This window comes from Vespa mandarinia, chromosome 2, assembly GCF_050613455.1.
Source record: "Vespa mandarinia isolate Hongniang chromosome 2, ASM5061345v1, whole genome shotgun sequence".
Taxonomy (NCBI): domain Eukaryota; kingdom Metazoa; phylum Arthropoda; class Insecta; order Hymenoptera; family Vespidae; genus Vespa; species Vespa mandarinia.
Genome location: NC_140811.1, coordinates 9,551,670 through 9,622,498, shown reverse-complemented (window position 1 = coordinate 9,622,498; position 70,829 = coordinate 9,551,670). Strand labels below are relative to the sequence as shown.

Below are 70,829 nucleotides of genomic sequence, written 5' to 3'. Positions count from 1 at the left end.
TTATTACAACATATTTCAAAACATTTATAATAAACATATGAATTTACAGAAATATTTTGTCAATACTAAAACAACATAATCAAGAATATATGGAATTTATTTCAGTTTCAAGATTACATTTGTTGCTAGCAACCAATTGTCCACACAAGTCAGTTTCTTCCGAACTACCGATTAAAGAATACTTGCTCATTGTAGCTACAGAATTTATTGTTATCATTGATAAAAAAAAATGGAAGAACGAAATTTATGAATTCGATCAAGTCTAAACCAACAGAAATTACATACAATTTATAAATATATTGAAGCTTAATGGTTTATTAACAGATGGACACCTTCTCTCCATGTATCGTTTTCTGCATTTTTGCATTTATAATTTCTATCCGAAGAGAACTACAAACATTCATATCTTCTGTATTCTTCAATTAACTTAATAAATAAATCATTATTCCATGTCACTATTTCGGACATTTCACACATATATATCTGTAAATAGCATTATCGTTATCGACGTCAACGAGTTGTGAAACGGATTACAAAATATACAGTTTGGAGAAGCATTTATTTCTGTTTCCGCGTGTTTCTTATTTACCTTTGATCTTTACTACTCCGAATGAAAACAGGCAACAAATGGCGGTATTTGATGCCAGTAGCAAAAAAACAAAAAAATCTGAAGAAACATTTGGCAGCAACCAAAAACTATTTCAAGATACATAGAATATTAACAAGTTCCTTGTAATTTCTTCAATGAAGATAAATCTTAACAATGTATGCATACTCGACGACAAAATCGCACAACACTGAAACTCATAGCAATCTGACTATACGTTCAGTCTTTTTTTCAGATCGTTTGAAAGGTAAACAATACTGTAATATAAAACGATATGTATTATTTTATATATCACACAATCTAATTACTTTTAATGAATATATATTTGTATATAAACCTTAATAAAACCTGTAACTACCACAAAACTAACTCCTGTTTCTTATTTTAGACACATACAACCGTTTCACGAGTTAACGATATTATGACAAAGAGTTAAATTGATCGACTAATTTAAATATCCACAAAGATTGTGCTTATTATACGTTCATAATAAGTGTAATTAAAACAATGGCAATGGTAAAATTGACAAGAAAACGGTATTATAAACGAATAACTTACGTATTGGGATTATGTATTACGAAGTAATAATTTAAGCGTAATTATTGAGATGGAAATCGGAGAAGTGGAATTTTTGCGAAATTGCTTGTCTCAAATTGCTATGCTTCATTTCGTGTAATAACCAATGTCGTTATAAAATCTTTCTTACTATTGTCATCAACCTAAAACCTGCTGAGAATGAACTTAATAAATCACATTAACTTTTTTTAGAAATACGAAAACCTTTTCTACCTTTCCAGGGTCGAAGACACTTTTATTATATTCGTTTTATGCCAAGATAATGTAACGTTTTTGTATAAAGGAAGTTTCGATTACTTTTACGTAATTATTTATTTATATATCTCTAGTAGATATATATGTATATAGGTGTATATACATATATACGCAATATTGTTCTATTACAAATATCACTCTGCTGTTTTATTTCACTGACTAACAAAAACGCTTAAGTCATCGCTTGAAAATTCTCTTACAGTGATCGAATTATTGGTAAATATCTTTTTCAGAACAGTAAAATATTCACCACATTGCTACCGTTTCCACCATCAAATCCGAATTCGAAGCTACTACTAATTATATAGTTAGATGAAACATTTGTGTATTAATTTTTTTTATACAACAAATAATATGATCAAATAATAATTAAAGAGTTTATTAAAATAATCGTCGAAATAATCAGTTTTTCGCGACATGAGCCTTGTTTACCAGTCTTTCAGTGAAACGATGCCACGTGGTCAGAACGTGCGCGTTGTTATCCGCCGCGGTTTAGAAAGTCCTCGTCAGGGATCAGCCGATGAACGCTCGTCCATTTCACAACGAATCATTGGGTGAAAAGGTGCGCCCATATTTATTATTATATTATGTATACTTTTTACGTATATGTCTAGGTCAATTTAAAAAGTTGATAGTAAAAAAGCATTTTGTTATATACAACTGAATTAAATAAAATTGAATTAAATAAAGAGGATTGTCTTCTTTCATCCTTTCCTTTCTTAATTAAGCCGTTCTTTGAGGCAAAATATACAGTTAAATACTTTCAATGTATTCTTATATTTTCTTTTTGTTATCTAGATCGTATACACATGTCACCGTCTACGATTAACTGAAAAGAATATTAATAAGAATCTTAACGACCTTCCATAATCTCGAATTAAATAAGATCGAAATTTGTTTGCGCGTATTCGTGATATTTTCTTAAAAATAAATTTGTAATCTACCTCTTTCGTTTTTCTCTTTCTCGAGTCTACGTTTGTGCCTCTTAAGCCTTATCCATACTGAAGCAACAGCGAGGGAATTTTTATTAATATTCAATGTATTTTTAAAAAGTCGCCGTTTATTATTGAATATTTTTCCAAGTTTTTGTACCTAGTAACAAATGTCACCATTTATTGTCTATTTCCATCCAGCAGTGAATATCAAAGAAAAATGTCTATATAATATAGTCCTGAAACTGAAACAAAGCACGAATGTTCCTCAGATTATGTTGTTTGATGTGAACAAGATGTTTCTGTAAGTCGCTGTTTGTTGAAAATATTTTAAAACATGTAGCAACAAGAGATGACAAGTTTCTTATTGTTACTTCAGTGGAAACAAGGCTTTGTGAAATCGAAATGCGAATCGATGTTATCTTGTTAAATTCATATTCCTAGATATTGCCCTTTCACGTATTGAAATATGAAACTCTATCCCAAGTGACATGCACTTTCGTTTTTACGTGCACGAACTAGTCGAATTGTTTTTATGAATGAAGCACATGTGCCCATGCCCATAGATGGTAGGAATCTTGTATTGTTACCTCCTCTCTTACGTTTCTATTATGCGTATGGTAATATTTTCGTGTTTAAGATTTTTAAAAGTTCGCGTATCATGCAAATAGATAGGGAGATAGAGAGAGAGAGAGAGAGAGAGAGAGAGAGAGAGAGAGGAGAGAAGGGAAAAAAAGGGTAAAAGGAGAGAAGTATTTTCAAGAAAGTAGTATAGGTGATGTAGAGAGTACGTATAAGGAAAGGATCGAAGTTCAGAAAAAAAAAAAAAAAGAAAAAAGGGACAAAAGGATGAAGAGAAGGAAACATACTGGTAATGTTCCTGGTAAAGAAAGAGAGAGAGGAGAGAGGAAAAGAGTATATAATATATAATAGATAATAAGAATATGTACGTCCAATAGAATCTGAATTTCGTAATTTTAGTTTAATTTCGATAACGAAGAAATATCTCTTTCGATAGATATATCGAAGCGCGAAGAACATCAATTATATCGGAAAACGTAAGTTAGATTATTCGCCAATACTCTCTATGTTTATGCATCATTTCTATGATACATCAAATCAGGAGATTCGATTTTTTGAAAGAGGGAAGAGGAATTTTAAAAATACGGTTTCAAAAAAAAAATCATTTTTTCCTTACGAGTAGCGATTGATACCATTACACAATGCCGCCCATTTGAATTCCTTCGCAATGTGTCATGATAGAAAAACTATGTAAATACATACGATATATGCATGTAAATACTTACGTATATGTCGCTTAGAAAGGAGCCGCTGAACTTTCCTCTGCTTGCATGCGAGCATGCGCGTATCTCTTTGTAACGGCCGATATTATCGAGATTAACGACTAAAGATCAAAATTACTTTGATTTAAAATATTACGAAAAATTTTAATCGCGTTAATACTTGACAAAATTTGTTTCATTTGAGGAACACTAAACCATTAAACCATTAAACCATTAAACCATTAAACTGTATTCGTATTAGCATTTTGATACTTTTTATTGTAAAATTTAATAAAATCAAGAAAATCTCCGAATAATTGTTTTTCTAATTCACTAATGAATGCTTCACTAATGATAGCTTCAATTATTGATACGCTAAATTATCGAGAGAACCATAAAATAATCATTAAGAATATTTTGTCAAAAAAAAAGTTACAGTATAATGTAGTCGTCAAATGTGAGATTCCATTCGTGCTTCTTTTTCTTATTCTTCTTACATAACAATTAAACAATTGAAACTCTTGTAAATGTATATGTATAAGGTGAAATGTTAAGGCTGTTGGTTGCATGCTGTGAACAAAAACCTGAATTTCTTATTTCATGTATACGTATATATTTGGTAATATATATTTAGTATATATATTTGATAACTTGAGAAGCATAAGAAACAAAAAATTCGCATTATATGATTTTGTATCAAATAAATTTGTAAAAAATTTTTTTTGATATATATATATGTATTTATGATATTTATGATATGTATTTGTGATATATATATATATATATATATATATATATATATATATATATACACGCACACATAGCATATCTAGAGATGAATGAAAAACGAAAGAGATGAATCGCAGAGAAATGAACGTACACATATACCGATAGTTCAGGATATAAATATATAATAAAGTTATTATAAAAAATATAAAGTAAAGAAAAATAGTTTATTTATGACAGTTCTAAACATATCAATGGAAACGTTACGCATGAAACATAATTTTAACAAAAATATCATTTTTTCTTAGATATCTCACTTATATATTAAAGTTCACGTCATATTAATATAATTGTATTATAGTCTGAAAAATAAAAACTAAACACATTCAATTGAAAACAAAAAAACATGGAACATATGTTAAGAGTCTTGACTAAGGATTTTAAAAATTCTGTGATTTCAATTAAATTCCTATCTTTAACGATAAAAAGTAAAATATAATCGATTAATGTAAAAACATCGATTAAATTCAAAGTAATCTTCATTATAATTATCGTTTTCTTGTGTCATGATGAATAGACTAAAGACATGGTACTTATGTGAATGCGAAGGATTCTACGGTATTTTTAATTCAAATTGAGAATTACGTTCTTCATGCCCAGAATAAAATGTTATAAATGTGAACGTGTCATGTCGTGTTTTCTCTCCTTGAAGGGAGAGGAGACGATAGGAAATGTCATTTACGAACGCTCGGAATTTATGCAAAGAGACAAATATACCTTCGAGAAATCTATTATTTTTAACGGCACAGTTTCAAATAAACTATTGATGCTCAAAACAATACATTACATTCACATCATACAGTAAGTATCTCAAAGCATTTCAACGTAAATGATTTTTTCTTTGGTACGGCAAAAAAAAAACAGAAAAATGGCAAAAGTACAGAAGAACGGTTAATACGTCGAGAAAATATCAAAATTTCTCGGATTTCCTTTCACGTTTCCTTTCAAGAAAGCAACGCGTGTGTCGTATCGACAGTGAATCCGGAAAATCTCGAAGATGAAAAATCAACAAAACTTTACTCACGTTTTAAAAGGTGTAATTCCTTTTCTCTCTGCAAGAATTTGCCTATTTCGATTCTTCGTCTCTTTCTCGTTGATCTTCGTCGTAATAAAACCAAGTAAGCCGTTCTCGCAAAAAGATCTAACAGGAGAAAGAAAAGCTTTGTTCGAGGGCTCGACAAAAAAACCTTGTCAATGACGTTTCAAATCTGTTTTTTTCGGTCTCAAAATTGTTATAGTTTGTATCGCTTTTCTTTCAGAAGACAGAGAAAGTACGATTTTCTCTTGTTTCACGCACGCGAATACCTCAAACACCAATAACGCGCAATAAATTCAAAATTAATTTCGTGAATATCTAAATTTCGCGTGTCTTGTACCCTAAGAAATTTGCGAAAACGTAACGCGTGCACGCGCATACGCAAAATAACAAGAAAGAGCAAAAGAAAACGAGAAAAAGAGAGAATATGTATAAAATGTGCAACAGTTTAAAAAACGAAAAAATAGAAAAAACCACTCGGCCGAAAAAACCAAACTACGTCCGAACAGTTCGGGGATTCGAAGACAACTGAACCTGCCAGCGGACTTTGGAATCGGTGAGCGGATTCGGTTCGCCGACTCGAGTTTGTCGTTCTCCTTCTAACCTCTCTCCCTCTCTTTCTAACAATACATGCATATACCACATATGCCATACACGCACACACCTTCCTTTTCTTTCCTTCCATTTTTCTCGCTATTTCTCTTTTTATACATCGCACGAGCTCGCTGTTCGTCATCCGTGGACATTCAGTTTTGCTGCCAGGTAGTAGTACTACACTATCTTTCCCTCCAACCGCTTTCTATGTCACTGGCCGTGCACTCTATTGCGCGCGCGCATACACACATAAACATTTACTATGCTATAAATTATCGAATACTTCTTCCTGCACAGATCTATACATCTTATTTATTTTAAATTATTTTACATATTTAAGCATGCTTTTAGAGGGACTATTGAACTTAAAAGAACAACCAATCATATATATATGCGAATATTTTTTTCTTATATAAAAATAATGTTTTCTTGGGATATTGTAATTACAAAAAATTACTATCATTACAACTTAAATATTACGTTGCAATTAAAGTAATACGTAGCGCTATAACGAATTTGTGTATATTTCGTAAAACAGATTAAAAAACAATAATAATATAGAGCTTGAAAAAGACGGAGAACATTAAAACAATGCAGGAAAATATCAATACGTCTTAACAACAAAATCAATCGTACAATATGCAGTATATGTTCTATGTTTTTATTTGAGTTTCTTTCGAATATCGAAATTAAAATAGAAATTGAAACAGTAAAACTAATTTGAAATTTATTCTAAATAAGATATTTTTGCAAAAGTCTAATCGATGATTTCATTCTTATACTAACCTTAACAATCATCCGAAAGTCTTGTCACGATGACCCGCACCCACAATTAGAGAAATCATTGTAAATCATGGACGTATTGAAAACTTTCCGCTAATGATTCGTTAAGAGTTATAACGTCAAGAACGTAACGAATTTTGAATCACAATAAAAGATGAAAAATTAACGACAATAATTAACGACAATAACTAGAAGACTACTCTAATAGTGTAATAAGAGAAGAATTCATAGAATAAAATGTCGCATAGTGAAAATTGTAATTCTATATAGTAGTAAAAACTTGATTCTTGAAGTATGTAAATATGAATAAAAACAGATATTTTCGAGAATAATATTTTTGAGAGTAAACGAAACCTCATGAAAGATAGACATTTGATGGCCTTCATTCAAGGTTTCTTAAACGATGACAAGAATGAAACGCGTCGTCGAAGACTTCGTCATCATTATTATTATATAGAAAACACTTGTTAATTATCGACAGTCCTATAGGGATAGATAAATTAATTCAATATAAATTTGACTTCGAGTTTATAACGTCAACACTTTGCAATGAATTTAACAAAGAAGAATTATTATGATCATGAGTAACGTTACCTTTTCATCATATTAACTATTTTCGAACGATTATAATTCCATGTATTGTACTTTAATACAAAAAAGTTATGAAAAATTGCGAAGACGAGAAAGATTTCTCACCCGACAATAAGATATTGTCATTGTGCCATTCAATAGAATACATGAATTCATACTCAAATTCTAAGAGAAAAACATTATTAAGAACATTTTATGATAAAAATCATTACAACTTCTTGATTAAACAAAAAATGGGACTGACAAAAATCGTAGATTTAAGAAAAATTATAACATGAATTGACTGAAAATTTAAAGCCAATGTAGAATTTTATTAATTTTATCCACGTTACAATATTTATTATCTTTCGGAAGAAAAAATATAAAAAGTGTTTTATTTCACATTGATTATATTAAAGATTCGTCATTAGAACGAATATATAAAATATGAAATATATAAAAGAATTGTGTATACAGAAGTGTAACATACGTCAAAAACCAAACGAGTTATCTTCATTCGGTTTCGAATGTTTGAACATATTATCTTAATGTATTTTCTTCTTGGTTTTGTCTTCTATCTCATTTGTATTAATATGTTTTACGCAGTACCCGTGACAAGATAAGTACTTTATATAAAGCCATATTCCTAAAATTTCTTATTTAAATATGATTACAATTATTAACACATTTTTGATTTATAAAACATTTCTAATTCAGAGGATTTTTATGAACAGAGAATATTTACAGACTTGATCATGATTTCATTTTAAGGACAGTTTAATTAATTCATGCTAATTTATATTAATATAGATTAGTATAGACAGACAATACTAATATAATGATACTAATCACTAATATAGACAATTTATAGAAATTGCAAATTTATAAAATTCCTTTAACTAATAAATAATGACATATATGTCTACTTTTGACAACTTGAAATATTGCCAGAGAAATATTCACAAAAGAATCATATAAAATAGTACTATCCAACTATATTCCATGCTTTTTGACAAGATAACAAGATAAAGTAATGATACGATGAATATTTTAATAAAGTCTACGACTCTTCTTAATGGTGTGGCTGCTCGCGCCATTTTGATGGCGAACACGTCCCCCCGAAGTCAATGAAAAGTTACCGCAGCTGTGTGGAAAATATATTATCGCAGAAGGACAGTAGTTGATTATCCGATTATGCAAGAACACCGTGTATTGGTATTTATAGTAATTTATAAAGTAATCGTGAATGCCAGGAGCATCGGCAAAACCAAATCGTTTCGCAAAGATACCAGAAGACGTGACATTACGACTTGTCGCAAGAACTCTTATTTTCTTCAAATTTCTACTAGCATTTCAATGCTTACAAATAAATACTGTGATTCTTCTCATTTATCCTTACCAAAAGAAATATATAATATATCATATAGATATGTTAAAGATTTACCGATAAAGTGGTTTATTTTCTATTGTTTAAACAATCATATCTTCGATCAAAATATTTGGAAGAGAAAGAATTGTGAATGAAAAAAAAAAAAACATTCTCTTGAAATACGTTTTGTTGCAAAATATAATCTTTGTAATTTTATATTCTTCTTTTTTTCATCAGAAAACTAATCAGTATAACACATCTGTAGTCGCAAAGGAAAGAGAGAACTTGCTCTCGATAAGAATGAATCTGAAAACTCTTTGAATCTATAAATTTGTAAGCTAAATTGTACAATCTTAAGTCAGGCCAATTAACTACTTATAACTTAATTTTTTTCTTTTCTGTTAGGTATAATCATTAGCAAGATAATGGCTTAACAGCTAATCATACTTTCTTTTGCAAGGCATGATTTAAAAAAAAAAACTTGTCAGAAGGTGAAAGAGAATTCTTCTCCCAACGGAGGAAAATTTTTCCCAGCATTAAGATATGAGATATCGGACGAATAGATGTAGCGTCAAATATTTAACTGCGTAAGGTATTTGTCACTTTTACGATATTACGTAAGATCATTGGTGTCCTTATAATCCGAGGAACCATGGCCTACTTCGAGGTATTTACACCTTAACCGTGACAAAATCCACCGATCAATAATTCGCAATACGATTGGCCAAATTTCTTATATGCATCGTTAATTTATTATTACACATTTCTACAAGAAAAAATGGGTAATATAAAATAAAAGTTTTATTTTTTTTAGGCACAACCGTAAAGGGTTCTTTATTATTATTTTGAATTTATTTTAAATTTCATTTGATTATTATACATTCTCAAAAGATTAAAGTAAAGAAATAAGTTAACATTTTCTCTCAACATATAATTCGACAGCCTTTAGAAGCTTCGTATAGTTTATTCTTTTACAATTGTATACATTATAATATATTCCTAAACATATCATTATAAACATATCTAAAATTAGCTACTGTTATATATAGACAAGTACTTACATATTTTCCATTGCCATGACCACTTTTATTACTTGACTTAAATTCGACCATAAATTAACATTCTTCTATATATTTTTAGTTAAAATTTTTGGTTAAATACATACATATGTCTAAAATTTCAAATAATTTGTTAATGCTCTTGATTTTAACATTAAATATAAGCCTTAAAATGTCTATGTAAATTTACTGCAATATTAGCAACAATTTAAAATAAAAATAAAATAAAAAATAGCGAAAAATAATATATATTGAGAAGTGCTACGTTGACATTATCAATGTTTTTTTGTCATGTTATTCACTTCATTTGTAAAATTACTATTTACCATGACAGCAATATTGTCAAATATAGTACTATATTATTTAGCGGAAAAATCAGAAACTATAAAATCGATAATAAATTATGCTATACAGCGATAGATGGCACGATTTCTCATTGTGGCGACCTTGTCGCGACTGTTACGCCTCCTCAGGTAAAACACATAACTAACACGCCTTGGCGCCACTAAACTCACACGCGGGAAACCAAGCAAACAAAATAAAAGACAACAAAAGACCCCAAAAACAAAGGAGACGAAAAAGATGACGGGAACACAAAAAATATTATATATTCGTTCTTCGACTCTTCTGGAGACCACAGCCATAGATGCTGGAAGTCATACTCTGATTATATCTATTGTATATCGAACAAAGCTAAATAAACATATCACTATTATTATTTGATGTGCAAAGTTTCTTTCTACATAGTGGGTTATCAACGATAAACACACATCATGTAGCTAGAGTAATAAGTAACATCTGTTGCCATTTAGCATGCCATTTCATCCAATCAATTCTCGTGGTTATGGTCCTTAACTAGGCGAGAAATACTTTAGTTTTTTGTCTCTTGAGTTGTTATTCAAATTTAATTATACACTTCATTTTATTTAATCGTGTATTAATATGAAATATATACATTGTTTTGTTAAAAAGTAGTTTGTGTTATCCTTCTCAATTAGAATTACTCAATTGATTTAAAATTCAAGTGTAAATATAAATAGTATTTTAGCAATAAACAACAAAAAATACAAATTTAATAAAATCTAATAATAAAAGTAGATTAATTTTTAAAAAAAGGAAAAAAATTATCAAGTACCAATCATCTTTGAGTGAGTATAATTGCCTATGTCGGTGCTGTGTCAGCTTGCATGAGGAAATGAAAACCACCTTATATATGATAAGCTTTGTATACAATTTTACCAACAGAGAGCGCGATGGTAATGGCAACGACACATTTCTTTTGACAACAGGAATATGTATATTATTTCTCATAAATTTGATATGTCCTATGATAATATTCATACATTTCAAACATAATAAGTCAATTGAATACTACCAAAATACGTTATCGAATAATACAAATGAATATTGCTATTTACAATTTTTAACATTTCCCATACGACGCTTAAATAGCCAATGGTGTAAAAGAAATTATATTAACGACCAATTAAAACATTTGATAATAAACTTTTTCTAAAATACTACAAAAAGTAAGATGCAATTCCATTCAAGGTAATCTTAATCTTCGCAAGTTAACTATGTGAATTTGAGCAGGAATTAGATATTTTGAATTAAAAATGGAAATAAAACAAATGAGTGTAAATTGATTTCGCGAAATATGGATTAACTAGCTCAATTATTTTCAACTTTTGAAGTAAAAACCGAATCTTAGAAGAATCTCACATTGGTTGATGAATTTTTGTTTAATAATCGCATTTATTTTAAATCTTTCCCATATAATAATAGTACACATATATACTTAACTATTCTGTTAGTCGGAATTATTTTCGCTCGTACAAAAAATGAGGTACAATCAATCAATTATTACTTGGGAAAAAAATCCTAAATGAATTTACGATTCACTTTCCTTTATATTGTGTATACGTCACGCATAAGAATATGTGTAAATTACAATGCAATAAGAAAAGTTGTTTAGAATTTATCTCCTAACAACAGTAAAAACGGAAAAAGTGTCCTGCTAAAATTATCCCTTATTTTAATGGAAAAGAATTAATAACTGTGATTATTCAGAATTACCTAATACTCTTTACTAACGGGAAATAAACTGAGCATACTCTTTTCATGAATCAAAATTCGTTTGCTTAAAGGAAAAACGTATTTAAAAGAACGCAACTTATTATATATTCATATATAGATAAAAAATATGAAGAAATACATAAACAATGGGAGCGTCAATGAATGCTTAACAGAATGATGAGCGCGAGGGAGCTAGTCTCGTAGATAGACTAGTTTGTACTTATGTAGGTGTCGGGTAAAAGGAGGAGAAGGGAGCAGGTTGCGCATGGTCGCTTGGAGGGATTGCGTTAAACTTTCGTCATGATATGTCTCCCTCTGATCGATCGTAGTAGGTGAAAATACTTATTCCGGTAGGTTCGTGAAGATATTAGCGCGAAACGATATTATGTTCCGCTATACATCAAGGATGTAAGTAGGTCTCGCGGAAAATACATCCGACGAAGCATTAAGGTGCATGTAGTCCTTTTTTCGAACGGCAATAAAACTATTCTTTGTCGCGTATAGAATTATTTTACATCGGCCGAGCAGTCGCCATCTTGTCTTTGAGAGAGAGAGAGAGAGAGAGAGAGAGAGAGAGAGAGAGAGAGAGAGAGAGAGAGAGAGAGAAAGAAAGAAAAAGAAAGAGAGAAACGGGCCGTGGCTGTGGTATAGATCGCATTGTGACAGCTTGGGAAAAGAAGCGTTCGATAGACGGTCGGTCTTGATGCGGTGCGCGCGTTCATCGCGTCGCTTGTGCTCTCTACAAACGTAGAGAGAACGTATCGTTTATAGAAGAGAGTAACGAGCTCAAAGATTGAAAAACGAAAGGAAGACTTTCTGGAAAGTGTGAAATCGAAGAAAGTGGCATAGAACGTACTGAAGATAATGGCAATGGAGACGCCGAGAGAACGAGAGATAGCCGCGGAGGATAGTATTAAGGTAGTCTGCAGGTTTCGACCGTTGAATGACTCTGAGGAAAAGGCTGGCTCAAAGTTTATTGTCAAGTTCCCATCAGGTGGAGAAGAGAATTGCATCTCGATTGGGGTATGTTATTCCGCGGAGTTAACGCTATTGTCCTTTTCTTCTATTCCTACTAAATCTCTTGTTAACGTAACGTTCATCCCTAATGTCGCAACATTACGATAGACAACTATTTTTGAATTATTTTATTTTCACTTTCATGCGTAATTCAAAACAGATTAAAATGTTGAACTTTTTTTTATTCCTTTAAACGATTACAGCTTGTTCATTTTACATTTTCTCCTTCAATTGTTCAACTTAAAGATAATTTTTTAATTTAGATTCAATATTGATTTAGATTCAATATAATTTTTATACTACATTCCTGTATGAGTATAAGGAATATATGCATCCATGCATTTATTTCTTCTCTTTCTATTATCTGTACATATAAGTATACAAAATGGTAATCTTTATTATTAAATGAGAATATAAATACTAGTAAATACTATTTTTTAATTACTGTAAGGTAAAGAAAATTATAAATTTACAATGCTATGCATGAAGTTGCAGTGTACATTATAGGTATCATTTATGTCTATTATTTATCTTTGACATTATTATTTTTTTGCTTTTATACAAACATAATATGTTATTTTAAATATCTATATATGTACATATTTGTTTATTTTAGGGAAAAGTATATCTTTTTGACAAAGTATTTAAACCAAATGCTACTCAAGACAAAGTATATAATGAAGCAGCTAAATCTATTGTCACGGATGTATTGGCAGGATATAACGGTACTATTTTTGCTTATGGACAAACATCATCAGGTAAGACACAGTTTATAAATAAACAATCGTACAATAAAAGGTGATTTATTTGCATTTTACTAAATTTTTAACTATCATTTCATAGGAAAAACCCATACAATGGAAGGTGTTATTGGAGATCCTAATAAACAGGGTATCATTCCAAGGATTGTTAATGATATTTTCAATCATATTTATATTATGGAGGAGAATTTAGAGTTCCATATTAAAGTATCTTATTTTGAAATTTACATGGACAAGATTAGAGATCTTCTTGATGGTAAGTACTTATTTGCTTGCAATTTTATTACTATTGAGAATTGAATTTTATTTCATTTTCATGAAGGTAATATATAAGTATGATAAAGAAAAAAATCATATGTTAAATAATGTGATATTTAATTGTCTAATTTATAATAATTTATATATTGCACGTAATATATATTCTGTTTTTTAGTTTCTAAGGTAAACTTAAGTGTGCACGAAGATAAAAATCGAGTTCCGTTTGTAAAAGGAGCAACTGAACGATTTGTGTCTAGTCCAGAAGAAGTTTTTGAAGTAATTGAAGAAGGAAAGTCTAATCGACATATCGCCGTAACCAATATGAATGAACACAGTTCTCGTTCTCATTCAGTTTTCTTAATTAATGTCAAACAAGAAAATCTTGAGAATCAAAAAAAACTTTCAGGAAAGTTATATCTCGTTGATTTGGCTGGTTCAGAAAAGGTAAAAACCAAATGAAATTATTCTCATCATTTAAGAAATCAAAATATTTGACTTTTATGATAAATTATAGGTGTCTAAAACTGGAGCTGAAGGTACTGTTCTTGATGAAGCAAAAAATATTAACAAGTCTCTATCTGCTCTTGGTAACGTTATATCTGCGCTTGCCGATGGCAACAAAACGCACATTCCTTACCGTGATTCTAAACTGACAAGAATTTTGCAAGAATCACTTGGTGGCAATGCTCGAACTACAATTATCATTTGTTGTTCACCTGCTAGTTTTAACGAGTCAGAGACCAAGTCAACTCTAGATTTCGGTAATATATATGATAAAATAGAAGTCTTATGTTAATATGAATACCACTTCTTTGTCGTTAAATAAATACTACAGTTACGCACTTATTTAAATGAATGATATTTTTCTTTTTATAGGTAAACGTGCGAAGACTATAAAGAATGTTGTATGTGTCAATGAAGAATTAACTGCGGAAGAGTGGAAACGTCGTTATGAACGTGAGAAGGAAAAGGCTGCTAGACTTAAAGGTAAAGTTGAAAAATTAGAAGCAGAATTGTCTCGTTGGCGTCAAGGTGAGACAGTAAAGCCCGAAGAACAAGTCAGTTTAGTGGAAGGACCTGATGTTATTACACCAATTACTGCATCTGTCGAAGGTAATGACATGAAAATTAAAGTAACTTCCGTTATTTATATTAATACTCAGAGATGATACATAGAAATAATTTCATAAGTTACATTGTTATTTCGAATGATGAAAAATAATTTGCTCTGTACTGCCTTTGTATTATCCAATTTAATAAGTGATTTCACTATTATTTATTTTATCAGGCAAACTTGACGATGGTCCTCTGCCAGCTACACCTGGTGGTGGACTTATGGCTGGATCTCTTTCGAATGAAGAAAGGCAAAAACTAGAGGAAGAACGTGAAAGACTGTATCAACAGTTGGATGACAAGGATGAAGAGATTAATCAACAATCTCAATATGTTGAAAAGTTAAAGGAACAAATGGAAGAGCAAGAGGAATTGATTGCAAGCGCTAGACGGGACTATGAACAATTACAACAAGAAATGAATAGAATACAACAAGAAAATGAAAGTGCTAAAGAGGAAGTCAAAGAAGTTCTACAAGCTCTGGAAGAATTGGCAGTGAATTATGATCAAAAATCGCAAGAGGTAATGATAGATTAAGCCTAAAAATGTTTAATATTATAATAGTATATTCAAAAACTGCAATATTTGATTTAAATTATTAAGAAAGAATTTGTATACCAAGTTATTAAGAGGATACAGAGATATAGAATGTAATGTAGAATGATAATCAATTTGAAATATATCTGATTTGTACTCTTTTCCCTTTAGGTGGAATTGAAAAATAAACAGCATGAAAGATTGACAGAAGAATTTCTTGCTAAACAAGCGACATTAAATAATATCGAATCTGAGTTACAGCAATTACGTGATATGTCCGCTCATCAGAGAAAACGTATTGCTGACATGTTTGCCAATTTTTTAAAAGATTTAGGAGAAATTGGAGTGGCTATAGGTGGTGATGAAAATCTTAAAGTAACTTTATTTTGAATTAATTACATAATAAATTTTACTCACACACTTAATAACCTTGTGTAAGTTTTACATATGATTTGATCTTTATTTACAAATTAGGTTGCACCAGAAAGTAATGGTAAATTGGAAGAAGAATTTACAGTTGCAAGACTCTTTATTAGTAAAATGAAATCAGAGGTAAAAAATTTAGTTCAGCGTTGTCAAGGATTAGAGAGTTCTCAAGTGGATTGCAACAAGAAAGTAAGTTGAATTAGCGCGATATCTATTATTTAAACATATTGTATGTATATACGTAAAAGATATTTACTTATGGATATTAGGTTTCTGAATATGAAAAAGATTTGGCAGAATGTCGACTTCTAATCAGTCAACATGAAGCTCGTACGCAAACATTATCAGAATCTATGAAAGAATCTGAAGCACGAAAACGTGCCCTGGAAGAAGATGTGGATGCGCTACGGGAAGAATGTGCAAAACTTAAAGCAGCAGAACAGGTGCAAGCAGTCACTAATAAAGAGAAAGCAGAAGAAAAAGAAGCAGCTACAAAGATGAAAGTAGCTCTAGAAGAGCAAATGGATCAACTGCGTGATGTACATCAAAAGCAGGTAAAATTCTAGAAAATTAATCTACTGTCTATATAAATGAAGGCTTAAAATATGAATAAACAATTAAGGTAATATGTTCAACTTGTTATATGTCTAAAATTGATGTTTAGGTTGCAGCGCTTAGGGATGAATTATCTGAAAAACAAGATTTGATTAGTGAATTAAGAGATTTGAATCAAAAATTCACTTTAGCGCATCAACGAATGCAAGCAGATTATGAACGATTGAAGCAGGAAGAAGTAAATAAATCGGTTAAACTCCAAGAAATGATACTGCTTCATGAACGTCGAGAACAAGTATGTTATGATTTTGTTAGATAAATTAAAATTAGCGTTTATAGAAGTTTATCTTACAATATGAATTAAATTTTCAGGCTAGAAAAGAGCTTAAAGGACTAGAGGATACTGTTTGCAAAGAATTGCAAACACTTCACAATTTACGTAAATTATTCGTTCAAGACTTGCAGACTAGGATAAAAAAATCAATTCACGTCGAGGATAATGAGGACGATGGTGGTTCACTTGCTCAGAAGCAGAAGATTTCCTTTTTAGAAAATAATCTAGATCAACTTACGAAGGTTAGTATAGTAATTAGAGTAATTATATTTATATGTAGTGTTGCTACAATACACGTGTATTATTTCAAGCGAGTTTTTATTGGTTATATTTCGTTTTTTATTAGGTTCACAAACAATTAGTTAGAGATAATGCGGATCTTCGATGTGAATTACCTAAACTTGAAAAGAAATTAAGGACAACCGTTGAACGTGTAAAAGCTTTGGAAACAGCTTTGCGAGATGCCAAAGAAGGTGCAATGCGAGATCGTAAGCGTTACCAATATGAAGTAGATAGGATTAAAGAAGCTGTCAGACAGAAAAATTTGGCTCGCCGTGGACCTAGTGCACAGATTGCAAAGCCTATTCGAGCTGGTCAGCATCATTTAAGCAACGTTAATGCTATTAGAACCGGCAACCGTGGTAAGCAATAAACCATCTATATGAAATAAATTATACAGTAGAATGAAAATTCATTTTATTACTTTTTTGTTTTAGATGCGCTTAATTAAGATACTACAATGTGATTGGGAAATGTGGGTTTGTTCGATTTTGTACAAATGGAGTCACTTCAGGCTGCTCTACATTTTGGAGTAAGTGAGAAGATTTGATATGCTAACAATTTTGTAACTCTATTTTCACTATTTTAAAATGATACTTGTGTTACGAATTGACAGAGGTATTAAAGCTTATACTTTCGTCAGAATACTTTTGTTGAGATTACAAACGAACAAACCTAGCGACATGTTAGTTCTTTATATTTCTTTACTTTTTCTCCCCCCTTCCTAAAACCAAATGTAATACTTACTCCTAATTCTGTCATCGTTCGGACATATGATGTAAATTTTAAGGGAAAAAATAATTCATATATCTCTGTCATATGCTCAGACTTTTTTTTTTTTTTTTTTTTTTTTTTTTTTTTAGAACGTGGCTAAAAACGTATAGTAATGTTGAGTATAACGTCAAAACCTTCACTTTTACAGAACACGATCGCAAGAACAATTTGCGTGCTGAGGTGCTAGGAGATCGAAACAAACTAATCTATGATGTATTCACATAAATGTTATATTTTAAAGGCAATAGATGTATTATAATCTTAAATAGCACCGCCACTTCTTTTTTTTGTAGAAACGAGCATGTGCTTAAAAGTATACTAATATGAGTGCATCAAATTATCAATGCGCTGCATGTCCCATCCATGTATAAATATTTAACTCAATTGCACTTATAAAAAATACCGTAAATATTCTCAATACTTTCTCAATTACATAACACAATCTTATTAAAATAGCTTCGTTCTTCTGTGACTACATAGCATAATTTTTTTCAAAGAATTAAAAATAGAATAATAATAATAATAATAATAATAATAATAATAATAATAATAATAAAAATAATAGGAATAATAATGATAATGATAATAATAATAATAATAACAATAATACTATGCGATTGTTATCGTTACAACATCCGGTCTACCATGGACTTTATTTGTAATATCAAGTGTCATTAAACTTATGATAAATGCATTCAAAATCGAATGTTTTGGATGGTACTATTAAACTTGGAAACAAAATGTTATTAATTCAATTAAAAGATATGATCGGATATGCGGCCTTGAAAAGAATGGTAGAAATAATCATGGCTTATAAGTATTCTTAGTTATAAAAAACTTCCTTTGTAGTTACTGAAGATTACAATTGTCAAGAATCATATCAAATCTTGGACCTATTTGGTATGCCCACTTAGCGAGAGTTAAGTGCATTGGTTTCTTACCAATAAAATTGTAAATCTAGAAGCGAATGATATTTATAGAAAAAATGTAGACAAAAAGTAATCATCTTCACTTCAATTTACATATATTACTTTTATATAACCAATTGTCGTCACATTAAATATATTGCTAATGGTTTCATTTATATTAATTTATTTTGTATTCTAATTTATATTAAAGACAAATCAAAGCTGTTTGTCAAACAATTGTTTTACATTCTGTGCAAATATATTAAATATTTAACGTTTTTAAAATCTTTCATGTAGAAATTAATTTTGAAATTGTAGTTTTAGGTAATTTGGATTTTAAAAATAAAATGTATTTACATTCTTAAAACTTCTTGCAAACTGTGACAAACTTACAATCACATGTCATTTAAAAGTTATTGTTTTCATATTGGAAATAGCGTTTGAATAATATTTTTTATAATTGGGATACATATATAAATATTGAAGCCGTGTGTAGTAAATATAATTTACAAATTTTGCATATTAAATTAAAAATAAATTTTTTTTTCCTCTATTGAATGTAATACAGTATACTTTATAAAATTATCTATAAAATATTGTTCCATATCGATAAACTTTTATTAGGTAAAATAAAGTTAACTATTTTATTTTATTTTTCAAAATTCTTTCATAGAGCAGTCTGTTTCCTTACGTTATCTTATTTTTGTAATATGAGCAGCAAAATTATATTTGTCAATATAGTAAAGACGAATTTGGAGTGTAGAATGAGTGCAATTATTTTTAAAATATTCTTGTCAAATATATATAAATATAACTGCACTTGAATGTCTTTGTATTGATTTAAATATAAATATTAGTATCCATGGTATATTGCTTACAAATAATTGAAAAACCTAACATACATATGTATTAATCACCAGAAATGCTTTATGTGTTAATACTCTGTTATTTAAAATTTATAAAAAAAGCTGTTGGGTTCCCTTCATTATTATAAAAAAAAAAGAATCATTGCTGAGTTTTTATCATGATTCATGTATTTTTCTTAACTAATGAATCGTGACATAAAATCTCAGCATACTGTAACATTTATTTTTATAGAACATCGAATAAGCATCAATGCTCTTTTGCACTTCCGTATAGAAATAAAGAATCATTGTAGAATGTACACAGACTACAATTAACTAATACTAATAATCGTAAGCTTTATGGTACTGCATTCAAAATAAAATGGATATATGTTCCAATGAGATGTAAAGGGTATAGCATCGTAAATTATAAAATAATTCCTTTAAGGGACGACTGAAAATGAATCTATTTTCTTTTAATGTAGCTAAAATGAGCATTGGCTAAAGAAAATCATATGATTGCTCACATTACTATACGTTATTCTGCAATATTATATCTCTTATTAAGATAGAATATTTTTATATTCTTTTTTATTTTTTTGCGATGCACAATGTAATTATAATTTTCAATCGACTACATCTTAAAAAAAAATTAAGAAACAATCTTGGTTTATGAAGATATTCACTATTGAAAATTAATTTAAATATACCTAAATAAATAGTCTATAACTGGAATAAGTGCCCGTATTGCTGTATTCAAATATTGTTACTTATTACAAACTGAGTGTTATATAATATTGCATTTACATGTAAAAGTATGTTATATAAAAAATAACAGAAATATTGCTATATCCGTTATGATTTCTATTATGAATCAAGTTATTTTATAACACTTCAGTTATTTTACCCGTAAATATTTAAAAAATATATTTCATATTTTTACTAATTATTTTAATGAAATATTTCAATATTTAATTAAACGAACAAACAAGTTCAAAGGATTGTTAAATGAAAATTTAGTAAATCAGTTGAAAAGTTGTAATAAATAATAAAATTGTCAATGCAATTGATATAATTTTTCATCATATAATTAAGTGTAATTGGTGTCTAAAATGATTAAATTTTCATAAAATTATGTATACAAATTGGCAATTATACATAAGCATAGCCTATTACTGTTAAAGAGGAGGTTGATCTATAGCTGCATCTTTATAAATGGAGCAATGCAAATGTGAAAGAAAATAAACAAATGAGTAATAAAATTATGTTTCACTATTTTAATAGTTATTATATTAGGGGGACCGGAAAGTAATGTCGTTTCTGCGCATGTCGATATTTGATTGTGATTTGATTGTGATTTGATTGTGATTAAAAACTTGTTAAAAATTTATTCGTTTGAGTTTAATTTAAGAAAGCAACATTACTTTCCGGTCCACCTAATAATTAGTAATATATTCAGGGGCGCAACCAGAAAGGAGGAAGCCTGCTTTTGTAGCTTTTCTGCATGTTTTTAAAAAATGTAGTTGTTTAATTCAAAAAATAATTTTAATTCAAACAATAGGTTAAACATTTTATAAATTTATGGTCTGTCCTACCAATTTCTTTCCTGCTCTAACATTTTAATCTGTCTGCGCCCTAGAATACACATCGTATGTGAACATTTAAAAAAATTTTTTATAATATTCTTGCCATATAAAAAAGAAAAATAATTTAATTTTAAATACTATTGCTTTATTTTCATCTTTGAATGAACGTTTATTTTGATAAATTAAATTAAAAAGGAAACTAAAAACGTGAAAGTATTATAACATACCGTTAAAATTTACCATAATATTCGATGTTACGATATTAATTATATTAAATCTGAAATCAGATACTTATATTATCATTACATTTTAACCATTTATTTTAAAATGATTTCTAAATTTATATATACGTCGTTTAGATCTACCTCATCTCAAACAGTTTCATGGATTATAATATGAAGCATTATAATTTCAAAATAATTAGCTATAGATTCGTGTGCAAGATGTAGAGAGGCTTTAGAAACAAGATAATATAAATCGTAATACATATTTGTATTTAATTCTGAGTATTCCTAAAAAGTATTATTATTATTATTATTATTATTATTATTATTATTATTATTATTATTATTATTATTATTATTATTATTATTATTATTATTATTATTATTATTATTATTATTATTATTATTATTATTATTATTATTATTATTATTATTATTATTATTATTATTATTATTATTATTATTATTATTATTATTATTATTATTATTATTATTATTATTATTATTATTATTATTATTATTATTATTATTATTATTATTATTATTATTATTATTATTATTATTATTATTATTATTATTATTATTATTATTATTATTATTATTATTATTATTATTATTATTATTATTATTATTATTATTATTATTATTATTATTATTATTATTATTATTATTATTATTATTATTATTATTATTATTATTATTATTATTATTATTATTATTATTATTATTATTATTATTATTATTATTATTATTATTATTATTATTATTATTATTATTATTATTATTATTATTATTATTATTATTATTATTATTATTATTATTATTATTATTATTATTATTATTATTATTATTATTATTATTATTATTATTATTATTATTATTATTATTATTATTATTATTATTATTATTATTATTATTATTATTATTATTATTATTATTATTATTATTATTATTATTATTATTATTATTATTATTATTATTATTATTATTATTATTATTATTATTATTATTATTATTATTATTATTATTATTATTATTATTATTATTATTATTATTATTATTATTATTATTATTATTATTATTATTATTATTATTATTATTATTATTATTATTATTATTATTATTATTATTATTATTATTATTATTATTATTATTATTATTATTATTATTATTATTATTATTATTATTATTATTATTATTATTATTATTATTATTATTATTATTATTATTATTATTATTATTATTATTATTATTATTATTATTATTATTATTATTATTATTATTATTATTATTATTATTATTATTATTATTATTATTATTATTATTATTATTATTATTATTATTATTATTATTATTATTATTATTATTATTATTATTATTATTATTATTATTATTATTATTATTATTATTATTATTATTATTATTATTATTATTATTATTATTATTATTATTATTATTATTATTATTATTATTATTATTATTATTATTATTATTATTATTATTATTATTATTATTATTATTATTATTATTATTATTATTATTATTATTATTATTATTATTATTATTATTATTATTATTATTATTATTATTATTATTATTATTATTATTATTATTATTATTATTATTATTATTATTATTATTATTATTATTATTATTATTATTATTATTATTATTATTATTATTATTATTATTATTATTATTATTATTATTATTATTATTATTATTATTATTATTATTATTATTATTATTATTATTATTATTATTATTATTATTATTATTATTATTATTATTATTATTATTATTATTATTATTATTATTATTATTATTATTATTATTATTATTATTATTATTATTATTATTATTATTATTATTATTATTATTATTATTATTATTATTATTATTATTATTATTATTATTATTATTATTATTATTATTATTATTATTATTATTATTATTATTATTATTATTATTATTATTATTATTATTATTATTATTATTATTATTATTATTATTATTATTATTATTATTATTATTATTATTATTATTATTATTATTATTATTATTATTATTATTATTATTATTATTATTATTATTATTATTATTATTATTATTATTATTATTATTATTATTATTATTATTATTATTATTATTATTATTATTATTATTATTATTATTATTATTATTATTATTATTATTATTATTATTATTATTATTATTATTATTATTATTATTATTATTATTATTATTATTATTATTATTATTATTATTATTATTATTATTATTATTATTATTATTATTATTATTATTATTATTATTATTATTATTATTATTATTATTATTATTATTATTATTATTATTATTATTATTATTATTATTATTATTATTATTATTATTATTATTATTATTATTATTATTATTATTATTATTATTATTATTATTATTATTATTATTATTATTATTATTATTATTATTATTATTATTATTATTATTATTATTATTATTATTATTATTATTATTATTATTATTATTATTATTATTATTATTATTATTATTATTATTATTATTATTATTATTATTATTATTATTATTATTATTATTATTGTTATTATTATTATTATTATTATTATTATTATTATTATTATTATTATTATTATTATTATTATTATTATTATTATTATTATTATTATTATTATTATTATTATTATTATTATTATTATTATTATTATTATTATTATTATTATTGTTATTGTTATTGTTATTGTTATTGTTATTGTTATTATTATTATTATTATTATTATTATTATTATTATTATTATTATTATTATTATTATTATTATTATTATTATTATTATTATTATTATTATTATTATTATTATTATTATTATTATTATTATTATTATTATTATTATTATTATTATTATTATTATTATTATTATTATTATTATTATTATTATTATTATTATTATTATTATTATTATTATTATTATTATTATTATTATTGTTATTATTATTATTATTATTATTATTATTATTATTATTATTATTATTATTATTTACATTAAAATTCCATAAAATTATCATACTCATGACTATTTATTTAAAATGTCATAACAAATATAATTCTAAATTTACTTATATTTTTGAATGTCTAATGTACATTAGGGTATTTTGATATCGCTTATTGTTAAATATCGTTGTCATTATCATAATCTGCATTATTAATGGTATTGATATTATGATTATAATTAATATAAAAATAATTAGTATTACATTCAATTAAGATGCCCGTACTAAGCAGTAACTTGAAGCATTCAATAAATTTATCATTAACCGACCTACCTATAAAATTGAGTAATAAGCAAAACGAATTCGATCGTGCGCCTATAGTGAGCGAAGAAAAGTATGATCCCAAAGTTTTAATAGGAAATTGGTTTAATCGTCGCGCATCTTACATACCTTTCTTTAATAAGTGGATAACACACATACAAACAATATATAAGCAACATTATAAATCTTATGATATCAACATATACAAAAAAGATTAAATACCATTTTGGGATAATAAAATCATAAATGAGGTAAGTCATATATTATAAATGTTAATAATAAATGTATTTATTATTAAGCCTAACCTTCTCTTTAATGCTGTATATTTTAATACGAATATAAAGTACTATAAAGATGTACTTAAATATTTTAATTGAATAATTTTTTATATAAAAAAGGTTTATTTAGAAGTACATTAATAAATCACCATGGAAAGTCACATTACAAAAACATGACCACACATGATTTAAACTATAGAATTCCTATGCAGTTACAAAAATCAAATTTAAGAATTTACAATATAAGGTAATATTATGTGAATATCTGACGGAAAGCATTAATTATCAAGTATGTCTACTTGAGGATGCTAATTTGTTATATAACACTTCATTTAAGAAACATAGTTATTAAGTAATAAAATTATATAAAACAAAACAATTGAAGGAAAAATGGATAGTTACCAGAACAAGATTTAACAAAAGATTTCGGAAATTTAACAAAAATTGGTATAAAGGATGCATTATGTTTGGTGGGACAGTACTTCAAATGAAGCAATACAATTCTGCTGATGGAGAAATGAGTGCAAAACTTATGATGTTTCACTTATAAAGAGAAAGTAAGTTTTATTTTTCTAAAGTGATAAAATAATTAACTTCCAATGATTATGGTTAATAAGTAGTATGTATGTACATATGTATTACTAATTGTTTCTAAAGATTCTTAAACAACAAGTGAACACGAATGTACCATATTTAAGTAACCTTGGCCATATTGATGATTATTTAAATAGTTATCCAATTACTTTTAAAAGTTCAAATAGTAAAACTGTAAATTAAAATCGTTACATCTTCTACGATATTTTCTTTGTACCATACTTTTCAAAGATAATACTTCATATTATAAATATATTTATTATTATTTGGGAATTATTCAATTTGTAGTATCTTATTAATTTGTTAATACAAAAATTAATTAAATTTATATATTTGGTTATATATAATAATAGTACTTTTATTTTATTTTTATTTTATTGCTTCCCCTTAAGGTTATAAGAATCTTAAAATAATATTCTACTTACAAACTAATTAAACTTACATCTATTTTAACCGCGTACCGTATCATTACCGCCACATTACTACGCATTCATTTTTTCTCATATTTATTTATACAATACGTATATACAATATGGAAAGGTCAACATTATGAATTATGTTTCGTAATTTATTTATTTATGATACATTCTATAACTCATTTTTATTCTTATTATTTCATTTCTTTAATTCTTCTATTCTCCTTCCCTCAATTTATTGTTCTTATCTTTTCTTTCTTCGTCCTTTTTTCTTTTTCTTCCTTAATCTTTTTTCCTTTTCTTCCTTCATCTTTTTTTCCTCTCGCTTCGTTCGGGATTACTTTTTCTATCAGCTCTCTTCATCATCCTACTTATCGTGTTTCCTCACCCCCTTTTTCTTTCCTTGTATTCTTTCTCCCTTCTCTCCTTTTCTCACATTTTACAGTTTTTTATTTCATGTTACTTCTTTTAATGTTTCCCTTATTACGAAAGCATATTTTCTCTTTAATAAAAGTTTCATTTAACTAAAATATTATTATAATTTACATTTCTGATTGAAATACTAAGCTTTAGTACACAAAAGAAGGTATACGAATGTTTGGAAACTAAATTTTAATCTGTAATGCATTCTAAATTTATAAAAAATATGAAATCGAGTAAAAGAAAATATAATCTTTGGCAGTTTACAAAAGTGTTGCACACAATGGAATTATAAATATTTTCATATTTTGTTTACTTCTAAAACATATCAGAAGATAAATCTTTTCTTTTATCAAAAACAAGTACTATATTAGTTATTATTGAAAATAAATGTATGTGATTGCTACATATATTAAACATTCTTTTTATAAATATACATGCATATTCAAATAAGTCAATATTGTAAGATAAAAACAGAAAATCCTTAGAGCGAAGTAAACGCAGCAATTTCTATTCCTAATATCTTGATTGAACACATATTGTTTTTATCACAAATTTCATGATTTATAGATGTATCAAAATTGTTTTTATATCAAACGCATACATATCATTGCATGTATAAAAACAGTACTTTGATTACATATTCCAAATCGTACTCTGTACAGCAACATTTCTTATATGTTTATTTAGATAATTACGAGGTTCTTAATAATACGTTGTGATATATTGGCAGTATATGTAATGTTATCTATAGACAGCAAACAGAGAAATCACATATTGTAGTCAGAGGTAATTGTGAAAAAAAGTAAAACAAAAAAAAATACGTTTTGGCTATCAATACTTTTCAACGCAACAAAGTGGTACACACCACAACCATATTTAATATAAGTGAACCACATAACAATGCATGTAACCAGATAGGATTGGTTGATACTGTTGTGTAAGTTGGATAAGTTTGTATATTCATTGAATTTCCTATTTCATCTGTGCTTATTTTGGAATGTTGTGAACAACATTCATCAAAAATTGTATTATTCTTTGGAAAATGCGCTGTTAACGTTTGTTGAGGAAATGAATGTGAGAATTTCAATGTTTGATGGCACATTGAACTTTTCGGTTTTATGAAAGAACATGATTGAGTAGGCTGACAAAAACGTCTAACGGATTTTATAGTATTTTGTTTGTGACCATAATATGACAATGATGCATCCGAGATAATTGAACATTGATCAAATTCGTGAATAGAGGGTTCTCTGGAAGGAGCACAGTTAGAGCCAACAGAACCAAAACCAGAACTTTGACTGGATGACCTTGATAATGATGGTGCATCCATACCTCCTTGCCAATATCCACCAGCAACCCATGATGTTTGTGTTACTGATTTTAATTTAGGTGGTGATAAAATATTCTTTTTACCGAAGGTATTATTTGATCTTTTAAATAAATCAGAACTAACTGTACTATAGACTTTTTTTTCAAACATTTTGGGTGTTCTTATTTGACAATTTGGTAAATTATCGTCCAATGAAAATATACTGAGCGTACTCATGCTGTCATCTAATCCAGAGTTATCAAATTGATTACTTTTGTATGATAAGGTAGAACGAATATCTAAATTATTTGTAGGTGTCGATAATTTTGGAAATTCTGGACCAGTCCTATAAAGCCAAAAAAATATAAATTAATATCTTAAAGTATTTATACTTAAATTGAATTAAATTTGAATAAAATACATACATTGACGACAATGCATGCATTGTTGTATTAACAGTATCAGGAATGTCAATTGAAACAGGAGTCATAAAATATTTTGTCATATTCACTGAAGAATGAGTAGTTTCATTTGAATCTGTTTCATCTTTTTTAACAAACTTCCGTATGTTTCTTTTTATTTCAATCTCAGGAAATATTTGTGCTTTTGAATTTTTTACATGTTTTTCCATTTTTTTAAAGATAATATCTTTTTTTAATCTAATATTCGATTGAGGTTTTATATTCATAAAGCCTATGATGAATGCAAAAAAGATGACCTAAAACATTTTAAATGACACACATATAATAATAATAATAATAATATATATATATATATATATATATATATATATATATGTGTGTGTTTATAATATATATATATATATATTATAAACACACATATTATAAACTTAGAAAAGATTACTAATAAAATATAATAATCATATAAAAACAAACAATTTCTACTTGATTTTCTATTGTTTTTTACTATACTTTACACACTTCTAAATACTAACTTTTTAGTACATACCATATGATATTGAGTTATGTATTCAAGAGAAAACCAATTATTTTTAAGATTTGTTTTTAGTAATTTATATTCTTTAAAAGGTATAAGTATGATTATACAAATCCATAAAAAGGACAATAAAATATCAGAATTTCTTCTTTTTGCTGCACTAGTCCAGCACGCACATAATTGAAAAAATAATCCTCCGACAGGTAATAGTAAAAATTCAGTATTATATACAGTAACTGAATCAAAAATTGTTGAAATGATTCTAAAAATCACTTCAAATCGTTTTGTGTTCTGAAATTGGATAAACCAAGACTAAAATTAAGATTATGCAACTCTAACATTTTTATAAACTTTTATTATAACCAAAAATCATGATATCACTTACATTGAAAAATGTACGTATAGGTTTCTGTTTAAGAAACAACATTTTATAATGAGCAAGCCACATTGTCTGTTTAGCCAATACATTTTGTACTATAGCATTACAATTTGTACAAAGTGGATATTTTTTTTCCAAAAAATGTTTAAATCGTTGAACTTCTTGATCATATTTTTTTTCATTGGATGGTTCAAAATTTGAAAGCTCTGCTAATTTAATTTTTTGATGCTTATTGCATTCTTTACAAAGAGTATTCTTGTGGAACAGTTCCATTTTAGATTGACTTCTACAATACTTTACAGAGTTATTAGTAGAATCTTTATATAATTCTGGTATATCGTACATATAATCACCATTCTAAAAACAAATAACAAAAATTCAAAATATGTAATATACAATTTATGAAATTATTAGATTTATTATAGTTAAAACATTAACTTAATTCTATACTTATGAAGTAATGAGTTATACAGTATTTTTATTAAAATTATAGAGATGGTATATTTTATAAAATTGAATGTTAGATGTTAATGTAATGTTAAATGTTAGATATAAATTAGATGTTAATTTGTATAAGAAAATAAACTATATCATAAAAGATTATAAAACAAAAACCAAGAAATGAATATAGCATAAAAAAGGATTTCAAATTAGAATGTGGATACTTTAGAATTTAAATACATTTATTATATAAGTGGAAATTTACCTCAGAAAAACCATTAAACTGTTCACAGAAAGGACATAACCACCATTCGAGTTCTTGTTGTGTTATTTTTGTATTATTATTACAAAACCAGCAATTTACCTTCATAGGCCATCTTAACCTAACATGAAAAAGGAAAAGGATTGTAAGAATAATTAGTATAGAAGCTTTCACTTTAAAATATTGTCACAATTTTTTTATAGATATAAGTTCTTACTTTAGTTTTTGGAAGACAATAATACATGTGACAAACACTAAGAGAATAGTAATAAAGATGGATATAAAATTACACATCAAGTTATGCTCAAATTCCATTTTCTCATATTACAAAATAAATGGCCCTCATTTAAATTTTAAAAAATGCAGACCACCCGCGTTTTCAACGTCGGGAATTTTATTTAGCATCTCCCGCCAAGCTACCAACTCTTTTCACCTTAACCTAACAATTGTAGTTGTATTAAAATCATATTCTTTCTATTCTGTGTATATTATTGATAGAGCATTTATGTATTATGTAATTTTATTGTAAAAAGTAATTATAAAACTAAAACAAATTTTTACAAAAATAGCTAATATTTAATTTTTAATTACTATAATAACTTACTATACATGAAGTTACTTTGCAATGCTTTGCACTATTTTTGCAATGTACATAATGCATAAATATATACATATATACTGCATAGTGTCCATAAGAAATATTTACTTACGCCAATCAGCTTTGATTCTTCTACATATTGACAAATCATATTATTGCATCGAGTAGATCTTTGAATATTACGTAGTAACATGAATTCCATTGGGTTTTATTCAATTTTATGAATTGTTCGCATTTTGAAAACTAGTGATAATCTATGATGTCATTTAATTATGGTCCAATCATGGCACTGTGTGTTGTCAAGGTTATTAAATACAAATAAATAGTTATTAACAATAAGTAGACAAAATGGTTGCTGCTAGATTAGTACCATATAGATTAAAAATTAATGATAATTATAGTTGATTATAGTGAATAGAACACGAAAGAATAATTAAAGGTTAATCTATAGATCTTAATAAAGATATAAATACGTTTGATCGTACGGAGTCCACTTGATTTAAGGTTATGTTAATCACAGATCATTGGATTTAATAAGATTACTTATGCGTAATCGTAAATTTATGTCAGCATTTATATCTATGAGAATAAATCATGTCTGATGATAAAACAAGTTTGCCAGTAGCTCCAAAGGATTTATGTTTCTTCGAGCATGAATTTATTCAGGTTTTGTATAACTTTCCAACTATATTCATAAGATAAAAAGAATTTAATAGAAACTTAATAAAATTCGATTGTAATTATAAATATAGTAAGAGATATAGAGTGTTGTATTGTTCTGTATAAATATCCAAATATTATTTATTATAGAGTAATTTTAATGTGGATACTTTTCTTCATAATCATCGAAGAGTCGTGAAACTTGAAACTATGAGAGATGATTTAGGCATATATTTAAAGTTATTAAGATCTGCGATGATCGACTTAATTAATAGAGATTATACAGACTTTGTTAATCTTTCAAGTAATCTCATTGGTCTTGATAAAGCAATTAGTAGCTTGGAAATGCCACTTAGTCAACTTAGAGAAGAAGTTATGGTAATATAATTTTGATTTTTTATGTCGTCGTATTATTACATTTATAAATATAGAATTTAAAAGAGCATTGAAAAATAGATAAGTATATTTTATATTTCAAGATAAGAAGAAAAAGTACTATTAAATAAAAATCTGTAAAGTTTTTATCTTTGAAATATAGTCTTTGTTATATTATGAATTATAAAATAAGAAATACTCTTTTAGATTTATTTTGTATATATGGGATATAATAATTTATGATTCATAAATGTTCAATATCCCTCAACTAATTGAAGTTACAAAAAAGTTCAATTAAAGAAATTTATATGATTCTAAATCAGTTATAAAATATACGAAAAATTTTTTTTACTCTTTTAAGTTATGAAAGTTAACATAGTATTTATACAGTATGGCATATTTATACATAGTAGCAATTTTTTATTAAATATGATTTTGATTGCTAATGAGACCTATTGTATAAATATGCCAAAAAAATTTTATCTATTTAGAATTATATTGACTTCCATAACTTGAAAAAGTCACAAGTAAAAAAAATTTTACATGCATTTTGCAGTTGATTCAGAATCAGGGAAATTTTTTTTATTAAACTTTCTTGTAACTTCAGTCAGTTGTAAGGTTTTTGTTAGAACATCTGTGGATAGATAACGTGTGTGTGTATGTATATATATATATATATATATATATATATATATATTGTATGTGTATGTATATAGAGAATGTTTTATCTAACTGTAACATTTGAAATATCTTTATTATTATTGATGATATGACAAAATGTCAATAGAAAAAATTGTTTGATCCTAAAGGAGATCCTAATCAGTAGATTCAAATTATATGTTTAAATCCATGTTTAAAAAAATGAGAAAATTTTAAATTAAACGATTACCATTATTTTAACTTAAATAAAACGCGATTCAAATGCAATCCATAAATGAGTAAAAGTACAAAGAAATCATTTATTGTTATTTGAAAATATATCAAAATTAATGGAATTTATTTTGAACATTTTTAAAAATAAATGCTTTACGTTGCAAAACTAGAATTTTTATTTTTTTTGTTTTCCTTTGTAGCTCTGTTAGTCAAATTATCTAAGGTTATCTAAAGATAAAAAGATTCATATCGTTGAATTCATTTTTTTTTATAAGTTACAGTAGTAATAAAAAAATATTGATGATCTTGAATCTTTAGAAAAGATGATCTTGAAAATAATTTTGTGGTAATGAAAATATTTTTTCCTTGAGATTTAACAATTTTTTTCTTTGCCATTTTTTTTTTTTTATATAATTGAAAGTAATGGAGTTACTTCAATTGCTATAATTAAGTGGAAAATTCTGTATATAAATTATGTTTCTAATTTCTATTATTTTTTATTATTAGCAAATTCAGCAAACATTAAATGAAGAAATAATCATTCTATCCAATAATTTGAATGATGATAGCCAAATAAAATTACAGAAACAAAGCTTACACAGCTTGCAATGTGTTTATAAATGTTTAAGAAAATTGTCTTCAATGCTATCAATGGATAATTATATGGAAAGTTTTACAAAAATTGATGTTTTAGAACAAGCTACAGCAGAACTGAATCATTTGAAATTTAATGCATCCAGATGCAGATCAGATATCTCTATAGATCAGCAGACAGTATGTATTATATCCTTATGGATACATTTGCACTATATTTCTTATTACTTGCACATAATAATGTTACTTTCTATTAAACTGAAAGTAAATCATAATTCTTCGTGAAAGAACATTTAAAAATAGGCATAAAAGTCCTAATATTATAAATAAATAATTTCTTTTTACAAGAATTATTATATAAAAATTGTTCTACTAATATAAAAAATTTTATATAGGAAAGCAAGAAATTAGAAGATCTCTTAATAACGCATCTGAATGAGTTATTTTTAGTTTGTATACATGAAAAAGATTCTAATTTATTAATTCGTTGTTTGAGAATATATATTATGCTTGATAATGTTACAACTGCAGAATTAGTAGTAAGAAGAGATGTTATTAGTCCAATTATAAATAATATACTTCAAGATGAAGATTCACAAACTGAATTTAATAATCTTCAAAGTATTTACAATAGATTATTAAATATTTTAAGCGGAGAACTCAAACAACTTTTAGACATCACATTATACTCCAATAGGTATATTGGATGTTTTGTAGATAATTAATATTTGTAGATAATGTAAACATTCCAATGTAAATATTGTTTGAATATTACTCTAGGATACAAGTGAAGGGTTTTAATTTCTTGGTAAATAGTTTTTGGATTGAAATAGAGGAAAAAATTGATCAGCAATTAAAATATATTTTTGCACCTGGAAATCCTGAATTGTTCCATAAAGTAAGTGATACAATTTTAAAGATAATGTAAATATAAAATCTTTTAGTAATTTTCATATTTTATATTTGAAGAGATATACAGAAACAATGTGGTTTCGAAAAAAGCTGGAAGAATTCTATAATGTACCTGCTCATATAAGCATATTGAAAGATCATCTACAATATAAAAATTTTCTTAAGAAATGGAATCTACCAGTTTATTTCCAAATTCGTTTTCAAGAAATAGCCGGTACAGTCGAAACAGCATTTAAAGAGTCTATTTCACCTGAATTGATTAAAGGATCTGCAAATATTCTAATGCTAGAAGAATTTTCTCTTTACACAACGTCTATCGTCTGGAATTGTTTGTACAGGATATGGTCTGAAAATATATATCTATCTCAACTTTTTCAAGAGTAAGTAATATTTTTTATAAGTATGCTTGATAATATTATTAGGTTGTTACATATGAAATTTTTGATTTTGTAGTATAAATTCTCTGGGACGTTTTTATATCTATGGATGTGTAAGATGTCATTTTGAAACTTGTCATTTATTCTATTAGAGCTGATCTTTCTAGACCTTGTCATTCAAAGTCGTTGTTGGCTTTTTAAGTTTTTAATTTAAGAGGCTTCCATCTCCATTTTTAAACTTTTCATATCACCGACGAATTGTACATTTATTTATAGTATTTTTATCGAATATGTAATTAATTTTCCGAGCAATTATTGCGATATTATGACTATTTTATCAGTGATACAAAAAAATGCTCGTAGATCGCGTTGATTCATGTCGAGACATAAGCCATGTAAAAATAATGTTAGATATGTAAAAAAAAGAAAATGAAGATCAGGTCTAATAGAGTGAATATAGGGCTTTATAGCCTTATGGCTATAGGGATTTAAAATGATGCCTCATACATCCATAAACGTGGAAGCATTTTCAAGCAGGGGTGTTTCAGAGAATTCATACTCTGGAATTAGACAGTTCATATATAACAACTTAATAAATTCATATTATTAATGTTTATTTCTTAAAATAACAGATTTTGGAAATTGACTCTGCAAGTATGTTCAAGATATCAAACATGGGCTTGCACAGCAATAAGACAAGTATGTAATATAAATTTTTTCTAATTATTTATTTCTTGATTAATAAATATATATGAATTAATAATTAATACATTTGGATTATTTTTCTATACATAAAGAAGTGGCAAGAAAGTAATAAGTCTGAAAGTATAGCAAATAGTAATCGTTATACTAAATTGGATTTCCTGATACATTTGTATTGTGATGTAGAAAAATTTGTGAATGGATTACCAAATCTTCTACGGATAGTGCAGTTAAAAAATCCAAATCAAAATCCTGCTACATTTAAATTATTAGAAGGTAATTTATTGATTATAGTCAAATACATTCTTTCCTAAAATTTATGCATTTAGGTATATTTAATTTCTATACAGTAATATAACCACTAACCATAATAGTAAGATAATCATTATATTCTTTTATATATGCATTATTTTAGATTGTTTGACTGAAACATCTAAGACAATTACAATGATTTTACAACTTACTACAGAAGAAATTGTAAATGAACTTATAATGCATTGTGTGATATACTTGAAACAAGTCAGTGACATTCCAAGATTATATAGACGAACGAATAGAGAAGTACCTACTAAACCTTGTGCATATGTTAAAAATGCATTAAGTTTTCTGACTAGTTTTCGTACGAATTATAATGACTTTGTACCAACGAATGTTACCATATGGTTGCAATTAGCACTATCTTTGTTAACAGAATGGTAAGTAAATACAAATAAATATACTAATTGAAATATACAACTTCAACAATATATTCGCATTTTAGTTATTTAACGTCTGTAACAGATGTATTGACATCTGTTCAAAAAACTGAAGAGAGTTTAAGAAGATTGAAAAAAATACGTGATAAATCGACAGGAGTGCTTACATCAGATGCTCAAGGAATTAGCGATGATGAAAAAATTCGTATTCAGTTACAAATTGATGTAAATGCATACAGTGCAATGGTGAGCATGTATTAAACTATTATAATTTTTTAATATCTTAGAATTTTATTTTTTTTTAACATCGCAGAAAATCATATACTATTGAATTATGTAATGTTCCAGATTACTGAACTCGATGTACCAGTTTCAGATATATCTCATTTACAAGAATTATCGCAAGCTGTTGAAGCAGCTCTAAAAAAATAATATTTTAGAACTATTCATCACCTCTTGCTTGACTTATGTGACTTTAGCGACGGGTGTAGGAAGAAAAAGAATAAAATCATATTAAGAGAACACTGTCCTTTCTCTTGATTTATTGTATCAATGTGTATGTTTGTATAGGTATGCTGTGCCTCCACGTCATTAGCATGTATAAATCAAAGAACTGAATTGACATCAAACAATATAAAATCGTCAGTTTTCAAAGTAGCTTGCATAAAAAATCAATACATATTCCATTATAGTACAATTATAAGATTTTTAGATAAGTCAATCGCACGTATATAACTACAGATATGTTTATATATGTTCTAGCACTTTTTATATAATGAATGAGAATCTATAACTGTATATTATTTCATTAATTAGTATAGCATATTGTTTAAGAAAATAATATACATTTATAGATTAGAAACAATAGAGATACCAATATATAATTTCTTGACAAAAGTAACTATTTATATTTGTATTATATTCTAGAAAACAATTTTTTATCGATAAGAGAATCTCTTCAAACATATAAACATGTAAAGATTGACATCTATACATGTCTGATGTGATGGCACATCTATACATGTTACGAGATTACTTCTTCTGTATTCGATTAAAAAAAATAATATATATATATATATATATATATATATATATATATATATATATATATATATATATATATATATATATATATATATATATATATATATATATATATATATATATATATATATATATATATATATATATATAAATATATATATAGGTACTATCACTTTTAGGTCTGTACTCCGAGTGATGTAAATTTTAAATAGTCCAAAAGTTACAAACGTTTAATGAATGAATAACGCGATCGAAATAACAATGAAACAAAAACATGCAGATATTACAGATTATATCACATCGAAGCTAAGATCCTACAATAATACATGTATGATATATCAAGAAACGCTGCGCTATTACATATTACACACAGTAACGAGAGAAATAAAAATTGATCTCATTAACAGAATACGTATGGACATTAAGACTGTTCACTACCTTTTGTTCAAAGCGTGTGACTTTAGCGATGATATGGACAAAATATGAATTACGAATGCAAGCTTACGCAGAACGCTGTCCTCACCATTCATACGTCTATCGTATCGGTGTATAAGCTTGTTGATTATTCCTCTCTTACGCGTACGTAACAATTGATTTCGTGTGAATTAGAATAAGTAATTTAGTAGACTTTACTGATAGTAGACTATGAACGTACCCTTTTCAGTCTCTCATATATCTTTTATATACCTTATATATCTTTTTTAGCATGCGAGTTTCGCAGTGATCCGTATTAGATACATCTGTACGTATTTATTTTACAAAAAATACATAACAAATAATAAATAAAATTGACACATATAAAAATTAGTATATAAATCTGTGACAAAAAATAAGAATTTGTCGAATATTTTCTGAAAAATAATTAGTGAATATGTAATATTATATTATTTTAATATAAATTAAAACACAAGTTCATTTTCACACTACCTAGTAAGTAGAATTTATAGTGTTTTTTTTACATGGTTTTCCCTGTAGAATTAGTCTACTCTATATTACTTCGATTATTGTTACTACTATTACTATTACTACTACTACTACTACTACTACTACTACTACGACTACTACTACTACTGATGATAATAATAATAATAATAATAATAATAAAAATATACTTAAATATTATTTATATACATCTAGATATTATTTAATTTTATATTATAATATTAAAGACAATTAGCTTCGACTGATCATGGGTAAAAAATAGTGTGAAATCAAATGCATAACGATCATAAGGTGGTAAGAGAAAGAAAAACTATAGCGGCGAAAACAAAAGAAACGTTTTGTAATTTTCTTCATATGTCATCGATATATATATGTTGTATTAAACGTATCTATCGATGAGCGGTCATATGTCGAAATTATCAATGGCAAGATTCGTTGAGAGTTCGTCCGTCAAACCACCACGTTAAATCATACATTTTTCCTTCTTCTGTTATTATAAATTACCGTCATCATATTTGTCATGATGTATACAATGTAAGTATATTCTTCTGTTTCTTCTTATTACTATTTTTATTACTATATTATTACATAATATATTATTATTATAGTAATAGTAGTAATAATAGTAATAATATAAGTGAACTCATACAGAAAAAACTATAACAAAATAATGCTGGAAGAAAATTCTCCTAAATGATATAGGAATGAACTCACATTTTGATCTTTATTAAAAATAATATATAATATATATGTTCATTAATCATTCATTTTGAAAAAATAATTGACAAATTTTGCAAAATGCATTCGAATAAAATTATACTGCTGTTGTTCTCTAATCTAGCACAGATCATCACGAAATTCACGTCAGCCATCAGTGGAAGAAATAAATATAAGAGATTGAATAGTAACACTTTGTTAAATTATCAAATAAGGAAAAAAGAGTAAATTAGTTCATTATTTACTTTTACATCGATATAATAAAAGAAAACTGCCGAAATATCATTCAACCTGGAATCTAGAATTCCTGAATTATGAATATAGACGCTTGCCAATGTACTACGCATTGCTTGTAGAATTTCTATTTTTTTAATTTATGAAATCTAAAAGAAATTACAAATGTTTCAAAAATTTAACAATATTTTAGAAATTCAGATCCTTTGATATAAACGATTAGACATGTATTTCCTTATTTTTGCTGTAGAATTATGCTGGACAAATCTCATTAAAATGATCGAGTGAGCTTCTCCATGCGAGGATGGTGAAATCCATTTCTTTGCGTTTGAAAATTTTCAAAAAATTTGATCATCATCTATTTACGCACACAACCAAGTAGGTAATGGCTAACCTCATTTAAAGGTGATATGAAAATCAGTAGTGATGGTACGAGCTTCATCTTTTCTGGCACAAATTTCGAAAGGCGCCACAATACTAAATTTTCTCTTCGTGAAAAATATCGAAAGCAGCATTTAGTCCATCAAGGAGAACAGAAGTAATTCTCGATCAATTTTGATGAACAAGGTTTTATTTTAAAGATGAAAGTTAAATTTACGGCGCGCTTTTGACACAGTTTTGAAAAAGCTTTTTATTTGTGCATAAACTATTCTCGAAAAAATACCATTTTACACTATTTTTTCTCAAAGAAAATAAGGTTGTTTCAAAAATCCGCCAAAAGGGTCTCGTACATTAAACTTTCATCTTTAAAATGAAACTGTTTATTACAATCGGCCCAGCATTACGTCTGTTCTCATTGATGGCTTAATCCATTAAAAAATCAGGGTTAATGAACAGCTTTAAACACGTTTTGTATTAAAAATAACAAAAAATGTAAGGATACATTTCCTAAAATAGTTTAAAAGAAGGAACGCGCAAAAGTAGTTGAGAAACATAATTGTTATCTTCAAAAAAACTACAAAGTAACTAGAAAAACTATTAATAGTTAGTTACGCGATATTAAAAGTTGCGTTACACTGAAGAATAATCATTGATATATATCTAAATCTTCTAATTTTTTATATAATCTATAGAGTTTATTTGTTTTTCTAGAACATAACATAGTTATATGATAAATCCATATGGTGCATTGTAATAATTTACAATATTAATTAGTCTGAAGGTAATTATTGACAAGTTTTTGAAATTTTCAGAAAAAATTTCCTTTCGCGCAAAAATTTTACTCAAAAATTAGTTTTCTTTTAAACAAGATTTTTAGGGAAAAAATGCCATTTTTTAAATTTGCAAAAGTAATCAAGTCTTTATCTATCTTTCAAATAAAAATTGAGTCAGAATAGAGATCAAGATAATTTTTAAGGTAAACCCTTGCAAATGTATAAAATAGTGAACAGCTCTAATGAACAACCTAAGTGAGTAGCCTTTGTCACTTTTATTTCAGTAATTTTTTTAATTATGTGTAGTTTACAAACATGGCAAATGAACTTAAGTAAAACAATTTTTATTAATTTTTGAAGTATTTTTCTGTAGATGAAGTAAAGATTGTTGATATCACGACTCGACATTACCATTACTCGATTATCATTAATCAGTTGTACATTTTATTACCATAAAAACAGTTGTGTAAAAAAGTACTTGTCCGTGAATATAGTAATTTGATGATTTTCTAAGAAATTTGTAAAATTCAATGCGGCATTTGAAAATATAAGTTTATTATCTCTTACCAACAGACAGTATTGTGTTCGATTGTTAGCCATTTTTAATTTTCCATCCATTCTTGTCCATTTTATCCTTTCTCATACATAACCTAGTATGTCTTTAATGAAGCGGTGAATTTAAAGAAATGAGTGTTAATGATTTATTGTGATTGTTATGACGTTCGCACTTTATGTATTGTTCAATATTATAGTAAATACTATAGTGAACATTATAATAAAAACTTTTTTGATAAGAACGGACTATACATATAACGTACAAATAACCAAATAAGTGCCTTTACTAAATTAATATTTAGACAATTTGATTTTCCTTCTTTATAAATTTCTTTCTTTGATGAATAAAAAAGTATAAAAGAAAAAAAAATGAGTTGCGCAATATTACATCGATTAGTGCTGACACCATATAGACAGAACGTAAATTTTGCTTTTCATCGCAAGGTCGAAAATGTGTTTATGTTCTTCCAGGAGAAGATTACAATTCCGATAAATTATTCTGTAAATATGAATGTATGCATTTCCCATAGAACTTTTTATAATAAAGCTCAACTTCTTAAAAATGTTATTGTAACTAATAAGAAAGGAATTCAAGAGAATATTTCTACGCTTCAGTTAAAAAAAAGACCTATACGGAAACACAAGTCTGTTGTAAGAGAAGAGGCATCTTTAATACCTGGAGTAAGTAAAATTTATTTTTATTTAAGAAAATTACTTGACAACATAAAGTTCTAATTTTAATGTAATAGATATTTTTAATGACAAAACTATACCATTATTACAAAGTATTTGTATTTTCTCTATTAGGTTTGGATTATAAAAGCAATGGCTACAGCAGAACAGTATAATTTGGAAGGCTTAGAAATTGGACTTTTGAATCAGCAGCTATATATACCTCATAAAATTTGTATATCTACAAATCGTAAGTAATAAATGCAATGTTCTACTAAGATTTAGTTTAACATTTAATCTATTTTAAGAAAAACTTGAATTTGAGATGTGCATGATATACATAATTACTGTTTCTTACAATATTTAATAAATTTACATGTTCTTTCCTGTTCCCCAATTAACGAATTAAATATAATGAAAAATTATTAAAAAATGAAAAATATATAAATTTATAAGAAGCATTTAAACGTTTTGAAATAAATTTACATAGATTTAAGATTTATTATCGTAAATTTTATATGGACAAATTTTTATTGGACAAACAGCGAAATTCACGTGATTAATCTTATCCAATGAGTGTTGAACTTTTTTTCATTTTATATTAAGCGAGAAATCAATCGATGATATAGTACTATTATTTTGAAGAAATATTTGAAAGTGATAAGAAATATAGATCGCACGTTAAGAACTTAAAGATAGTTATAAATCATCTTGATTATTTTATTTGTTTCTTTCGTATATGTTATAAATCGTACGTATATATATAATGTTATAATATATATCCTCTTAAATATGTTTTTTATCTTTCGAATTCTTTTATGTAAAACAATAAAAAAATTATCAAGAAAATAAATATTAGGTTGTCTTTCGTTTTTAAATACCGCCAGATAAAATAGCTGCGTACAGATAGCATATGATTTATAAATTCTCTCTCTCTCTCTCTCTCTCTCTCTCTCTCTCTCTCTCTCTCTGTCTCTCTCTCTCTCTCTCTCTCTCTCTCTCTCTCTCTCTCTCTCTCTCTCTGTCTGTCTGTCTGTCTCTCTCTCTCTCTCTCTCTCTCGTTCTCTCTCTCTCTCTCTCTCTCTCTCTCTCTCTCTCTCTCTCTCTGTCTGTCTGTCTGTCTCTCTCTCTCTCTCTCTCTCTCTCTCTCTCTCTCTCTCTCTCTCTCTCTCTCTCTCTCTCTCTCTCTCTCTCTCTCTCTCTCTCTCTCTCTCTCTCTCTCTCTGTCTGTCTGTCTCTCTCTTTTTCATAATCTGATGTCGTAAGTCGATCACGTTATCTTGTTCAGTATTGTGATTGTTTATTTATTTTATTTATATCAGTTCCATGATAATTTAATATTGGTTTATGCACATAATTTAAAAATTATTTAAAAATAGTTTTTACGAAGACATATGTTATGGATTTATTATTATAAAATTAAAAAAGAGTGTGCGCGCTTTCGTCTTGTGCATATGTGTATGTGTGTATTCGAATTATAAAAAAGAAGATATAAAAAAGAGAAATTAAAATTTATTCTTAATTAAAAAATAGTGAAAATATAGAAGTGAAATGACCTATATTACATTGTTTTTACAATGGTAATAATTACTATTGTTCTGTAACAGTTTAGTGAAAGATTGTAGTATTTAATCTGTTTTAAAAATGAGTGATGATAAAATATCATGCATAGATATTCCGTTTTTGTTACCTTCTGTGAAAAAGGAACAGCAAGACTTGGTAGAGAAAGCAATTGATTGGGCACTTATGCATGGAATGTGTATGAGATCAAAAACAAATTTTAATAGAAATATGTTACAGTTTGCACCATTTGTTCTTTTACCATCACCATTTCCTAGAAAAGAATTTGAAAATGCTTGTGGTATTCAAACTATATTAAATGTTCTTATACATAAAGTAGCACACGATTACAATTTTTTAAAAGAAACTTTACAAGAAACAATAAAAGTTGATAATTTTACTAAAAAACTTTTTGATATATATGAAACTGTCTATAATGAAGGATTTACACAGAAAATTTCTTTGGGCTTACTTCGATCAGATTTAATGTTAGATACTAGTTGTGCAGAAGGAAATGAATGTAAGAAACATATACCTTATTGTTGTTGGAAGCAAGTTGAGATAAATACAATTGCTTCTGGATTTGGATGGTTAGGTCCAATATCCACGCAGTTACACAGATTTGTATTACAAGAACTTGGATATAAAGATCAGTTAAGTAATCTTCCTGAAAATAATACATTAGAAGAGTTATGCGCAGCTATGATTGAAGCATGGAATTTATATGGAAATTCACAGTGCGTCTATTATCAATTAGACATTTTATATTATATTTTGTAAAAATTTTTTTTATAAAAAGCATAAAATTGTTTTCAGAGCTATTATTTTATTTATAGTTGAAGATGTTTCTTATAATATTTGTGATCAACGTTTTCATGAATTTGAAATAAGAAAGCAAAATCCTAAAATAAAAGTAATTCGCCGTACTCTGACTGACATGATTACTATTTCCAAATTGGGGACTAATAAGGAATTAATAGTGGAAGATTATATTGTATCGGTAGTTTACTATAGGTGTGGTTATGAACCTGGGCAATACCATACAGAAGAAGAATGGGATGTTAGATTATTAGTAGAAAGATCTTCAGCAATTAAGTGTCCATCTATACAATATCATTTATCAGGAACTAAAAAAGTTCAACAAGCTCTTGCAAAACCTGGAATTGTTGCAAGATTTTTAAAAGATGAAAAAAATGTAACAAATATTAAAGAAATATTCACTGGTAAGTATAATTATAAACATTTGTAATATATTTTTATTTGCAGGTAAGTGTAATATATCATTGAATATAATGTATATAGACATTGTCATATATATTCTTAGAATATGGTTATTTTATAAATCAATATATATATATATATATATATATATCTTTTTCTCTCATTTCTTAGGTTTGTATGCTCTTGATTTTGATGAACATGGAGATATAGCTATAGAAATGGGTATTCAAAATCCTGAACAATTCGTATTAAAACCACAAAGAGAAGGTGGATGTAATAACGTGTATGGAACAGATATAAAAAAGTTCTTGTTATATATTAAAGATAAACAAGAACGTGCAGCTTGGATTCTTATGGATAAAATTATTCCACCAATTCATTTAAATTATATGATTAGACCAGAAAGCCATAATTATTTAGGGCCAAAAGAATTAGTTTCAGAACTGGGAATTTTTGGTGTTATTATCGCTGATGATAAAAATATATATGTTAATAAAAAGGCTGGTCATATGTTAAGAACGAAGTTAGCTATTGCCAATGAAGGTGGAGTAGCAACTGGTTTAGGCGCATGTGACAGTCCTTTGTTAATAGATTAGTATACTTTTGAGAAGTATTATTTTCTACAAATAATAGAACATAAGTAATGATTAACTACTAAAGTAATGTTAATTAATATATATTATTTTTACAAATTTTCTACATTATCACAAAAATCTATTACGAATAATATTAAATGTGCTTTTGAAGTATGAAACAATAAGTTTTTTTATTAGCAGTTATTTGTAAAATACGTAAGGATTTGTATAAAATTTTAGAATCATCATGTATAATGCAAGAAAATATAATGTATTTATATAATATATATATATACATAATTTAATATATAAAAATGAAAATAAAATATATGTATCTATGTATCTACGAACGTATGTATGGCAAAATATATATTTTCATCATTATTACATTAGATTTATTTAACAAGAATACATTATAAAACATAACAATTAAAATAAAACATTTGCATAAACCAATAGTATAATAAATGTCAAGTATTATTTTAATTTTGTTTACAGTTCTACCAGATGTTATTCATGCAATAGCAAAATATGAAATAGGACACGAACCAAGAGAATTATATTTTTTCCGAGAAGGTACAGTTGTTATGTGGAATGTTCCTGATCTGGAAAGTGGAAACATATTACAATTTTTAAAACTTTATGAAGAAAATAGTTATTCATTAGAATTAATTCATGCTGAAAGCGAATTAATGACTTATACGTATACAGAGAGTGGGTAAGTAAATTATCAAATCCTAACATTTGTTGGTGAAAAATTAGATATAAACTTAAAGTTACATTAATATATAATTTTATCAATTTTGTAGAAAGAAATGTCATATCAAGGATGGAAATATAATACTTACACGGGATGCTACAAACTTAGAAAAATATACATTTTCCAATGCAATAGCGCAGTCTGTAAAACTCGGAATCTGGGAGACATCGTTAAGTCATTATATAAATACAGTAGAATTTGTAACGGAAGATTTAAGAACTGGTAAAAAATTGCGAATGTCGCAACGTGAGGTCCTTAGGAAACAGGGTGAATTATTTGCATTAAGGCATTTAATTAATCTAAGTTCGGATTTATTGGATACACCTGATTTCTATTGGGAACGAGATGATCTAGAAAACTTATATCAACAAATATATGGATACTTTAATATAGCAAAGCGTACAAAGGTGAGATATAAATGATGAACCATCTCTTCAATTTACATCATAATCATTTGACTATTTCGCTTCAAGCTAATTTATGTATTTGTATAGGTAATGAATGAAAAGCTAAATCATTGTGTGGAGCTTGTCGCAATTCTTTCAAGTCATTTGAGTGATCGACATCACATTCGTTTAGAGTGGATGATCATAGTTCTAATAATGGTAGAAGTTGCATTTGAAACATTACATTATGTAGATAGATATCTTGTAAAATAGAAATTACCACAATTTTCCTATGCATGTATTACGCATACATTATTAATATGTATGGTAATTATACGTTCATCGAACTATTGTATATATATTATAAAATTTATTTTGTAAGGCATATATGTGTACGTTATTTTGTTCATTTTTTGTTAAAATAATATTTTATTATTTAATAAGTAAATTGTACGAATATTGCGATTTATATGTTGTTAGGGCCATTTTTTGGTCTTTTTAAATATTGTTTCTTTATCGGTTTAGAATTTATCGAATTTAAAATAGGTTAAAATATAAAAACACTGTTTTGATTTATTCATAGAAAATCTTTGTTTACTATTTCCCATGCAGTGAGATGACAATGATGAAAATGATGGTTAAATATTTCTCCCTGACTTTAGTGTTATATTTTTATATCATTCTGTAAATATCCTGTAAAATGCAATCGTAAAAGAAAGTTTTTCGTAAGATAGGACAAAAGTAAAATAAAAGTATTTGTTGAAAATTACTTTATATTTGATAATTAAAATTGTTTATTATATGATACATTTTTAAACTTGCTTATTTAGGAACGTAACACAAACTGACAATGAAGAAAAATTCAAAGATCCGTCACAAGTTATTTAAAAATAAAAAATAAATCAAAACCAATAAAATCGAGCGATTCGTGGAGTCTTATCTAGTATTAATCTTTTTTTTTTTTTTTGTCCTGAACTCGAAACGTACTACAGTCTTTTACATCTGGGATTTTATTAGTATCAAGATACATATACCTTGGCGCCGAGTATTTTTTATCTTTCTAATTATTTTTTATTTCACATAAAATCTAATCTAATATTGATGGGAAATTTATTTGAACAGTTACCTTATGTTTATTCGTGTGTAAAATGTTAAAACTACATTCAAAATATCCAATATAATGTTTTACAATTGTTTTTGCTGAAAGAAAAACGTATTTAAAGTAAGAATTTTACAATAATAGTCAATAAATGTAGATAAGTTCTTTTTGAAATAAAAGATGTTAGGAAATAACCATCAAAAATAAAAGTTTAAATAATCTGTACACAGTTATACATTTTTCATAGAAAAAACTTATAAGAAAGTGTTATATACTGATGTTTCAAAATGCCACCTGTCTTCTATGCTGAAGCTTAGGAACCTGACAAGATAATCTCTGCAAAGTAGAAAATATATATGTAGTAAAACTATATTGTCAGTCTCTATAAGTGAAAGAGTCACCGATAAAATGAGACAGAAAAAATTACTTTGTTTTTTGTACGTAAGATTATATGCAGATGATTAAATATAAAACCGAATTATACAATTATTATAGGCACACAAGAGTAAGATACAATATATAATTAAATTGTAAAAAAATTATAATATATTTTAATATATTGAATAGGAAAATTGTATTAAATTTTCAAGAATATATTAAATTACTAAATTTCTAACTGCTTTAACCTCCAAATAGTGTGTTCTAGCACATGAATTTGCATCTCCATTTTTTTTTATTAAGAGAATTGTCGCACATGCGTATAACGAATAAAGTCCTCTGCTAGACAAAGGGAATGATACCATGATGTTTTCGGTTTTTTCTTGATCTAACTGACAATATAGTCTTATTATATATATGGGAAACATCCACTTGTAAGCTGTTAAGGCTGACTGATAGTGCGCTTAGACCAATGTTTTATTCTTTCCCTTCTTTCTTACTCTTTTCATTTCCCTCACTCTTTCTATTATTCACGATTTCTCTTTCCCTTCATTCTCACCCCTCAGTGCGCTCTTATATCGCAGTGGTGCGTACAATGATGAACTGTACGGAGGGACAAAGCGATTCTGCTCCTGGAACTTATTCTGCTCTTAGCTTTTCCACAAATTAGTTCAAGGTTACAATCGGTTCTCTTTTTTTTTTTCGTAGACACACATACACATAACAGGCCTTTGCTTCTTGTTCATTTTACTCTTATGGTAGTTTCTCAAGTTGTGAATACGAAAAGGAAATTCATACTATCTCTTATTTTTCCGCAAAGGAGGCAATTTCTAGGAGAATCAAATGATCAACGCTCAAATTTTCGGATGCTTGTAAGTGTTTCACATGCCCTTTATAAAACTTTTTCTAGTTAGTGCCATATGATATGGCACTACCTAGATGGTAGAAAGACTTTGATAACAAACATTTTATCGCAAACGGATGTGGAAAGTTGTTGAACATATTATCCATTTGCGTATTTGGATAAATTTAATCTAGTTTTCAAGATTAATTTATGTTTAATACATTGACATTTCAGCAATATTTTATATAAATCGATTATATCTATTTTAATATTGCTATCGCCAGTTTTTGTAAAAGAGAACTGTTATATTTATTTTATACTTATTTTCATTTCATTTAACGTACGTCCATGATTTTATAAATAATAATAAAAATATCTTATAAATTGTTTTCGAATATTGATCATTGGCGGTGGACCGCTATAGTTGTCAACTTATTAAGATATTCTAAAGAAAAAAAATACTTCTTTCTTTTTATTTAGGAAGGACGATAAGAAACGTGTTTCGCGGTCGATACTGTTTGTAAAAAACAATGTTCGAGTTTGCAAAATTCCTGGTTGGCAAGATAAAATTAACTCACATCTAATTCGATATCTGTATTATTAATATTTTAAAGAAAATGTCCTAGCTTGACCAAGTTTCTTCTTTTCCTTTATACATGCAAAAATGACTTAGAAACGTAACACAACTGTTGCACATGCAACATGCTATGACGTGGGCGTACGAACAACTTTTCAAGGAAAAGTCGATAGTCGCGTTTTTATCTCTCTCTCTCTCTCTCTCTCCCTCTCTCTCTTTCCCTCTCTCTCTTTCCCTCCCCCTCTCTCTTTCATTCTCTCTCTCTCTCTCTCTCTCTCTTTCTCTCTCTCTCTCTCTTGTTCAAGTGCAAGCTCTGTAGATACATACAATGATAATCAGCGTCATGAGCTTTCGATTGATCGCTTTTCAATGCACGTAACACTTTCGCGCTTGCTTTTTACAGACTCGTATTTTTGCCACGCGGCAGAAATTTCATTTTTAGCAGATCAATCTGGCAGAACCATATTCCTTCTTCACGTATTTTTATTTTATTTGCAGTAAGTATTGGAAGTATTTATGTTCTTTAAAATTGAATATGTTTTTGTTAAAATAAATTCTATAAAATGCATACAATTAATTTGAATAATAGCTGTCAATTACTATTGTAAAAAGAAATTAAATAACATATACACACATATGTAATATTCCACTATATATATATATGTATATATAGTGGAAATTTTGACTAAATTTTGTTTCTTTTCTTTATTCAGTAATTTTTCTAATAATCTACAAAGAATTTTTGAAAAACATGACAAGAACACTTCTTATAGAAATTATAGAAATATCGATTAGATGTAGATTTTGATAAAAGATTTCTTCTGTCAACGGATATTTCCTTATAATAGCACGCGCAATGGATTTACTGGGATACAAAACGTTGTTATCTATTTCTATCTAATTTTCTATTTGTCTACAATTCAAGTATATAGTAAGGACCATTCTCTCTCTTCCCTTTCTATGTTACTCATCTTTTATTATCTTTTTTGTTTATTGGTAAATGTTTGTATGGGTAACAAGTGTTTCAAATTCTAAATTCTTTCAAAACTATTCTTCCTATCATAAATTCTAGAATTAAAAATTCTTTATCGCTCACGTAAAACAAAGCATTATAGAGTAAACTGTTCAATGTCCGGCTAAAATCTTCGAAAATAATTTTAACAGAAGTACGTCAAAAAAGATGACGTTAGTTTAATCGGTCATTTACTGATTTTTATTTTATCTTTCCTGTCTTTCTTTTTTTTTATTACAATATGGATCATCGTTAACACTTCTTTTTTTAGAGAAAGGATAGTATGATGCGCCACTGCTTCTTGTCTTGTACGTCGATCGCTCGGTGGAACGAGCCTATCCCATGACGTATATACGGTGTTTTTGAGGTGGGATAAAGCTTGTAAACGGTTATGGATACAACCATGGGAGAACCACAGAGTACAGGAGCACGTTGGGTGTGTCCAAATGATCGGCATTTAGCATTAAGAGCTAAGTGAGTGATTCTATAATAATTTCGATTAAAAGATCCATTCGATCGACAATTTTATTTACTTATTATCACTTTCTTTTCATTATTCAGATTGCGAACAGGCTGGTCAGTGAAAACTGGATATTTAGACTCCGGATGGGACAATTATTCTAATGTTGGTAGTGCCAACCGTACAGAGCAATCTTTCGTATTAACAGAAGAAGAACGACGTACAATCATACAAGTGAGCGATTTTGACTCGTCTTTATTCTACGTATAGGCGCCGAAAGCGAGAAGTATTAGTTTCATAAACATTCTATATATGTAACAATTATAGTCTTCGTACTTTTTTATCTTCTTTTTTTAAATATTTTTCACTGATAAATAATAACATAAAAATTTTTTTTATTTTAATCTTTTCTTTTCCCAGGTAATTCAAAGAGCGGAGGCGTTGGACTTATCGGAGCAGAAACGCATTGGCAGGCTGGTTGAGAGATTGGAGGACATGAAGCGCAACGTTCGCATAATCACTTCCAGCCGATCGGACGAGCGAAAAAATTGCGGTAGCCGATGTTCCAATGGCTCGCACTGCGTCTGCTCCTGTGCTTTATGTGGCGAAAAGTTTGGTGCTGTATTAGGAGCTACACCAACCTTTTGCAAAGACTGTAGGAAATATGTTTGCCAAAAATGTGGCAGAGAGGCTGGTACGTCGAATGTACTAGCTTCTACTACCACTACAGAAGTTCTATCCTCGACTACATGCAACTCGTTCACAAATGAATCGATACCAAAGAGGACCGCAATACAACGAATCGTACAGAGGACCTCGAACAATTCGCAAAAGATTTTTCTTTGTCGCATTTGTGCCGAGAGCAGGGAGATTTGGAAAAAAAGTGGAGCTTGGTTCTTCAAAGGAATGCCGAAACATGACCTTCCGAAGAAAAAAGTACGTTTCGAGCAATCACGTCAAGTTTATTAAATTATCTTTATTAATTGAGCGCGGGAGAGACATAAAAACCACTGAGAGAGAGAGAGAGAGAGAGAGAGAGAGAGAGAGAGAGAGAGAGAGAGAGAGAGAGAGAGAGAGAGAGAGAGAGAGAGAGAGAGAGAGAGAGAGAGAGGGAGGGAGGAGGGAGAGAGGGAGAGAGAGAGAGAGAGAGAGAGAGAGAGAGAGAGAGAGAGAGAGAGAGAGAGAGAGAGAGAGAGAGAGAGTTACTTGTATGTGTAGAGCCGATTACTTGTATGTGTAGGAACGTGATTGGTCTCGGGTGGGTCAAAGAACGCTAGGCCAATCGTCTTGTAAAATCATCAGTGTTTGTAAATCGTTGGAATCAAACGAAGCTCAGGACTCCTCATCGGACGAGGAGGCAACAAAACGTTTGATTGGTGCACGTAGCTGCTATTCCTCTTCTCCGAGCTTGCAGGGTATCCAAGACATCAATGGTATATCCAAACAACACGTCTTATGATGCTCAAACGCCAAATGGATTTTTTAAAGTTAAAAGTCGATCAAATGGCTATTCGTCACCTACAGGCCATCGAGATGAGAGTTCTTCCACGACGACAACGAATAGGTTGGACAAATTTTCAATACATTCACAGTACAGTCGTCTCTCATCAGCGGCAACCTTACGAACCTCTCGTACGAACGAAAAAAGTACATGTGATCAACGTGGCGGCAGTTCCCTCGATGATAATGCGTCGACTGAGGAAATAAGATTAGAAGATAACGGTGACGAGCAGTCTGATCTCATCGACGATTCTCTCGGTTCTAGTGATCAGTGTAAGAGTTCTCAGGTACAATCAGTCAGGTACGTAGTAACGATGTTCGGCAGAGTAGAGGTTTGACTCACGCGTCTCGGACGCTACATCCTTGTAGACGAAACTCACTGTCGACTTCGCCACCAAGCACTCTGATGGAACGGATTTTGGAGGAGGCTTGGATGCACGAAAAAAATGCGGAATACGAGGCGAATTGCGCCAATCAGATGAACGATGCGCCTATCAGCACGTGGTACGTGCATCACTCGTCGAGGCAACAAACATCGGATTATCTCGAAAGTTGGTATTTCAATTTAATTGTCACTTATTACTATTTTTTATGCGATAACTTTCACATTTTTATAAAGTGTATAACAAATACTATAAGATGCATGTATATTTACATATATATGAATATGTATATTTTTATGGATTATTCAGTGATGAGATCCAAAACGGAGGAAGGTTTTGGAATTCTGGAAATCTCCTTGCTATACGACCCAGTGGCTCAGTGCCTCCAGTGCAAAGTGGAACGAGCGTTGGGATTAAAGCCTATGGACATCCACGATCTCGCCGATCCATTTTGCAAAATCACCATACTGCCAGTGGGAATGGGTACAAATATCAAGCCCATAAGAACGAAAACTGTTCACAAGACACGAGATCCTGTGTTCAACGAGACAGTGAACTTCTACGTATCGAGAGATGCCGATGTATGAGTAATGATAATTAAAGTGATTGTTAAAGTTTTCTTATTTTATGACGATTCGATAAAATGAGAATACGATTGAATGATCGCGACAGATGAAGAGTGGCAGAGCCTTACATGTCATGATACTTCAAGACGATCCGTGGGGAGAAGATTTTCTAGGGGAGGCGAGATTTCCCCTGTACGAACTAGAACCGTTCCAGACGAAGCACTACAAAATCAATCTACAAAATCATTATCCGGTCTGTGTGTATTTTCGATTAAGAAATTTCTTTGGAAATTTTATGATTTATATAGCGTTAAATTCTTGATATAAAACTTATTGTCTCAACATTGTTCTAGGTGAGTCGCGAAGAAGAGGCTTGGGGTCTTCATCGAGGCAATCGAGGTCAAGTACAACTCACTCTAAGTTACTGTACCCGTCGACGTGCCCTGCTAGTTATTATTCATCAAGCTATGAATCTTTTACCCATGGACAACAACGGGTTTTCTGACCCTTTTCTAAAGCTGTGCCTTGTAGAGAATGTGATCGACAATCGATGGCAACGAGGTCACGATCCTCTCGGGCGCAACAGCGTGAAGAAACAATCCAGCAAGAAGTTAATCACAGGTCGCAGCTCGTACAGCACGAGCGTCAAGTGGAAAACACTCAACCCAGAGTGGAACGAAGAGTTCATTTTTGGGATTCGATTAACAGACCTCATGAAAGTCACGTTATGCCTCTCTATGTGGGACAAGGATTTCGGCAAGCGTAATGATTATCTAGGTAATAATGTTCATTTTTTTAAAAAAGTACAATACGAATTCTTGACACTTCATTAATAGAATTTCTTTTGATGGTATTATTTTAGGAGGGCTTGTATTAGGATGCAATAGTAAAGGAGCACGATTGCGACATTGGGTAGATGTTATCAAATTTCCCGATTATCAGCATCCTGCTTGGCACAATTTAACGGAAGTTCTTATGCCAATAGAGTAATATTTTTCAATGGCATAAATATATGAAATATGTAGAAAAGTCGGAAATACTGATCTCAATGTTGACATGTTAAAGAGGCAATATAAGGCAAAAGTTACGTCAATAGATATTGCTTAAGGAACTAATGTCTATACTGCACATTATTACTCATATTAAAATATGAAAATAAGTATAAGAAGGATAATTATAGTCAGTTTAATTTGTTATTCTTACTTTTTTCTAATTTTAAGCATAATATTAAATTATTATATTATATACATGTAAATTATTATGTATTTATACAAATATGTATATAATTTGTTTAACTTATCATATTACAAAATATGTGAAATAATAGCAAAATTCATTTTTTATATTAATTATGTATTATGCATATATTAATTATATTAATTATGTATTAGTCACTTTCAGAAGAATATTCTTCTGCTTCTTGTAACCATTTGATAAAAGGTTGTACTGCGATTTTTACTTTTTTGTTTTGAATTTCATCTTTTTCATCATTGGACTCATACCATTCTAAAATTTTATCTTCTGATAATATATCTCGATCATAAAACAAATGCAATAAATGTTGTAAAAACGGTAACAATTCTTGGGTTACACTGCCAACTTCTTCTACTGCACGTAAACAATCTTCTTGTGCCACATCAGTTTTAATATAATTTAAAATAATAGGCTGAAAATAATTGAACATAATTTTTAAATTTTTTTGATAGTTTTGATTATTCATTGGAACTTTTATTTCGGACAAATAATGTAAAGGCAAACTCAATATAGCTTTTATGACATTGTATGTAACTTCTCGCATAGTAACATTATATGCATATCTTGATGAATTTATTTCTAATATCAGATTTTCACAATTCAATTTATCTTGAAAACCTCTTAATAAGCTATCGATAACTTCTGTTAGAAATAGATTCGTGTCATCAGGAATCGGAGTGTGCTGTCGTGAACTTTCGTTCGTACTTGATTCATCTGTTGTATAGTTATTATAATCTGTAGCTTCATTATTTTTAAAAAATAATAATTTTTCATTAACATCGAGATCCGACATTCTTTTTGTAATTAAATTTGCATTTTTCATTTCTAGAATGGAATCAATGTATTGTTTTTGCGGGTTAACCATCGTATCGCAAACTAATATACATCCATCTAATTTTGCATTTTTCTTAATATTACAATTAGAAAAAATTATACTGTCAGTAATTTTGCAACCATTCCCTATTTTAACATTAGAAAAAATAAAAGAATTTTTTATAATCGCCACTTGACCTATAGCGCAGTTACTGCCTATTACAGATTTCGTAACAAAGGTATTTTGTCCAAGTGTACTATTCTTTCCGACTAAGCAATCTTTTTCTAATATACAACCTTTAGCTAGAGTAACACTTTTGTGTTTATAGCTACTTTGAGACATAGAAATAAAATTTCTTAATGGGCCAAACATTCCCGGTGCGTGTGGGTAGCCGCGTCTATGTAAAATATCACGGCTGAGAGTATAATATGCATTCCATGATGTAATTGGTAAACTGTAATCATCAGAGTTCAATAGTTGCCAATAAATCCGTGCATCTATAATTTCTTCATTCATTAAAACTCCTTTGATAAAATCTTCCATTGTCTGTATAATATAAAAATAAAAAAAAGAGAATAAAACAATTGTTAAATATTTCCATATATATATATATATATATATATATATATTATATAAACAATGCTATTTACATACTTGAAAGTCAAAATTATCTGCAAATAATGGAAGTACAGCAGGTGAACATAAGTATACATGTGTATCTATAAAACACGTACTAATATCAATTTCGCTATTATCTAAGAACCAATTCAGTTCTAATTTTATCTTCTTCTCATCGTTTCTTAGTTTTTTGTAAAATAAGATCTTATTATTGGCTTTGTTAGACACTACGAGAGAAGTCTCTTCTTTTATGAAAGAATCATTTGTGCAACCAACATTTCGAAGTAACATTGTCATTGCTGCACCTTTATCTTTTTTTTCTTTAGTGCAATGAAAATTTAGGGCACTTAGTAAGTCAGTATTTATAAACGTATTTCCTCTAATCAATATAAAGTAACCACGTATCAAGCATTTTGTATCAATGTCTCGAAGAGCATCACCCAAAGATCTACATCCATCAGAAATGATTAAATTAATGGTAAGATCTTCATGCTCTTCTAGTTTGACATATTTTTTTAATGAGTCAATATGATTGCTGCAGTACAGAAATAGTTCTTGTACCCTGGACCTTTTTAAAGTTTCTATTAGATAGTCCAACAAAGGCACATTTAAAATTGGTAATAAAATGCTTGGATATACATCCTGCATTGGAGTCAAAGCTGTTGTAAAGTCATCAGCTAATGCAACGGCTTGTAAGACATCCTTTTTCCTTAGTTTTGTATCCATAATGTTTCGTTCACGATTTTATATCTCTTGTAAATCACATACACATGCTTTCAAAATTAAACACATATGCCAATAGCATAATATATGTATTGCAAATTTAACCTAACCTACTACATACAGAACATTATTTGGTTATATTCTACCCGCCATTAACTCTCCAGTGATTCGACGAACTTATTTAGAATTCTAGCTAAATATTAAACTTGATTGGTCTATTTTCTATTGGAATGTTTACATGTAGCATACAAAAATAGAATGATATTGAAAATTTTTGTTTTGTTCTTTTCAAACGGTTAGATTATTCATTAAATTATTTGTTCATTCTATTTTAATAAGAAAATTCTATTTGAGAACTGCCAATAAGAATGTTATCTCATAAATAATTACTTTTTCTCTGTATTCGTATTCCTTAATATTTCACTCATTCAATTAATATAAATATAGAAAAACTATCATTATCAACTTAATTGTATTGATATCTTGATTCTCATAAAGAATAATGATTCATTAAAATTAGCATATATTCCATCATAATGTAATAAGATTTATTAAAATGTAATATATTCCATATTATATTATAATCATTACGTGTAATTTCATATATCTAATAAAAGGATATTGTCAATTTTACAAGTGGAAGGGTCACCGATGAAGTGAGATAGAAAAAGTTACTTTGTCCATTGTGCACAAGATGTTTGCAAGCGATGATATATGAAATTGAATTATATAATCGTTATAAATACATATAAGATAAATTGCAAAAAAATTATAATATATTTTAATAATCGAATAAAAAAATTGGATTAAATTTTTAAGAATATATTTAGTTAATACATTTCTGACTGTTTTAATCGCCAAATAGCATGCTTTAGCTCGTGAATTAGTATTTCTATTTTCTTTCGTTGAAAGTATTGTCGTGTATGTGTATAACGAACGAAGTACTCTATATAACAGAGAGAATAATATCGTTGGTAACGTGATGCTTTCGATCTAATTGATAATATATAATCTGTTACAATGAAACGAATCAGTTCCAGGAATCATATCGAAGGAAAAAATCAGGAGATAGTAGCCTAGTAGTGAAGGAAAATAGTACAGATTATAGGGTATAATGTGACTTCATATATAACCTTTCCAAGTAAAGAAGGTTAGCAACGTAAACAAAACGGTCGTGTGCTAAGCCCATTGTAAGCGCATGAGATTTTATATATTGACTAGGAACGATAGTCAATTGTTGGATTTTACAAATGAGTCTATTTGTAAAAGTCTTTTCATTACCTTTTGTCAAAAGCATATGTGACTTCAACGACAGGTATGGACAAAATATGAATTATGAATTCAAATGGGGAACGCTGTCCCCACCATGTATGCATTTATCGTATCGGCGTATAAGCTTATTTGGTTATTCCCCTCTCACGCGTACATATGGAACATTTTTTTTACTCTTTAAGTTAGTCTTTTTTTTACTTTTTAAGTTATGAAAGTTAACATAGTATTTTTAAATGGATACCTATAATATTTTTGGCATATTTATACCGTATGGTATATTTATACATAGTAGCAATTTTTTATTAAATATGATTTTGATTGCTAATGAGACCTATTGTATAAATATGCCAAAAAAATTTTATCTATTTAGAATTATATTGACTTCCATAACTTGAAAAAGTCACAAGTAAAAAAAATTTTACATGCATTTTGCAGTTGATTCAGAATCAGGGAAATTTTTTTTATTAAACTTTCTTGTAACTTCAGTCAGTTGTAAGGTTTTTATTAGAACGTCTGTGGATAAATAACGTGTGTGTGTATGTATATATATATATATATATATACATGTATGTATGTATGTATATATATACACATGTATGTATGTATGTATGTATATATATACACATGTATGTATGTATGTATGTATATATATACACATGTATGTATGTATGTATGTATGTATATATATACACATGTATGTATGTATGTATGTATATATATACACATGTATGTATGTATGTATGTATATATATACACATGTATGTATGTATGTATGTATATATATACACATGTATGTATGTATGTATATATATACACATGTATGTATGTATGTATGTATATATATACACATATATGTATGTATGTATGTATATATATACACATATATGTATGTATGTATGTATATATATATATATTGTATGTGTATGTATATATATATATATATATATATATTGTATGTGTATGTATATAGAGAATGTTTTATCTAACTGTAACATTTGAAATATCTTTATTATTATTGATGATATGACAAAATGTCAATAGAAAAAATTGTTTGATCCTAAAGGAGATCCTAATCAGTAGATTCAAATTATATGTTTAAATCCATGTTTAAAAAAATGAGAAAATTTTAAATTAAACGATTACCATTATTTTAACTTAAATAAAACGCGATTCAAATGCAATCCATAAATGAGTAAAAGTACAAAGAAATCATTTATTGTTATTTGAAAATATATCAAAATTAATGGAATTTATTTTGAACATTTTTAAAAATAAATGCTTTACGTTGCAAAACTAGAATTTTTATTTTTTTTGTTTTCCTTTGTAGCTCTGTTAGTCAAATTATCTAAGGTTATCTAAAGATAAAAAGATTCATATCGTTGAATTCATTTTTTTTTTATAAGTTACAGTAGTAATAAAAAAATATTGATGATCTTGAATCTTTAGAAAAGATGATCTTGAAAATAATTTTGTGGTAATGAAAATATTTTTTCCTTGAGATTTAACAATTTTTTTCTTTGCCATTTTTTTTTTTTTTATATAATTGAAAGTAATGGAGTTACTTCAATTGCTATAATTAAGTGGAAAATTCTGTATATAAATTATGTTTCTAATTTCTATTATTTTTTATTATTAGCAAATTCAGCAAACATTAAATGAAGAAATAATCATTCTATCCAATAATTTGAATGATGATAGCCAAATAAAATTACAGAAACAAAGCTTACACAGCTTGCAATGTGTTTATAAATGTTTAAGAAAATTGTCTTCAATGCTATCAATGGATAATTATATGGAAAGTTTTACAAAAATTGATGTTTTAGAACAAGCTACAGCAGAACTGAATCATTTGAAATTTAATGCATCCAGATGCAGATCAGATATCTCTATAGATCAGCAGACAGTATGTATTATATCCTTATGGATACATTTGCACTATATTTCTTATTACTTGCACATAATAATGTTACTTTCTATTAAACTGAAAGTAAATCATAATTCTTCGTGAAAGAACATTTAAAAATAGGCATAAAAGTCCTAATATTATAAATAAATAATTTCTTTTTACAAGAATTATTATATAAAAATTGTTCTACTAATATAAAAAATTTTATATAGGAAAGCAAGAAATTAGAAGATCTCTTAATAACGCATCTGAATGAGTTATTTTTAGTTTGTATACATGAAAAAGATTCTAATTTATTAATTCGTTGTTTGAGAATATATATTATGCTTGATAATGTTACAACTGCAGAATTAGTAGTAAGAAGAGATGTTATTAGTCCAATTATAAATAATATACTTCAAGATGAAGATTCACAAACTGAATTTAATAATCTTCAAAGTATTTACAATAGATTATTAAATATTTTAAGCGGAGAACTCAAACAACTTTTAGACATCACATTATACTCCAATAGGTATATTGGATGTTTTGTAGATAATTAATATTTGTAGATAATGTAAACATTCCAATGTAAATATTGTTTGAATATTACTCTAGGATACAAGTGAAGGGTTTTAATTTCTTGGTAAATAGTTTTTGGATTGAAATAGAGGAAAAAATTGATCAGCAATTAAAATATATTTTTGCACCTGGAAATCCTGAATTGTTCCATAAAGTAAGTGATACAATTTTAAAGATAATGTAAATATAAAATCTTTTAGTAATTTTCATATTTTATATTTGAAGAGATATACAGAAACAATGTGGTTTCGAAAAAAGCTGGAAGAATTCTATAATGTACCTGCTCATATAAGCATATTGAAAGATCATCTACAATATAAAAATTTTCTTAAGAAATGGAATCTACCAGTTTATTTCCAAATTCGTTTTCAAGAAATAGCCGGTACAGTCGAAACAGCATTTAAAGAGTCTATTTCACCTGAATTGATTAAAGGATCTGCAAATATTCTAATGCTAGAAGAATTTTCTCTTTACACAACGTCTATCGTCTGGAATTGTTTGTACAGGATATGGTCTGAAAATATATATCTATCTCAACTTTTTCAAGAGTAAGTAATATTTTTTATAAGTATGCTTGATAATATTATTAGGTTGTTACATATGAAATTTTTGATTTTGTAGTATAAATTCTCTGGGACGTTTTTATATCTATGGATGTGTAAGATGTCATTTTGAAACTTGTCATTTATTCTATTAGAGCTGATCTTTCTAGACCTTGTCATTCAAAGTCGTTGTTGGCTTTTTAAGTTTTTAATTTAAGAGGCTTCCATCTCCATTTTTAAACTTTTCATATCACCGACGAATTGTACATTTATTTATAGTATTTTTATCGAATATGTAATTAATTTTCCGAGCAATTATTGCGATATTATGACTATTTTATCAGTGATACAAAAAAATGCTCGTAGATCGCGTTGATTCATGTCGAGACATAAGCCATGTAAAAATAATGTTAGATATGTAAAAAAAAGAAAATGAAGATCAGGTCTAATAGAGTGAATATAGGGCTTTATAGCCTTATGGCTATAGGGATTTAAAATGATGCCTCATACATCCATAAACGTGGAAGCATTTTCAAGCAGGGGTGTTTCAGAGAATTCATACTCTGGAATTAGACAGTTCATATATAACAACTTAATAAATTCATATTATTAATGTTTATTTCTTAAAATAACAGATTTTGGAAATTGACTCTGCAAGTATGTTCAAGATATCAAACATGGGCTTGCACAGCAATAAGACAAGTATGTAATATAAATTTTTTCTAATTATTTATTTCTTGATTAATAAATATATATGAATTAATAATTAATACATTTGGATTATTTTTCTATACATAAAGAAGTGGCAAGAAAGTAATAAGTCTGAAAGTATAGCAAATAGTAATCGTTATACTAAATTGGATTTCCTGATACATTTGTATTGTGATGATTACAATTCCAATAAATTATTCTGTAATGTATGCATTTCCCATAGAACTTTTTATAATAAAGCTCAACTTCTTAAAAATGTTATTGTAACTAATAAGAACGGAATTCAAGGGAATATTTCTACGCTTCAGTTAAAAAAAAGACCTATACGGAAACACAAGTCTGTTGTAAGGGAAGAGGCATCTTTAATATAAAATATTTTTGTATATTTCATTCTAAAATCTTTATTCAAAAAGTTATCAAAAACATTTTATCAAACATTTATCAAAAATAAGAATGGTATTTTATATTGTAATAAATAATTTTTTGTTTCATATGCCGATACATATATTAATTGTAAAAGAATATAATATAAAGCGGCAATGCGATACACATTACATTGATTATAATGATATCAGTGGAAATGAAAGACAAATAAAATTTGAATCGTTATGAACGTTCGTCAATAGTCAGAAATTTGTATTTCAAAATTTATTTAAACAAAATAAATCCTCCGTTTTGGTCAGTATCGCACATAAATTTGCGAAACATAGCAATAAATAGTTGCCTGAATCAATTGGTAATATATCCTTATTTATCGGTAATATATCAAACTTCTGTTGGAGTTATTTCGATCTTAAACTGCAGAATGAAGAATCGCTCGAATCACCGAAATGATGTAACTCGAAAATAAAGGATATTTAAACTTTAAATCCATTTCAATCAAGATATACTTCTTATGTAATTCAGCTGAACCTTTTGATACCTTTTTTTGAATTATGGCATAGCTTCTAGCTTCATCCTAGCAGTTATTTCGATCCTTAACTGGTAAGTTAAGAATCCTTTGTGTCTTCGAAACAATACCTATTCTATATTGCAATTCAAATAATATACTCGAAAGAACATTACATTCTAGTTGCTCTCATTAAGCCTCGTTGAATGAATCCGATTTCGTGACTATCGGATAAGATTTTTACTTTTCATATTTCGATTTTCAGTCACGTATGCGAAAATCGTAAAGAGTGGATACTCAAAATCTCGAAACCTCGAAATCTTGAAAACGTATCAATTCAAGAAATACTTCATATATAATTCAGTCGGTTAAATTGATTGGTAACATTTGAACTGTAGTGTATTTTCTGTCAGAGTTATTTCAATCCTTAAATGCAGAACCAATAATAGCTCGGGTTTGTTAAACGACTTCAATTCTATGTTGCAATTTGAAGAATGTCCTCGTTCAAGTTTTTTCAGTTTTGATGAGCGTTCACTTACACGAAAATCGATGTACTCGAAATGAAAGGATACACAAAACTTCAAAACAATCTTAATCAAGAAATGTTGCGTATGTAATTCAGTCAGTTGTATCGATTCGTATGATTTTCTGATTTTGTCATAATTTCTGTCGGAGATATTTTGATCCTTAACTGCTAAATCAAGTATCATTCGTGTTAGTGAAAAAATACAAATTCTTAATTGTAATTGAAGTTATATCTTTGGCAGAACGTTGTATTCTTGTCGTTCTTGTTAAGCCGCGTCGAATGAATCCGATTCCATCAGAATCAGACGAGATTAAAATTTTTTATGTTTTGATAAGCGTTTGTGTGCGCAAAAATCGACGTAAGTCGAAACGAAAAGATATCCAAAACCTCGAATTCGTCTCAATCAAGAAATATTTCTTATATAATTCAGTTGGCTCAATCGGTTAGTAACATTTTCTGAACTATGGCGTATCTTTTGTTGGAGTTATTTCAATTCTTAAATGCTGAGTTAAGAATAGTTCGTGTCTGCTAAATAACACCAATTCTACGTTGTAATTCTAAAGATGTCTTCACTCAAGCTTAATATTCTTTTTGAAGCCGCGTCAATAGGATTTAGTTTCGTAAAATTCAGATGAGATTTCAATTTTTTTTACATTTTGATTAGTGGTTGCGTACGCCTAAATTGACGTAACTCGTAACTCAAAATCTCGAAACCGTTTTATCCAAGAAATGCTTCTTATTTAATTTAGTCGGTTGAATTGATTGATTTCATTTCCACATTCGTGTCAAGGCTTCTGTTGGATTTATTTCAATCCATAACTAGTAAATTAAGAATCTTTCGTGTCAATGAAGAAACCCCAATTCTTCATTGTAATTCAAATAATATTCTCGAGAAAACATTAAATTATAGTTGCTCTCGTTAAGTCGCGTTAAATAACACCTATTGTGTAAAAATAGGACGAGACATCAACTTCTCACGTTTTGAATTGTGATCACGTACGAAAAATTCGACATGACTCGTAACGAGTTGATTCTAAAAACCTCAAAACCATTTTAACCAAGAAATGCCTTCTATGTAATTTAGTTGTTAGAATCGATTAGTAACATTTTATGAACTGTGACGTATCTTCTGTCGGAGTTATTTCAGTTCTTAAATGCAGAACCAAAGATAGCTTGGGTTTGTTAAACAACTGCAATTAATCGTTGGAATTCGAAGAATGTCCTTGCCCAAGAATTATGCACTTTCGAAAAGAAGCGTCGATAGAATTCGGTTTCGTGAGATTCGGACGAAATTTCAATTTTTTATGTTTTGATTTGCGGATGCGTACGACAATATCGACGTCAGGCGAAACGATAAGATACTCAAAAATTCGATACTATCTTAACCAAGAAAAGGTGCATGTGTAATTCAGTCGGCTGAATCGATTGGTTACATTTCATGAACTGTGAAATAGCTTCTCTCGAACTTTTCTCAATCCATAACTTCTAAATCAAGAATCCTTCGGATCAGGGAAAAATTGCCAATTTTCCGTTGTAATTCAAATAATAACCTGGGAAGAACATTATATTTTAGTTGCTATCTTAAAGCTATGTCTAATGAATCCGTTTTCTTGAGAATCAGACGAGGAATCTACTTTTCACGTTAGGATGACTGTTCGCATACACAAAAATCGATGGTACTCGAAATAAGAGGATACTTAAAACCTCGAAACATTTGAAGGGTGAAATTCATCGTAAATAATTCATTCAGTTGTATCGATTACTTACACTTCATAAACTATGTAATTGCTTCTTTCGGTCTTATTTCGATCAGTAATTTCTAAATCAAGTATCCTTCGTATCAGCGAAGAAACTTCAATTCCTTTTCTAATTCAAATAATAACCTCGATAGAACATAATATTCTAGTTTCTCTTGTTATGTCGCATTAAATGAATCCGATTATCTACTTGTCTCGTATGATTTGCAGTCACGTACGCGAAAATCGACGTACCTGTAACCCAAGAAAACCACAATTCTCGAAAGCGTTTTAACAAAGAAATACTTCTTATGTAATTAAGTCGGCTGAATGGATTGGTATTTCCTGAACTGTGGAATTGTTTCTATTGGAATTATTTTAATCCTTCACTGTTAAGTCGCGAATCCATCATATTGATAGAAAAATACAATTCTTATTGTAATTAAAATAATATCCGCAGTAGAATATTATATTCTAATTGTTCTCGTTAAGAAGCTTTAAATGAATACGATTAATTGAGAATCGGACTAGAAAACTACTTTTCACGTTTTGATTTGCGATCACGAATACGAAAATCGATGTAAATCGTAACGAAAAGTTACCATAATCCTCGAATACACTTTAATAAAAAAATGCTACATAAGTAATTCAGTCAGTTGAATCGTTAAATGAATCCGTTTTCATGAGAATCGAACGGTTTATATGTTTTTCTTTCGTCAATGAGCATTCGCGTCCGTGAAAATCGATCGAACTCAAAACGAGAGAATACTCAAAACCTTGAAATCTTTTTAACAAAGAAATTTTATTGGGTTGTTCAGAAAGTAATTTCGTCTTTTTCCGACAGAGGATTTAATTGTATTTTTTTGCACTCAACTTCACATTTAAGCCGCATAATCATTATATGTTTTGAGAGCTGATATAGCAAGACTTGTGTGTGAAAAAGTCCGATTGATTTTACGCAGTAGTTTTTGGTTGGTGTCAATAGTAGTTTAAATGTTGCAAATGGTGCAAATAGTTTAAATATGGATAGCAATAAGCAGCATTTTCGCTATATTTTTCTTTTTTACTATAGAAAAGGTAAAAATGCTGTTCAAGCTAGAAAGAAATTAATCGAGGTGTATGAAGAAGATGTGTTGTCAGTACGTTAGTGCCAGAACTGGCTTGCAAAATTTCGATGTCGAAGATGCACCACGTTCTGGAAGGCCGGATGAAGCTGATAAAGATACGATAAAGGCATTAGTTGATGCAAACTGGCGAATAACAACACGTGAGATCGATGAGAGGTTAAATTTATTAAATTCAACTGTTTATGACCACTTGAAAGGCCTGGGTTTAACCTCGAAGCTCGATATATGGGTTCCCCATGTTCTCGCGAAGAGAAATTTGTGTCCTCGCATTGACGTCTGTGATTCGCTTCTCAAACGTCACGAAAATGATCCATTTTTGAAGCGCATCATTACTGGGGACGAAAAATGGGTTGTATATAACAATGTCAAACGCAAGAGATCATGGAGAAAAAAAGATGAACCGGCTCAAAGGATTTCCAAAGTCAATATCCATCAAAAAAAGGTGATGCTGTCTGTTTGGTGGTATTTTAAAGGAATCGTTTTTTTTGAGATTTTACCGGATAACACAATAATTAATTCGGAAGTGTACTGTCATCAGCTGGACAAACTGAATGATGCACTTCAACAGAAAAGGCCAGAATTAATCAACAGAAAAGGTGTAGTGTTTCACCAAGATAATGCGAGACCTCATACAAGTTTGGTCTCTTGCCAAAAGCTTTTACAGCTTGAATGGGATACAATGCCACACCCACCATATTCTCCAGATTTGGCACCTTCGGATTATTATTTGTTCCGGTCACTGCAAAATTTTTTAGACGGTAAAACCTTCACTTCAAATGAGGAGGTCAAAAACCACCTCGATCAGTTTTTTGCCAGCAAAGACCAAAAATTTTGTGAGCGTGGAATCATGCTACTACCAAAAAAATGGTAAAAAGTATAGGACCAGAATAGCTAATATATAATTTAATAAAATATTTGTTTATTATACGAAAATTGTCTTTCATTTTCACAAAAAGAAACGAAATTACTTTCCGAACAACCCATTATATCCTTTTTAATCCTTTTTTTATTCTTAATTGGACGAGGTATTTACTTTTCACGTTTTGTTGAGCGTTTGCATTCGAAAATCGACGAACCGAAATGTTACTTAAAACTACGAATCCGTTTCAGCCATGATATTTTTCCTATATAATTCAGTTCACTGATCGATTGGTAACAGTTTTTGAACTCGGGCATAGCATCTGTCAGAGTTATATCGATCCTTAGCTGTTGGATCGAGAATTCAACATGTCTGCGCGACAACACCAAATCTTCGTTGCAATTCAATTAATATTCTCGACAAAACGTTATATTCTTGTTGAAAAGAAGCGTCGAAAGAATTCCTTTGTTTGAGAATCGGATGAGATTTGAATTTTTCACGTTTTGATTATTGGTCGCGTTCGCGAAAATTGACGTATGTCGAATCGAAAGGTTGTTTAAAACCTCGAATCTGTTTCAGCCATTATATTCTTCCTATATAATTCAGTTCTCTGAATCGATTCTTAACATTTTCAGATTCCAACATGGAACAATTTCTGTTTTAGCTACTTCCATTCTTTCGTATCTGAGATCGGAATCGCACTTTTTTTCTATATTACGTCAATTTTCCGTTACAGTACGAATTATATCCTCGCAAGCATATTATACTATTGTTATTCTCTTTCAGCTGCTTTGATAAAATCCGTTTTCGAAGGAATCAGACGAGATTTAAACTTTTCTTGTTCTGAAGATGGACGTATAAGCGAGAATAGATATAAAACGTAACGAAATAATATCAAGAACCTTTAATCCGTTTGTAACTTATGTAATTTAGACTGCTAAATCGTTTGATTACGTTTCCAGAAGTATGGCCCAATTTCTGTCGGTCCAGAAGTGCACGTTTCTCCGATACTACGCCAATTCTCCATTGCAGTTCGAATTGTATCCTTCTAATCATATTATATTCATATTACTTTCTTTCAGCTTCGTTGATAGAATCCGTTTTCGAAGGAATCAGACGAGATATCCTGTTTTCTTATTCTGATTATGGCCGGATAAGCGAGAGCAGACGTAACACATAAGAAAATAGTATCAAAAATAACCAATACGTTTCAATCCAGACCTTATGTAGTTCAGACTCTTGAATCGTTTGGGAACATTTCCAGAATAGTCAGATTTATTTCAATTCTTATCTTTCTGAGTTCATAATTTCACGTTTTTCTTATATTATGACCATTCTCTGCTGGATTATATCTTTTCAATCATGTCATATTCTTATTACTCTTTTTGAGCGATAGAATATATTTTGGGAGAAATCGGAAGAGATTTCAATTTTTCAATCTTTCATAAGCGAAAATAGACGTATAACATAATGAAAAGTTATAAAAAACTATACATTCGGTTCAACCGAGGCATGTTTCTTATGTAGTTCTGTCTGCTGAATCGTTCGGTAAAATTTAAAATAGTGTTTTACAACATCTGTCGGAATTATTTCGATTTTTGGCTATGTGAGCACAGAATCGCACGTTTCTTCGATGCGCTAGTACGCTAATTCTCCCTTGCAGGTCGAATTATATCCTAGCAAGCATGATTTTTTCATGTTACTTTTTTCCAGCTGCTTCGATTCGTTTTCGAAGGATTCAGATGAGATTTCAAATTTCGAGTTCTAACGATGGTCGTATACGGGTGAAAAGGCGAAGAACTTAATAAAATGACATCAAAAACCTCGAATCCGTTTAAGATCCATACCTTTATTTAGATTTATACCAATCTGTATCAAGAATTGCACGTTTCTCTGATACTATGCCAACTTCCCGTTGCTGTTCGAAATGAATCCTCGGAAGAAAGTTGTATTCTTGTTACTCTCTTTATATTGCATTGATAGAATCCTTTTTCAGATGAAGCGATTTCAACTTTTCATGTTGAACATCGAAATCGATTATCGCGATAGTTAATTCTTATATAATGCAGTCTGCTGAATCGTTTGGTAACAATTTCTAAATTGTAGCACAACTTCTTTCGAAGCTATACCGATTCTTATCTATCTGTGTCAAGAATTACATGTTTCTATCATATTACACGCCAATTCTCCGTTGTTGTTCGAAATGCATCTTTCCAAGTACGTTATGTTTTGGTTACTCTCTTTATTCTTCATCGGTAGAATACGTTTTCGAAGGAATCGGAAGAGATTTTAAAGTTTCTTGTTTACAAAAACCTCCAATCAGATTAAATCGACGATCTTCTTTTATATAACGCATTCTGCTTAATCTTTATGTAAAATTTTCTGAACTGTTGCTCTAATTCTATAGGATTTACTTCGTTCCTTATTTTTCCGTTTCTGATTATATATTAATGATATTTAATATGATTAATGACATTATAATGATTATATATAATTCGTTTTACTGAAACTATACACTAATTCCCCGTTGCTGTTCGTATTGTATCCACGTTGGCACATTATATTCTTGTTACCCTCTTTAATCTGCGTTGATAGAGTCCGTTTTGAAACGAATAGGAAGAGAAATTATTTTTTCATGTTTCAACGATGGCCATGTTAGAAGAAACGTAAAATATGAAGAAATGGTCTCAGAAAGCTCGAATCTGATTAGAACAAGACGAGATTCTTATGTAAAACAATATGCCGAATAGTTTAGAATCATTTTTTGAATTGTGGCATAACTTCTTTTCGAGTAATTTTGTTTTATATCTGTCTTCGCACGTTTTTCTGATTTTAGATGCAATTCTCTGTTATTGTTCGAATTGAATCCTTGTATACACAATATTTTCTTGTTATTCTTTTTATTCTGCGTCGATAGAATCCATTTTCAAACAAATTGGACGAAATTTCAAATTTTTATGAACTGATGATGGCCACATTCGTGCGATGAAGATCTAGGGAAAAGATATTGTCACGTTGCCGTGCGACTCATCCTAGAATAATATAAAGCTATAGGATTAAGGTATCTTTTAATCATAGACAGTATTTTATATAATACCTTTTATATATATATATATAATATTCATAATACGTTCCTTGTAAGTTTCACATGAGGGTCTTATATTTAGACTTTTACGGGCAATATACCTTTTACTTTATTCTAAGGTATATATGTATATATAGTTTTATGTTCGGTATTATAAAATTATGCTAGTTAATAATTACAGTTTTGGGCGATATCATTTACAACTACACTTTAATTAACCTCTTATATTATATCACAATAGTTACGTTAGTTTATCAAATATCCTAATACCCTAATCTACTTTATTTACTCAATATATCGATTAGTATGTAGCTACGTGGAACGTAATACCATCATTAATGTTGTTATTTCCCTAGATTATATTAATAAAATTCTTTATATTTAGTTATATTGTCTTTTGCGGGGTATATTAATGGGATGCACTCCACCAGGACTATTGTCGGTTATCATTTCGTCGGTAAAATGCAATCAATAAACTGTCGGTAATGCCATCACGGATAAACGCAGATTGTTGATTATAATTAAACGTAGGTAACAACTACAAGTCGGTAACCTTACTTGTCTGTAATTAATGATAAAAAATAAATAATATTCGCAACCAGTAATTTTAACATTATCACGTAACCAATATCAATTTAACATAATTACCAACTTCATCTTTTTTTTTTATATATAACAACAATAGTCATAACCAATAACCTTAGCAATAATTGATGGCAAATTTTATAATTCGCAAATTAATAGATAATAGATAACCAACGCATTATAGATTTTTATAAACAATAAAATAACTACATAGTCATATAACAATTAATTAACAAAGTTCCGTATAAATACCATTAATTTTATATTGCATTATATATTTTTTTGTAATTATTATACTATCATAATCTTTGTTATAACAAGTCCTGTAATTCTAAGACACTTCTATTACAAGTGTCTAGACTGCATCCGGCGATAAGCACATGTCAATCTCGAGCTCCCGACGAACGAGCCGATGATTCATGGACAAATGCATGCAGTAAGTGTACGCCCGCAATTCGTGCGCGAGCCGCGCCTGAACATTGACTTATCTTGGGGCTCCTCACCGCCGCTTCGATCGGATATGTATTAGATGCGAAACTAATTTATACATTCTTTCCAAAATCAACTAGTTTTTCTAGTTGCTAACGAAGTGTACTAAAGGTGTATTTTAATTTTATTCTAGTGTTTAAATAAATTGTTATTCTTGTTAATTAAATGTGGTATTTAATGAAGACGTAAGCATTTCCCCCATATTACTCACATTCATTTTCTGTCCCTACTTACCAGACTTTCCAATGCAGGCAGACTCATGGCAAGAGATATCCAATAGAGTGATCATACAGGATCGTCGTGAGACGTTTCAGACGTAAACAGGAATTAGTTCCATGGATAAACACCTAATAGTGAATACACCAATCATTGCATCCAATAAGGTAAGATCTAAAAGAAACAAATTTCTTGAGGGAGGTAGATGTCGTCAGGAGTGAAATAAAAGGGCCTCATCTTGAGTAAAGTTCTATACCAACCAAAACGAGGCACGTGACTTGATCGGAGTAAATCAAGAGAGACGGTAAGTTACCGAGATCTACTTTATTTTTGATCGAGACCCTATCCGTGACTTCACCCTATCAACGTATTCTACCGACGCAGAATAATGACAGTAACAATAAAATATAGTCCATACAAGGATACAATACAAACTACATCGAAGTATTATCGCGTAATATTTGATAAACTTGTTATTCTCGACGAAAATAGGTAAAAAAAGATATAAATCATGTAGAAGTTGTGCCGAAGTTCGTAAAAAGTTACCAAGCGATTAATCACAG

General features: G+C 27.9%; 10 protein-coding genes, 2 long non-coding RNA genes and 1 pseudogene across 29 annotated transcripts in view; 8 read left to right on the top strand and 5 right to left on the bottom strand.

The window, feature by feature from the left end:
* LOC118439728 (UNC93-like protein) overlaps positions 1-6,012 on the bottom strand; it is a 36,766-nt gene extending 30,754 nt beyond the window's left edge. The window contains exon 1 of the mRNA XM_035861730.2: positions 5,464-6,012. The gene's annotated coding sequence lies outside the window, so the exon portion shown is untranslated. The remainder of the gene's footprint in view (positions 1-5,463) is intronic.
* A 6,169-nt stretch (positions 6,013-12,181) lies between these two features.
* Positions 12,182-20,614, top strand: Khc (kinesin heavy chain). Of its 3 annotated transcripts, XR_014983818.1 has the most exons (15): positions 12,182-12,948; positions 13,559-13,700; positions 13,786-13,959; positions 14,137-14,405; positions 14,476-14,722; positions 14,838-15,074; positions 15,250-15,596; positions 15,783-15,986; positions 16,086-16,226; positions 16,307-16,591; positions 16,702-16,887; positions 16,965-17,168; positions 17,273-17,567; positions 17,643-17,737; positions 18,128-20,610. XR_014983818.1 is itself a non-coding variant. In XM_085664699.1 (14 exons), exons 1-14 carry the CDS (start codon positions 12,790-12,792, stop codon positions 18,202-18,204), a joined length of 2,967 nt encoding a protein of 988 aa, XP_085520825.1. In that variant the 5' UTR covers positions 12,182-12,789; the 3' UTR covers positions 18,205-20,614. The 3 variants fall into 3 exon arrangements, 2 of the variants coding, with proteins under 2 accessions (XP_085520825.1, XP_035720015.1); XM_085664699.1 differs by lacking the exon at positions 17,643-17,737 and having other exon boundaries at positions 18,128-20,614; XM_035864122.2 differs by lacking the exon at positions 18,128-20,610 and having other exon boundaries at positions 17,643-18,054.
* A 4,099-nt stretch (positions 20,615-24,713) lies between these two features.
* LOC118442310 (uncharacterized) lies at positions 24,714-25,952 on the top strand. The gene is given in 5 exon segments (XM_085655151.1): positions 24,714-25,124; positions 25,268-25,394; positions 25,533-25,610; positions 25,612-25,708; positions 25,805-25,952. Coding segments are annotated over 5 exon segments (723 nt in total). The 5' UTR covers positions 24,714-24,823; the 3' UTR covers positions 25,925-25,952.
* Positions 25,953-26,368: 416 nt separating this feature from the next.
* LOC118443579 (uncharacterized) lies at positions 26,369-30,749 on the bottom strand. 5 transcript variants are annotated; one of them, XM_035870802.2, is made up of 7 exons: positions 30,639-30,749; positions 30,146-30,367; positions 29,932-30,049; positions 29,232-29,582; positions 28,859-29,158; positions 28,315-28,607; positions 26,369-28,235 (listed from the first exon to the last, which is right to left on the bottom strand). In XM_035870802.2, the coding sequence occupies exons 2-7, from the start codon at positions 30,241-30,243 to the stop codon at positions 27,422-27,424; spliced, it is 1,974 nt and encodes a 657-aa protein (XP_035726695.2). In that variant the 5' UTR covers positions 30,244-30,367; positions 30,639-30,749; the 3' UTR covers positions 26,369-27,421. The 5 variants fall into 5 exon arrangements, with proteins under 5 accessions (XP_035726695.2, XP_035726686.2, XP_035726712.2 ...); XM_035870793.2 differs by lacking the exon at positions 30,639-30,749 and adding an exon at positions 30,533-30,593; XM_035870819.2 differs by lacking the exons at positions 30,146-30,367; positions 30,639-30,749 and adding an exon at positions 30,533-30,615.
* Positions 30,750-30,792: 43 nt separating this feature from the next.
* On the top strand, positions 30,793-37,577 carry LOC118443572 (conserved oligomeric Golgi complex subunit 2-like). 3 transcript variants are annotated; one of them, XR_014981828.1, is made up of 13 exons: positions 30,793-31,192; positions 31,337-31,564; positions 32,942-33,208; positions 33,424-33,725; positions 33,809-33,926; positions 33,998-34,320; positions 34,950-35,016; positions 35,115-35,295; positions 35,435-35,714; positions 35,780-35,960; positions 36,063-36,284; positions 36,938-37,337; positions 37,464-37,577. XR_014981828.1 is itself a non-coding variant. In XM_035870780.2 (11 exons), the coding sequence occupies exons 1-11, from the start codon at positions 31,121-31,123 to the stop codon at positions 36,144-36,146; spliced, it is 2,103 nt and encodes a 700-aa protein (XP_035726673.2). In that variant the 5' UTR covers positions 30,793-31,120; the 3' UTR covers positions 36,147-36,642. The 3 variants fall into 3 exon arrangements, 1 of the variants encoding a protein (XP_035726673.2); XR_014981827.1 differs by lacking the exon at positions 37,464-37,577 and having other exon boundaries at positions 36,938-37,453; XM_035870780.2 differs by lacking the exons at positions 36,938-37,337; positions 37,464-37,577 and having other exon boundaries at positions 36,063-36,642.
* A 137-nt stretch (positions 37,578-37,714) lies between these two features.
* On the bottom strand, positions 37,715-39,787 carry LOC146873199 (uncharacterized). The gene is made up of 2 exons (XR_014981831.1): positions 39,046-39,787; positions 37,715-38,971 (listed from the first exon to the last, which is right to left on the bottom strand). It is a non-coding gene; the product is annotated as an uncharacterized LOC146873199 (long non-coding RNA).
* Positions 39,788-39,867: 80 nt separating this feature from the next.
* LOC118443617 (required for meiotic nuclear division protein 1 homolog) lies at positions 39,868-45,932 on the top strand. 2 transcript variants are annotated; one of them, XM_085655149.1, is made up of 6 exons: positions 39,868-40,873; positions 40,976-41,041; positions 41,168-41,282; positions 44,887-45,106; positions 45,198-45,555; positions 45,643-45,932. In XM_085655149.1, the coding sequence occupies exons 1-6, from the start codon at positions 40,730-40,732 to the stop codon at positions 45,805-45,807; spliced, it is 1,068 nt and encodes a 355-aa protein (XP_085511275.1). In that variant the 5' UTR covers positions 39,868-40,729; the 3' UTR covers positions 45,808-45,932. The 2 variants fall into 2 exon arrangements, with proteins under 2 accessions (XP_085511275.1, XP_035726757.2); XM_035870864.2 differs by having other exon boundaries at positions 39,877-41,041.
* LOC118443609 (glutathione synthetase-like) lies at positions 42,300-44,851 on the top strand. Its single transcript, XM_035870842.2, has 3 exons — positions 42,300-43,329; positions 43,409-43,815; positions 43,985-44,851. Exons 1-3 carry the CDS (start codon positions 42,677-42,679, stop codon positions 44,407-44,409), a joined length of 1,485 nt encoding a protein of 494 aa, XP_035726735.1. The 5' UTR covers positions 42,300-42,676; the 3' UTR covers positions 44,410-44,851.
* Positions 45,933-46,309: 377 nt separating the features above from the next.
* Positions 46,310-47,439, bottom strand: LOC118443632 (uncharacterized). Of its 3 annotated transcripts, none has more exons than XR_014981829.1 (2): positions 47,239-47,439; positions 46,310-46,969 (listed from the first exon to the last, which is right to left on the bottom strand). It is a non-coding gene; the product is annotated as an uncharacterized LOC118443632 (long non-coding RNA). The 3 variants fall into 3 exon arrangements; XR_014981830.1 differs by having other exon boundaries at positions 47,260-47,400; XR_004838753.2 differs by having other exon boundaries at positions 47,061-47,332.
* A 156-nt stretch (positions 47,440-47,595) lies between these two features.
* On the top strand, positions 47,596-53,617 carry LOC118443569 (rabphilin-3A). The gene is given in 12 exon segments (XM_035870767.2): positions 47,596-47,883; positions 48,836-48,929; positions 49,716-49,918; positions 50,006-50,138; positions 50,325-50,840; positions 51,145-51,350; positions 51,352-51,705; positions 51,774-51,955; positions 52,097-52,368; positions 52,460-52,606; positions 52,707-53,130; positions 53,216-53,617. Coding segments are annotated over 10 exon segments (2,445 nt in total). The 5' UTR covers positions 47,596-47,883; positions 48,836-48,929; positions 49,716-49,835; the 3' UTR covers positions 53,344-53,617.
* Positions 53,618-53,635: 18 nt separating this feature from the next.
* Positions 53,636-55,914, bottom strand: eIF2Bepsilon (eukaryotic translation initiation factor 2B subunit epsilon). Its single transcript, XM_035870828.2, has 2 exons — positions 55,076-55,914; positions 53,636-54,967 (listed from the first exon to the last, which is right to left on the bottom strand). Exons 1-2 carry the CDS (start codon positions 55,763-55,765, stop codon positions 53,741-53,743), a joined length of 1,917 nt encoding a protein of 638 aa, XP_035726721.2. The 5' UTR covers positions 55,766-55,914; the 3' UTR covers positions 53,636-53,740.
* Positions 55,915-56,477: 563 nt separating this feature from the next.
* On the top strand, positions 56,478-61,462 carry LOC118442335 (conserved oligomeric Golgi complex subunit 2-like). Of its 6 annotated transcripts, none has more exons than XM_085665060.1 (8): positions 56,478-57,130; positions 58,671-58,937; positions 59,153-59,454; positions 59,538-59,655; positions 59,727-60,049; positions 60,679-60,745; positions 60,844-61,098; positions 61,275-61,462. In XM_085665060.1, exons 1-8 carry the CDS (start codon positions 57,098-57,100, stop codon positions 61,284-61,286), a joined length of 1,377 nt encoding a protein of 458 aa, XP_085521186.1. In that variant the 5' UTR covers positions 56,478-57,097; the 3' UTR covers positions 61,287-61,462. The 6 variants fall into 6 exon arrangements, with proteins under 6 accessions (XP_085521186.1, XP_085521185.1, XP_085521184.1 ...); XM_085665059.1 differs by lacking the exon at positions 61,275-61,462 and having other exon boundaries at positions 56,478-56,732; positions 56,797-57,130; positions 60,844-61,251; XM_085665058.1 differs by lacking the exon at positions 61,275-61,462 and having other exon boundaries at positions 60,844-61,251.
* A 3,046-nt stretch (positions 61,463-64,508) lies between these two features.
* Positions 64,509-65,911, top strand: LOC118442341 (histone-lysine N-methyltransferase SETMAR pseudogene; annotated as a pseudogene). The gene is made up of 2 exons (XR_014981771.1): positions 64,509-64,876; positions 64,978-65,911. The product of XR_014981771.1 is annotated as a histone-lysine N-methyltransferase SETMAR pseudogene (transcript).
* Positions 65,912-70,829: the final 4,918 nt, after the last annotated feature.

Coding starts and splice junctions, on each gene's coding strand:
- LOC118443609 (XM_035870842.2), top strand. CDS start 42,677: ATGAGTGATGATAAAATATCATGCATAGATATTCCGTTTTTGTTACCT. Junction 43,330..43,408: donor AATTTATATGGAAATTCACA/GTGCGTCTATTA, acceptor AATTGTTTTCAG/AGCTATTATTTTATTTATAG. Junction 43,816..43,984: donor TATTAAAGAAATATTCACTG/GTAAGTATAATT, acceptor CTCATTTCTTAG/GTTTGTATGCTCTTGATTTT.
- LOC118442335 (XM_085665059.1), top strand. CDS start 57,098: ATGAATTCAAATGGGGAACGCTGTCCCCACCAT. Junction 57,131..58,670: donor GGGAACGCTGTCCCCACCAT/GTATGCATTTAT, acceptor TTTTATTATTAG/CAAATTCAGCAAACATTAAA. Junction 60,746..60,843: donor CTTGCACAGCAATAAGACAA/GTATGTAATATA, acceptor CTATACATAAAG/AAGTGGCAAGAAAGTAATAA.
- LOC118443617 (XM_035870864.2), top strand. CDS start 40,730: ATGAGTTGCGCAATATTACATCGATTAGTGCTGACACCATATAGACAG. Junction 41,042..41,167: donor AGGCATCTTTAATACCTGGA/GTAAGTAAAATT, acceptor TTTCTCTATTAG/GTTTGGATTATAAAAGCAAT. Junction 41,283..44,886: donor AATTTGTATATCTACAAATC/GTAAGTAATAAA, acceptor TTTTGTTTACAG/TTCTACCAGATGTTATTCAT.
- eIF2Bepsilon (XM_035870828.2), bottom strand. CDS start 55,765: ATGGATACAAAACTAAGGAAAAAGGATGTCTTACAAGCCGTTGCATTA. Junction 54,968..55,075: donor CAGATAATTTTGACTTTCAA/GTATGTAAATAG, acceptor TATATTATACAG/ACAATGGAAGATTTTATCAA.
- LOC118443572 (XM_035870780.2), top strand. CDS start 31,121: ATGTCTGATGATAAAACAAGTTTGCCAGTAGCTCCAAAGGATTTATGT. Junction 31,565..32,941: donor AACTTAGAGAAGAAGTTATG/GTAATATAATTT, acceptor TTTTATTATTAG/CAAATTCAGCAAACATTAAA. Junction 35,017..35,114: donor CTTGCACAGCAATAAGACAA/GTATGTAATATA, acceptor CTATACATAAAG/AAGTGGCAAGAAAGTAATAA.
- LOC118443579 (XM_035870802.2), bottom strand. CDS start 30,243: ATGGAATTTGAGCATAACTTGATGTGTAATTTTATATCCATCTTTATT. Junction 29,583..29,931: donor AGTTTAATGGTTTTTCTGAG/GTAAATTTCCAC, acceptor ATTTGTTTTTAG/AATGGTGATTATATGTACGA. Junction 28,236..28,314: donor ATGCATGCATTGTCGTCAAT/GTATGTATTTTA, acceptor TTGGCTTTATAG/GACTGGTCCAGAATTTCCAA.
- Khc (XM_085664699.1), top strand. CDS start 12,790: ATGGCAATGGAGACGCCGAGAGAACGAGAGATAGCCGCGGAGGATAGT. Junction 15,075..15,249: donor AATTACTGCATCTGTCGAAG/GTAATGACATGA, acceptor TTATTTTATCAG/GCAAACTTGACGATGGTCCT. Junction 17,169..17,272: donor ATCTAGATCAACTTACGAAG/GTTAGTATAGTA, acceptor GTTTTTTATTAG/GTTCACAAACAATTAGTTAG.